The sequence below is a fragment of the Lampris incognitus genome, chromosome 13 (genome assembly GCF_029633865.1).
Source record: "Lampris incognitus isolate fLamInc1 chromosome 13, fLamInc1.hap2, whole genome shotgun sequence".
Classification (NCBI taxonomy): domain Eukaryota; kingdom Metazoa; phylum Chordata; class Actinopteri; order Lampriformes; family Lampridae; genus Lampris; species Lampris incognitus.
Genome location: NC_079223.1, coordinates 19,703,845 through 19,767,210, shown reverse-complemented (window position 1 = coordinate 19,767,210; position 63,366 = coordinate 19,703,845). Strand labels below are relative to the sequence as shown.

The 63,366-nt window shown below is 42.6% G+C and overlaps 1 protein-coding gene across 2 annotated transcripts; it reads left to right on the top strand.

The window, feature by feature from the left end:
- The first annotated feature begins 14,026 nt into the window (after positions 1-14,026).
- On the top strand, positions 14,027-61,370 carry cdh5 (cadherin 5). 2 transcript variants are annotated; one of them, XM_056291602.1, is made up of 15 exons: positions 14,027-14,162; positions 23,732-23,968; positions 29,930-30,209; positions 34,142-34,264; positions 34,702-34,869; positions 36,823-37,004; positions 39,150-39,257; positions 41,794-41,936; positions 42,088-42,221; positions 42,743-42,852; positions 43,505-43,607; positions 49,512-49,642; positions 49,786-49,900; positions 54,710-54,842; positions 55,527-61,370. In XM_056291602.1, the coding sequence occupies exons 2-15, from the start codon at positions 23,735-23,737 to the stop codon at positions 55,897-55,899; spliced, it is 2,337 nt and encodes a 778-aa protein (XP_056147577.1). In that variant the 5' UTR covers positions 14,027-14,162; positions 23,732-23,734; the 3' UTR covers positions 55,900-61,370. The 2 variants fall into 2 exon arrangements, with proteins under 2 accessions (XP_056147577.1, XP_056147578.1); XM_056291603.1 differs by lacking the exon at positions 23,732-23,968.
- Positions 61,371-63,366: the final 1,996 nt, after the last annotated feature.

The following is a 63,366-nucleotide window of genomic DNA, read 5'->3' as shown; positions in this document are numbered from 1 at the left end:
CATGCTTAACTGTATCTGATATTGGGCAGTAAAAAACTGAAGTCATGCAAGTAAATTTTCTCTGTGTATATTTGCATGCAGTTGTGACTTGATTGTTCTTGTTGCTTCTTGAGGGTTGAAATAATACTAGTTTCCCCCCATCCATCCATCTATCCATCCGTCTTCTGTTTCATGGATAACAAATGACTAATATTACTGAAGCATTGTGGTCCATTACAAAGTAAGCAGAAAATTATGCTGCCATACAAGACGGATTGATAGAAGTCAGGAAATAAAGTTTAAGGGTGAGCAGTCTTCTTCTTTTCCTTCTTTCAGCCTTTTCCCTGTTTCCCAGGGAAACAACCCCCCCTCCCAAAAAAAAAAAACACAGCATAATACTGCTCAGTGACATGTCACAAATGCATAGTGAATTGACAAATAAAAAAGGTGGGTAAACTTGCCAGTTCGCCATCCATCCATCCTCTAAACCGCTTATCCTGCTCTCAGGGTTGCGGGGATGCTGGAGCCTATCCCAGCAGTCATTGGGCGGCAGGCGGGGAGACACCCTGAACAGGCCGCCAGGCCATCACAAGGCAGTTGCCAATTCTCTTAGGACAAAAAACAACTATTATGAGTCCGGTAAAGTTTGTTTGTTAAGTGCTACACTCCCAGAGAACATCTGGTTCTCCCAGTAAGAAACTGGCAGGTCCAGCTGACGACAATGGACGACTTAGATCCTTGATTCACAAGAGCATCAGAGGAGGGATCCCTCTTCCAGACAGACAGGCATGCAAACAGTGCTGATTGGGAAAGGTAGACAATGTGGTAACAGATGTAAAAATGAAATAAAAAGAAAAAATTTTGAAAGTTAAAAAAAGCTTAAAAGCAAAACTATGACAGAGAGAGAGCGAGAGAGCGAGCACAGAGTGAGAATGATGTGAAGCCGGAGCTGTCAGAAGAAGCAGTCCTGAACAAAAGACACAACAAGAAGCGGGCAAGAGCCAGAGTCTTGAAGAGAGAGAGAGAGCGAGAGAGAGAGCCCAAACGCGACAGGCAGACTCACTCACAACAATCATGGTTACAAATCAGCAGTGGGTTAGGAAGGGTGCAAAAGGGAGGGGGTTCCCAATGGCTAGAAACTGGACTTTAAAGCTAGTAGAAATATTTTTGTCTTTCACAGTGGTCACCATGTCAGGCAATTATAGTGCCATAAATTCTTGGTGCGCCTTGGCTGGGAAACTGGCAACACTGCAAGTATGACCCCGACCAATCATCGTATTGTAGCGAATTCATGGGGCAGCCAGGAACCGCCGCAGCTGGGACGCGAACCCAGGTCTCCCGCACCACAGACGACTACGTTAACCAGTCCACTAAAGGGTGCGATCAGTTAGCCAAGGGCTAGCGAGTCTAGTCATTCGTGATCGTTACAGTACTACTACTACTACTTTCAGCTGCTCCCATTAGGGGTCGCCACAGCGGATCATCCGTTTCCATTTCTTCCTGTCCTCTGCATCGTCCTCTGTCACACCAGCCACCTGCATGTCCTCTCTCACCACATCCATAAACCTCCTCTTTGGTCTTCTTCTTTTCCTCTTACCTGGTAGCTCCATATTCAGCATCCTTCTCCCAATATACCCAGCATCTCTCCTCTGCCCATGTCCAAGCCATCTAAATCTTGCCTTTCTTGCTTTGTCTCCAAACCGTCCAACCTAAGCTGTCCCTCTAATACTATAATCATTCCTAATCCTGTCCTCCTTCATCACTCCCAATGAAAATCTTAGCATCATTCTTGATCGTTACAGTATGCTGCCTTTTGTGATCTTGTTTGAGTTCATAGGTCATCGGGGAGGTGGGTCAAGAAATTGTCAATCATGACTACAGAAACACTACGTATGTGTGATGCTGGTGGTCTTGTGTTCCGGAACTAAAATGAAAAGAACAAAAAAAAGATTGTGGACACTATTGTGGCTAGTGCTACAGGGGAATGCCAACCTAGCATAGCTTAACCAACTGCTCACCGGGTTGCTGCAGTGCCTCCACTATTTCTCGCCATCATTGAGCCCATCTGTTTTGACTCTTTCATGGTCCTCCCTCGAGGAAACGTCAGGAAGGCAGGGGTATTGTTGCCACTGCTCAGCGAACCTTTCCTCGGTTTCGTCGTTCCGCCTGACAGCAGCAGCAGCATGGTGTTCTCTTTGCCATGTTTACATATGTGCACCAGACAGCACTGTGTCATCCTATTGGTCAACATTAAGGAACACATCGGGGGGGTTTTCAGAATAGACAGGAAAAACAAGAAATTCTGACATGCTAGACTTTTCGCCGGGGTGTGGTTGCATCGCTGTTCTTCGATTATGTCGCACTACATGGGGTGAAGATGCCCGTTCATCATTCCCGACGTTCATAATCGGGCCCGACGCTGGAAATTTGTCGGCCAAAGCAAAATCATGTCAGAATCGGGCTGAAATCGCGTAGTCTGATCCCGGCATAACCTAACCTCGAGATTCAGTCCCCCACGGGGAGGAGGTATTAAGGTTAAGCATCAAAGAGCCGACCAACTCAGAATTACTGCTTAAATGAGGCTTTTAGTTTAGATTTGATGGAAACTACAGAATCAGGCTCTCTGAGATCGCTAAAGAGACCACTGCATAGAAAAAGGGTGTAATAAGTAAACACCCTGCAGCCTGCTGAAAGCCTGCGTCTCGAGACTGAACATAAGATTTGATAATGGCCAATGTATAGCACCTGATTCATAGTTTCTGACCAGACCTCCACAGACGGTGTGCATGGTTCTGGTGAGCAACAAGTCATTCATACTTAACGCATGTTCACCCGGAAGCCACGGCAGTATTCTGCTGAATGACAGGTGGCGGGCCTGACAGACATGCGGGACCAGTGTGGCCCAATGTGGCCCCTCATGCCATTGCGGATCCATCAGGAATAAATCATGCATAGGACAGACATGTAGTGTTGTATCTGGTACCAGGAGCACTTTAAAGTCAGACCCGGCATGGACAGGGAGCCGGTGAAGGGATGTTAGGAGTCTTGCATTCTTTGGCATCTGGAGGTTCTTGATGCATGTGGCAGCCTGTGAAGAAAGACAATGCAATAGTCTGGTGTATATAAAACAAACGCATCCGTGATTGGTAGGATGGGACAGAATGTGGAAAAAAGCAAGTCTTCATTCATGATTTCTCTTATGTGTAACTCACAAGAAAGAGTTGGATGAACAAAAAGGGATTGTACTTTTGCAGAGCCGTTCATTTATCATTTGTTTTGTTAAAATATCTTGTTTTCATAAAACACACATCATCTTGAGTCCACCTACACTGATGTATACAGCGAATTTAATGCAAAACCCATTCAGGTCCGCCTCTAAAGGAGGGTAAACTGTTCTGTGAGTACAAGGAGGTTAGACTGAGTTAAGTGGGTTTAACCACCGTAGCATCCCTGCTGCGGTACCGAAAATGTCTACATTTGCTCCTCCACAGCTTTTCCTTTGTCTCCTCATCCTTCCATCTCTCTCCTTTTCTGCTCTCTCCTTCTCTCACTCTCTCCCCTGCTCTGTCTCCCTCTCTTTTTGTCACCCCCAGGCAGTATTCCACATTACCATGTACATCAGTCACAGGAGCTCTGGTTAACTACACCTCATGCACCTCCCTATGGACACACACACACACACACACACACACACACACACGCAAGAACACCTAATAGCACATAGATACACAAACTCATATGAGAAGACAGACATAGTATGACGACTACTATCACAGCGCATGTGTGCGCACACACGATCACATGAATACATGCAGAGAGGCATGCATTCACACACGCTTAAACATACAAAAACAAACATACAGAATGCAGATGGGGAGGCATTCATTACAGACACACCCGCAAAATCACAAAAACACACACGCTAACATACAAGCACACACACAGCTCATCCAAAGCCAAGTGATGTTGACAGCGACCCTGCTATTTTTAAAGGGCACACTTCACAAGATATCATCTCCCCATCATTTATCCGGAGGGATCCACGTCTATTCACGCACACGCGCGCACACATACACAACCACACACTCGAAGCGACACACACGGACACAGACATGCTTACATGCACACAAAAGCACGCTCACACACAGCAGGGGTTAATTACTGTCTGTCCCGTCTTTCCAGATCTTTGCATCGCAACAAGTCAAGCTGGTAAAAACTAAAGTGACGTCTTTTTAAATAGAGGTCGCTGGATGTTTCAGTCATTTAGCTTGAATGAAAGGCATCTTTGTTCCAGTTATCCCTCTGTGCTTCACCGATGGCCAGCTGCTGAGAGGTGTATCGGAGGATTAACCCCCAAATCCCCACACAGGTATCTACCTGCACTTTTAATGAGGGGATGCCATTTATCCCTACCTGCCTTTATAGCTAAGAAGTGTTTACAAGAAATGGTTGGCGTGCAACGTCACTCTTCATAAGAAAGTGCATGGATATTCTACACACAAGGGCTAAAGCTAAGTTACAAATACAAAATCTGTTGCAAAGAGGAGAGAAGCCTCCAGGAGCCCCCGAGACCCCTTAAATTATTGATTTTTTTTTTGTCAAACCTTTTTTATTTGTGGGAAATCAAACCGCTCTGGCAAAAGACCAAGTTAAAAATCATACAACGTGAAGTTGATTCTGTGACAACAGGCGAGACATTTGCACATTAATTGGCCTCTTTACCTGGACCATGGGACTTGTTATTCTGTGATATGGCTTGGTTAACACAACTCTACCCCATTCAACATTGCTTCCATTGTTTGTAAATGAGATCTCCACTAAGTCCTGCCCCCCTCAATGGATCAGTTGCCACAGCAGTGATTGGACCGTCCACTTTTTTTGAGATTGCAGGAGGCCAGACCCAAGTCTCCAGCTAATACAAAGTGGTGAGATTTGCAGCCTGGGTTCGTTGCCTGAGGCTGTGACAGAATGGGCAAATATGGGGCCCACAGATAGGACATATGTCAGTAGCTTTATGTTTGGCTCTCACTCTCAGACTTCGTTTGTTGTTGTTTCTCTTGCTCACTCTTGACTCTGCTATTCTCACCCCTTTTCTCTCCTTGTCTCCCTTTCTACATGTTTCTGTCACTCTTTCCCATTTCCTATCTCTCTAAACTGCTGTTTCTTACTTTCTGCCTCATTCTATATCTGTCTGCTGCTCCCACCTTTCAGTCTGTCTGTCTGTTAGTATGTCTGTCTGTCTGTCATTATATTTGTTAGTATGTCTGTCTGTCTTATCAGTATATCTGTCTGTCAGTATGTCCATCAGTATGTCTGTTTATCTGTCCATCTGTTATTAGTATGTCTGTCTGTCAGTATGTCTTTCTGTCTGTCAGTATATCTGTCTGTCAGTATGTGTATCAGTATGTCTGTCTATCTGTCTGTCTGTTATTAGTATGTCTGTCTGTCTATCCATCAGTCCTTGTCATCTGTGTTCTCATTGATTCAAGTCCCACATGAGCTCCTCCAATCAAACAACGTGATGTAACAACAGATATTTCTTACCTGGGAGCCTCTGAACAAGACCCGAACTCATAATGAGGAAACATGAAAATGTTTTCAAGGACACTGCACAAAAGAATGTGAATCCTGAAAAGAGACACAAAGACTCAGAGACAGAGAGAGAAAAAGCTTTGCAGGCACCACTTGCGGAGATAGAGCTCTTCCACCTTTGTCAATGTCTTGAGTTATCGAGCGGTTCCAGGACATATGTCTACACTTGTCCAAATGTGTTCTTGTTTTCTGATGGAAAGCAGCATCTTGCATCACGACAAACTCTTTCTCTTGTCTTTCCGTCTTTTATTTATTTATTTGCTCTTTCTTTTTTTTTTGCCATCCCCATTCTTTACATTGGAAAAAAAAAGATGTTGTACTTAGCTGTCCTCTGTCCTTTAACGCTAATCTGACCAAAGTGACTGGCTGTCCACACACACACACACATACACACACACACATCAACAAGTAAGCAACATCTTGCTCAGCAAACGGTTCCTCTATTGTTAGACGATATTTGTGAATTGAAAAAGTAAACATACATGTGAAGGAACTAAGACTAGAATTGGGGCTGAAGGAGACAAGGAGCAAGCATTGACACGCTGAGAGAGAGAGAGAGAGAGAGAGAGAGAGAGAATTTGAATTTTAAAAACTCTTTAATTTACATAAAACAAAAAACCAACAAAGACACATCCATTTCACAATATCAACACGAGCAACTGCTTCACATTAAGACGTCCGAAAAAGTCTTCCCTTTTTTTTCTCCTTTTTTTTTTTTAGAACAGTGGTCCAAGTCACATACTCCCAAAGGGTCAAAAGAAATATTATACAAAAACAGAATGAAATACTAGTTGCCTCTCAGTGACTGAACAAACGGCTTTATTGAAACACCACCACGAAATAAATTCATCCAAGTTGTTTATTAAGGTGAAGAAGCTGAAGTCCACTCGGACTCTTGCCTTCACCCTTGCAACGAACAATGGAAGTAAATCTTCCTCCGAACCATTATTAATCAGACTTTTCCTGCTCCTATAAATCGCAAACTTAGTTTGCCCCACTACAAAATTTAACAGCTGCCACTTTTCCGCATCCTTCCTCTTGTACCCAGCGCCAAAGATAAAAACAGTTTCATTCCATCTTTCATCACAGTGTGAGAATATGATTTGTAGAGCTTCAAAGACCACCTGAAGTCTTTCACATTCCATGAAACAATGAAAAATTGTCTCTGGCGACTGACAGAAAGGACACTTAACAGAAACAGTTGGGTTAATCTTGGAGATGAAACTATTGACTGCCAGCGCTCCCTGCAGGATCCTCCACTGCAAGTCACCTGACCTTTTGTTCAGCGGGGCTTTATACAGCACCCTCCACACTGGTTTATAATCATCTGCCACTTTTAGCCTTGTTCTCCATATAGTGTCCTTTCTCTCATTCAGTATTTTCTTGTTCATGGCAACAACACAACATTTGTACAAGACCTTACTATCTAACATATAAAGGTCCATTTTAGTAGCCAAATTTGGCCCCGGCAAAGGTCTTGTTAGACCAGTTTGGTCCATTTGAAGGCCCAACTCGGGGAACGGATCTCCATTATCAGGAGCCTCGGTTCCAATGGCATAGTCATGCAGCATGTCCAGTTCCTCCCTGGTGAGTCTTCTAAGCCATGCATTCAGAATGTCTGGTGTGTCTGCTTGACCTCAAGCCCAGCAGTGAAGCCGTTGCCTCTGTGTCAAGAAGCATTGGACCTGCAGCATCCACAATGTGCTTCAACTTAACAGTTCCAGCTTAGCATAGCCTCCAGTTGAGACCTGGTTTGCTGTCATCCTGAACGTCCAGTCTGGCCCCATGGATTAGGGGTTCTTCCAGAAGCCAAAACAGAGATGCTGTAGGCTCCAGTCTGCACCACTTGAATAGAGTCCCAGCTTTAAACAATCCTTGATAGAAGGGTGACAGGTCATGCATGTTCTTAAAAACACAGTCTGTTAGAAACAAAGAAGCGCCTAGACCCAAACCCTGTACCTTCTTTAAAATAACACTCATGAGAGGTCTCCACAGCACATCATCAGTCCCTGTGAGGTAACACTGTATAATTTGTAGTCTAAAGGCTGCTACTCTGCTCTCCAGATGCACCAAATCCTGCCCTCCCACCTCTTTTGGTAGGTATAGTACATTCTGTGGTACCCAGTGCAGGTTATCCCAAAAAAAGTTCACAAAGATGGACTGTACTTTTTTTAGCAATCCGGCAGGGGGCTCCCGAACGGTTAGCTTGTGCCAGAGGGTGGAGGCTGCCAAGTTATTAACAACCAAAACCCTTCCCCTTTAAGACATCTGTGCTAACAGCCATCTCCACTTCTGTAATCTCCCCTCCACCTTTTCCACCACCCCCTCCCAGTTTTTCCAAACCATCTGGTCATCACCCAGAAACACTCCTAGGTACTTGAAACTCCCCCTCTTCTAATTTAGCCCCCCTGGCAGCCGAGGGAGACCTGCAGACCACTTTACAACCGCTAAGGCTTCGCTTTTTGCCCAGTTTACTTTAGCAGCTGAAAGATTTTCCACAAGTTTCTCAATCAGATCAGCATCATCTTGACTTTTTATGATGATAACTATATCATCTGCATACGCAGATAAGACAATTCTTGTGCCAATATCAGGCAAACACAGACCACCAAGAGAAGAGCGAAAATTGTGTAATAACAGTTCAATCGAAAGCGTACAGAGCATGCCCGACAGTGAGCAGCCTTGTCTTATACCTCTACGTGCTTTGAAAGGTTTACACAAAACACCATTAATTTTCAGTACACTCTCGATATCTTTGTACAAAACCTTAATCTTGGCAACAAGTCCAGGGCTGAGGCCAAACCTTTCTAACACCTTCCAAAGTTATTGGTGCCCAACCTGGTCAAATGCCTTTTCCTGATCCAATGAAACCAGACCAGCGTCAAAGCCCAATGGACCAGAGACTTCCAAAACATCCTGAATTAGTGACACATTGTCAACAATGGACCTGCCGGGCACACAGTAGGTTTGGGTCTGATGGATGACTTGGTCTATCACCTTCTTCAGTCTGTTGGACAGGACTCTGGAAAGCAGTTTGTAGTCTGCACACAGAAGAGAGACCGGACGCCAGTTCTTCATATCTTGCAGGTCGCCTTTTTTTGGCAACAATGTCAGAACAGCTCTCCTGCAGCTCTGGGGCAAGAAGGAGTCATTAAAACATTCAGTGAAGACCTCAATGATGTCGTCACACAGCTCAGACCAAAAAACTTTGTGGAATTCCGGCGGGGGTCCATCAATCCCAGGGGCCTTCCCCCCCCCTGCATGCTCTGTAATGCTGTAGACAGCTCCTCTGCAGTCAGAGGACCCGCCAACTCCTTGTTACTCTCCTCTGAGATTCTGGGCAGCCCACTGCAGAAGGAGTCAAATGCCCCTTCATTTTTGGTGTACTCACTGCTGTACAGAAGAGAGTAAAAATCCACAGCTCTCTTCTGGATCTCATTGGCCGTAGTCAGCAGGTGTCCTGTTGTTGACTTTAGGACGTGAATGAAACTGCTTTGTCCATTCTTCTTTTCCAGGCTGAAGAAAAACTTTGAAGGTGAGTCCATCAGGGCGGCACTCTGAAAACGAGACCGGACCAATGCCCCCTGTGCCTTAACACCTAGCAAGTCAGCCAGCAAGGCTTATTTGGACTTGAGGTCTTCAACACAGCCTCGGTTTCCTTTGGACCCTGCAGAAGTCTGCAGCTCCACTATTTCAGTCTCTAGAGCCCTCATAGATCTGGTAATTTACGAGAGACATTGAGAGTGTACTGTTGACAAAGCTGCTTGATCTGCACTTTCCCATAATCCCACCACTGTTTCAAAGATGTAAACTGCCCCTTCCTAGTTTTGAAAATATCCCAAACAAATTTAAAGGTTTCTTTTAAGTGTGCATCTAGTAGCAGAGCAGTGTTAAAATGCCAATAAGCAGACTTTTGCTTTACGTTTGCAATGAAAACATTGCATGTCACCGTTGAATGATCTGAAAAACCTAGGGGCATAATCCTGCATTCTTTAAAGATACTGAAATTATGCCTAAAAGAATAGAAACGATCCAGCCGTGCCATAGTAAGAGATGCTTCCCTGCTATGAACCCAGGTGTACTGCCTGACATCCTCATGCATCTCTCTCCACACATCAACCAAACTATGAGTTTCTATCAACTGCTTGATTGCACGTCTGGAGGCAGCATGAGGTTCAATGATTCCTGTCCATGTTGTCATTTTCTGTGCAGTTAAAATCCCCTCCCAGAAACAGAAACTCTTCAGGTCCACACTGACTTAAAACTGCACTGAGGTCAGTTAAAAACTGAACTCTGTCAGGCCCTGCATTCGGGGCAAAAACATTTACAAGCACCAAAGTGAAGGACTCATATTTGGCTCTAACTACCATCAATCTACCTTCCACTATTTCCTCAACCACATAAGATTGTGGTAAAAAGTTTTTAGAAAAGAGGAGAGCCACTCCTCCACTACATTTACTCAGGTGGCTTAGGACAATCACCATCTCACTCCTTCTTCCATTCAGTGGCATTCATTATATCACCGTGTGTTTCCTGGACAAACATGATGTCAACGAGCTTTAGTTTTGCAAATTCAAAGAGACATGCTCTCTTTCTCACGTCTCTTGCTCCATTCAGGTTGAGTGTCGAGACTTTGAAGTTGGCCATCGAAACTGATGAGAGAAAAACAACACATGATAAAAGAACAACAATGAGCAGAACGGGAAATGACTCGTCTTATAATGCTTCTGACTCTTCATACTGTAATTCCTGTTTGAGCTTCAGAACCATTTTCCTCAACCTGTACACCTCCTGCTCAGTGTAGCCCCATTCTTCTTTTTTTCTCATCTGAGATTGAACGAAGTGCATAAACAGTTCTTTGTCTGCAAAAAAAACCTCAATTTTGATATTCCTCAAATCTTTTGTTTTTTTGCAAGAAACTCTTGATTCGGCAGGCATCATAGTATTCTTGATTCGTTGCCCCTGACAACTGGGAGGAAGTTTGAGGCTGGCTGTCTACACCACCACCTTCCTCCTTAGACTCACCTCCCGACATTTGTACCTCGTGCTGTTTTTCTTTTAATACAGGCACCTGGCTGTCTATACCACAGTCCCCGTCATCCTCCTCTTCCTCCATACCCAACTCACCCTCAGAGAGTTGTTCTTCATACTGCCTGCTTCCCTCCCTTATCAATGCTCCTCTTTTGGCTTGAGAGCCACTCGTTTTAGCCAACTGCTTTGTCTTTAGTGCAGGAGAACTACAGACCTTGTCGTCCTCCACCAAATCCTCATTGTTGCTCAACACTACACCTTCTGCAACTCCACCTGTAGTGTTTGATGTCAATGCCTGCTCACTTCGTGATTCCTTCTCAACATTTACGTTTTCCTTTGTAGACTTTCCACTCTGTTTGGGTGGTTCCGTTTTGTCAGTGTGGTCTGGACTCTGTCCCTTTTCTGCTGTCTCTTCGCCATTCTGCCCGGTCTCACCCTGTTTATTTCCTCTCTCTCCTTCACGCTGCACTTTGCCCTCAGAGGAGTGTTTCTCAGGACAGGCCCGAACCAAATGACCCTCTCCTCCACAGCCAAAACACTTCAAGGTCCCAGAGTTTACAAAGATGACATAGTCAAAATCCTCCACCTTCACCCTAAAAGCTACATCCAAGTCTTGGTCTTTCTTGTTCAGGATCATTTGAACCTGTCGTCTGTGTGAAACTACATGTCGCACCAGCGGCGATTTGCAGCCAGACAACAGTTTCCTGATGGACGAAACTACTTTCCCATACCTCGACAGCTCTCTTGTCAAAAATTCATCGGAGATGAATGGCGGGATGTTTGAAATGGTGACTCTTGTCGACGGCGTGGTGAGCGGTGACACCGACGCAAAGCTGTCATTAACAACAACGCTGCTTCAACCACTTGGTGTGCTTTGGCTACAGCGTCGACAAAAATCACCACAGCGCCATTCATCCTAGCAGCAGATTTAACGCTGCTGTGACCCACAACCTCTCTGACTGCCAAAGCACAGTCCGCCACCCAACATGGGGAACTGGGCGACACTTAAAGCCCATGTTCCCTGGTGAGTTTGGCAAACTCCATACCGGCGTTTAGCACGTCGCGCTGGTCAACCGAAAACACGCACACACAGAAAAACCTCTCGAAACCTCCTTGTATACACAAAACCAAACCAGTAACCCTACACAACATACTATGTGCAATATTTGCAAGGTGAAAATAGCAAAAAAGATAGATAAACGCTCACAACCGCTCTCGGGCGTATGCGCCGCACGCTCACTCGCACTTCCGCTGAGAGAGAGAGAGAGAGAGAGAGAGAGAGAGAGAGAGAGAGAGAGAGAGAGAGAGAGAGAGAGAGAGAGAGAGAGAGAGAGAGAGAGAGAGAGAGAGAGAGAGCAAATGAGAATGGAGACAGATTGGGAGGGGAGGAAACAAAGGAAAAGAGGGAATTAAGAGAGGCAGTCACAGTGCAGGCGCTGAGTCTCCGTCTCCCTCACTATCACACGCTGTTATAACGAGGTGAGGTGTTTTCATGTTAAAAAAATGTCGAGCTTTTAGGTCATGGACTCTGCAATAATTCACAATTTTAACGGCAGTAAAATTCCACACTTAACCGAAACTGAAATGAGAGTGATATGGACAGAGAGCCGGGCCAGCAGAGGAGAGCGTAAGAGTGAGATAGGAAGAGAGGGAAAAATGAGAGGAATCGGGGAAAAGAGAGAGACAGAGGACTGCCGTTGCCAGAAGGGGTTTCGTGTAAAAACACACTGTCTGCTTCCCTGTCTAATTCTCTAAATTACCCACGGATCCCTACGAGAGGAAGGGGGGGGGTTGGGGTGGGATGGGGAGGAGGTGGGGAGGGTGAGGGGCGACCCTCTCATCTCATTTACTGGCTTTAGACAAGATCTCTCTGTCAGAAACACGTGCACACACACACACACACACACACACACAAAGCACACGCATGCACACACAGCATGCACACACAAACGCACACGCATAAACAAACACGCGCAACAGTTCAAACACGTACCCCCCCCCCCCACACACACACACACATTCCATCCAGCAAAGTCCTCTGAAATATTTACTAGCCCTATGTGGTGAAATCTCTCAGGATTATCTCCAATAACCTGTTTAACTTAATCCTTATCTCACACACATGAATAATGAATCTCGCTCTCCCTCTCTCTATGTTTGCATCAGGGAGAAGGGTTGGGATGTAACGCCTCTCTCACCTTTTACTTACCCGCCTTCCTCTCCTCCCTCCCTCTTTCTTTCCCTCTGTCTGTCTATCTCTCACATACGCACACACGCCATCTGCCTCACAAGCATGCACTGGCTGCTTTCTCCATCTCTTGTCTCTGCATCTTGCTGTTTTGCACTGTTATGACAATAGACCTCATTAGTTTCCCCCCCCCCTCTCTCTCCTCTTTCTCTCTACCCCTTCTCTCAGCCGTCATCTCTTCCAAAACTCCCCCCCCCTTCTTTCCAGGACAGGAAGGGGAGCAGTAGCAAGTAGCACCAGTGAAGAAGACTGACCACAATAACAGGAAGTGAGTAGAGGAAGTGGGGTGTGACCTGTGCGGTCACAGGGAGAGAGACCGGCACAACCATCTGGAGTCCACCACTCTGATTCTAACAGCGGTGCTGGATTTCTACCTGTGAGCATTTTTGGAAAAACGGTTGGGGGGGGGGAAAGGAGACACGAGCGGTTTCAGCTTCTTCTCACCCTGAAAATTTAAAAGAATACATCTGTACTGGACTTTCACCTGTGGAACAATCTCTGGAGATGGTTGATTTTTACCTGCGGTGAAAATTTTTTACGGGAGAAGTTTCCGAACACGAGAGAGACCAGGAGAGTGTCTCTTACCATTTGATCAGCTTGATTTAAAAAAATTTTTTTTTATTGATTATAGGAAGAAATATCAGAGAATAAATCACTGCAGAGGGAGGGAGTGCTGTTTCAGAGCAGCTGCCGGTCCTTTGGTCACAGCACCACAACCAGGAGACGGAGCAACCTTCAACTTCCAGTCAAGAATATCTGAAGGATTCTAACAACAGGTTTTTTTTTCTATCATTATTATTGAAACAGCACTGCCTCTATGTAATGGACGTTGTCATTTACCAGCAGGCGACAAACTAAAACTAAATCTGTAAGTCTTTTTTTTTTTTAGAGGTTGGGTTCTTGGCACAGGCAGGCAGACAGACAAGACAAGGACTGGTGCTGAGAAACAAGACAAGAAATAGACCCCAGACACTACTACACCTGCTGTTTTCTATATAGCAAACCAGCTGAGAGAGAGAGAGAATTTACCTGATATTGAAGGCAAGTCACAGATTTAACTCACCTAGCAACTGCTAATCTCTACCAGAAGCCAACAAATAAATAAAACATACACTGACGTGAGGCAGTGGGCAAAGACTGTGTGATTTGGACTTCATTTCTTATCTGAACAGGGGCTGACTGTCACACAGCACACCGTTTGAAAAGAATAGTCTGCAGTCGACCTGTCTTGCACCCCAGTTCGTTCACTTTCACTCCGCCGGACTGAACCCCTCACAGACCCGCGGACGGAGATAAAAGATTTATCTACTTGGTAAGTTACCTCCTCTGCTTCAATCATAGGGAGAGAGCCTGTGTGTGTTTGTGTATGTGTGTGTATGTTGTGCCATAGGTGTGTGTGTTTAAGCTCTTAGTGTGTATATATATTAAAAAAAAATCCTTTTAAATATTAGGTAGATATATAGTCTAAGATACAGACAGACAGACAGACAGACAGATAGTTAGATAGATGATTGATTGTAAACTTAATTTATTGATGAATTATTCAATCAGTGGATTGATTGGTTGTTTGACTAATTAATTGATTGGCTGAGCTGATTGAACAGATGTTCAATTCATTTTCCGTTTCCCGTGAATTTGAGGCAGATTTTGTGAAATCAGTCCATGTTTATCAGAACATTTTTGTTAAAATGAACCCCACATGACTGCGGCGGTGCTGTTCCTGAGCCAAAAAAAAATAGAAGAAAAAAAGTACTCTGGATTCTAATAAGGCGACCCTGGCTACCTCCACAGTCATCAGAGCGAAAGAGAAAGAGGTTGACTGACACAGATCAGATTGTCTACACTATGGACACGCAAAAGGAACCTGCTTAAAACGACTGTTATCTCGCTCTTTGAGCGAGACGGCCGGCCTCATCTTAATTCAAATATGTAGCTCCAGCGATTTTGGACAGCTCACACAGACTTGATCTGGATGCTGTAATTGAGTGCTGCTCCCCTGTAAGACTAGATAGCTGTCCCTATGGACAGACCACTGCCGTTATTGGGATGATGGCGGGTAAATCTGTCAGCAGAGGATGAAGATGAGTACATACAGAACCTCTTCCCTGTGGTCCCTTTTGGTATAGTTTTCAAGAGATATTTTCCTAAATGGTGTGTTATCCTTATTGAAATACAAATAGATAATTTTTTAAAGGTCTTTAGTCCATTTTGCAGATGTCATTATATATAAAACGTGTCTATGGAGCACCCAAATTGCCTGCACTTTTTCATAAAGTGCCAAATTTTGTGATCAATCAGCTATCTGTAAGTTTAGCTTCCAATCATCTAGTTTCTGCGTCACTGCTTTCCGTTGGTGGGTATCACTTGCTTAAGAATGCCAGAGCCCTGGTCTCTCTCAAGAGAGCAAATTCAACACAACGGGTCCCGCCTGGGAGACTTGCTCATGTGCTCATATCTCAGAACCGTGTTTTTGATGAGAATTGACTCACTGGGTATAGACTGACGGCTCTTACCAACGTAGTCGACTTGATTTGGTTGTTGTAGTTGCTGTGACTAAACCCCTGTGGTCTAATTCACTGGGAGGAAACTACCAGGGAAAATCCTTTGGACGCCATCTGGGAGCTTCACGCTCACACACACTCACGTACACACACACACACACACACACACAAACAAACAAACTGATTACAGCCATTCATTCATTCAGATACATGTCAGATTTGTGACAAGCTGCCCAGCTGTGATGCTGTCATCTCTGCTGAAGTGACTGATTACGACTGAAACACAGATCCAGTTAGAGTTAACTTTTGTCCAGCAACTGACCTGCATTCTGCAAGGTCTTTATCTATCTATCTATCTATCTATCTATCTATCTATCTATCTATCTATCTATCTATCTATCTATCTATCTATCTATCTATCTATCTATCTATCTATCTATCTATCTATCTGTCTGTCTGTCTGTCTGTCTGTCTGTCTGTCTGTCTGTCTATCGCGCTCTCTCTCTCTCTCTGTTTTAATACACATCCAGCAGTAATATCAGTATCCATGCCGCCAGTAAGCGTGGTCCCGAGGTAGAAACAATACTGAGTCAACTAGAATGTCGTCTTAATTTAGAAGAGTGCTTGTAATATTTGTCTGCTTGCACTTTTCAGGGCTATCAAATATCACCACAGAGATGATACCTGTGTAAAAACAGACCTAATCAAATTGCTGAGGATCTGATGACATACTTTCTCTCACGTGGGCTTGAGCTTGGCTCTACGCCTCCTAAAAGATAGTAAAAGTCAGAATATACAGGAAGATCGCCTTCAGCCGAGGTATCAAACTCTTATTCATGGCTCAAAAACTTAGGGGATGGATGTAAGAGACTTATTTAACATTATGGTTTTAATTCTGATGATTACTGCTGTCATTCATTATCATTATCCATTTTCTTATATTAGAAGTGGAAGAAGTAATAATGAATTGAAAGTCATAATAGCAGTTGTGTAGATGAGGATTGGAAACTACAGGATATCATATCATTGGGAGAACTGAAATATAAGATTTACAAATTGTCATTAGAACTGTCAGTACTGCGGCTACCTGATTAATAAGATTCTCCTTTATCTTATTATGCTCATATTTCTGACACGTTTGTCGGCGCAACACTGGACTGAGGAGAATGTGACCTGCTTTGTGTGATGTGATGGTGTCAGTAAGACCATAGTGTGTGTGTGTGTGTGTGTGTGTGTGTGTGTGTGTGTGTGTGTGTGTGTGTGTGGGCAGTAGCAGACGGCAATTCCTAGAGTAGTATGACTGGCTTGCCAGCAGATTGATGCTCTGTGATTAAACCTAACTTAATCTGCACACACACACACACACACACACACACGCATGCGCACGCGCACACAAACACATGCACATGCATGCAAGCACAAACAAATTCAATTCAGTGGCAAAATATCAGATTTGAGTTGTGAAATTACTTCCTTTGCTATACTTTTAGCACATCTCTGAGCTTTGGATAGTGATACTGGCCTAGTCTACTGTAAGCTGACAGTGTATACAACAGATAACACCCAGCAGACCAAAATAATTCAGATAAGATACAATTAGAGAAGAGAAGAGAAGAGACTAGAACAAGCCACTGCAGTTCAATTCAGACCAGGCTCTAGCAAGACGTAGAATACAATAGAATAGGTCAGTACTTCAATTGGTTTAAGTAAAGAAAATGGTCAGGACGCTGCTTCTAATTGGCTGAGCACAATTAAATAAGAATTCGTACAAACATCAAATGTAAATAATTGAAAAAAGGGAAAGGGGGATATCTACATTTCAACAGTCAGCCTGGTTTGTGCTACGGCTCCTGATGGAGAGTGAGGGGGATTATGAAAGTCTTGTCGACTAGTTTTTGTTTTAGTTGGTTGGTAGATTGAAAGTAGGTCAGACCTGTCTGCTGGTGACAAAACGGCCCAGAGAATGACAACTCTGTGTGTGTGTGTTCATAATTTTATGTCTGTCAGTGTCTGCTGAAATACAAGCTCTTCACTTTATCACCTGGAATTCTAAAATACCAAACACACACACACACACACACACACACGCGCGTGCGCAAAACAGCAAGCTAATTAACAAACAAGCCACCCCGCTGCGATGTAAATATGTGTGGATGCTGGTTCCTCACAGCTAAAGATACCTTTGATGGACATCATGAAGGAATTGGTGTTATTGTGAGGCACCGAGCTTGCATGTGGGTCAGTTTGGACTGCATTTGACCATTGACCCTTTAGTGGTTTGACCCTTCAGTCCATCAGGATTCAGCAAACCCAAATCCCTTGGCGAATCTGCTCTCCTGTGCTGGTCTATTTGAGGATGGGAAGAGAAGGAGAAAAAAAGGGACACAAAAAGAAAGAGAGAGAGGGGAGATTGAGGGGATGGGCTAGGGGTGAAGAGGAGAGAAGAAAGGACATGGTCAAGTAGGGAGGAAAGGAGGTGAAGACCGAAGCGGCGAGGAAGGGATGAACAGCAGAAATGGCGATTTGGTGAAGTGAACTTGGCTGATGTTGAAAATCCGTCGGCATTCATAGCTGTCAGATAGTGGGCGTGTGGAGAAAACTTGACTCAAGGTTGAATTACACTTCAATTGAATCCCAACTTTAGAAATTCAACAATAATAAAACTGCATTTCCATTTGGCATTCATAAGCAATAAAAAAAAATCTTCCAGGGTACAAGTCATCAAAATGTCACTCCATCATTTTCAAACTTTGTGTTTCCATTCAGCTTTTCTTATTTGAATAGAATTCACTTTAATTGAATTTTAACCTGATGTTTTTTTTCTCCCCGTATTTCTTCAAAAGAGACAAAGTGAGAGAAAAGGAGGAATGGTGTGTGTGTGTGTGTGTGTGTGTGTGAGAGAGAGAGAGAGAGAGAGAGAGAGAGAGAGAGAGAGAGAGAGAGAGAGAGAGAGAGAGAGAGAGAGAGAGAGAGAGAGAGAGAGAGAGAGAGAGAGCTACAGTAGCTGAATAGCAGGAAGGGTGTGTGCGGTCAGCGGCACTCGCTAATGATGAACCTTCATTAGCAGACCCAGTGGTATTTCCCAGAAGGCATTGTGTTTACACTTCCTCTTACTGATAAAAGGGGAGGAGGGGGAACATAGCCTTTGGAGATTTTTTTTTCCTTTTTTCAAAAAATGCTCTTTTAAGGAAAATGCACTCAACTGATTTGTGATCACAAAAGTGACTAACCTGTTTCTGGCATGAACAGGATGGAGGGGGGTTTTCTTTGCGTGAGTGTGAGTGTGGGTGTGTGGTGTGGGTGTAGGGGCAAAGTCATCTGTAATTTGACATCATGCAGTTAATATTAAAACCTTTGTCATACATCTGTACTGTGGGTTGATGTTTCGACTATGACTGAACAGAGGGGGAAAAAAGTAGCCACTCTGCCCGAACAAGTCATTGGTTCTGAATATGCTTTCATTGGTTACGGAGGTTGAAAATGTAATTAGCATTGGTTTCAGAGGCAAATTTGATACCACATGGTCTAAGTAATGCTTGACGACATCGATCCACTTGAGAGTTTTTGATTCATGCGGGGTCAATGGGAATTCAAACCACTTCATTAGTAGGGGTTAAAAGTCAAAGACATGTTTGCGTTCTGTGGTGTAAGTGGTGTAGTTTCAGTTAGATCAGAGTGGCCTTTCAGAGGAGTGGGGATTAAATACTGATTCACAGGGTTTGTAGTGGCACTAAAGGAGAGGTTTGCCATCTCATGGACTAAGGATTGTTTTCCACAATGCTAATAGTTGAATCGTTCAAATTCAGAAGACCTTGCAGCAGTTCAGTTTTAGTGAACTCAGTCTAGTTTAGGTCAGATCAGGTCAGTACATTTGAGGTTAGCTCAATTAGAACAGCACAGATCAGATCAGATCAGTTCAGTTCAGTTTAGTTCAGTTTTGGTGAACTCAGTTCAGTTTAGTTTAGGTCAGATCAGGTCAGTTCAGTTCAGTTTTAGTGAACGCAGCTCATTTTAGTTTAGGTCAGATCAGGTCAGTTCAGTTTTAGTGAACTCAGTTCCTTTTAGTTTAGGTCAGATCAGGTCAGTTCAGTTAGTTTTAGTGAACTCAGTTCAATTTAGTTTAGGTCAGTAGATTTGAGGTTAGCTCAGTTAGATAATTTCCTTTCACTTCAGTTTAGTTCACCCATTTCCATTTAGTTTAGTTTAGGTCATATCAGGTCAGTACATTTGAGGTTAGCTCGATCAGATGCAGCACAGTTCATGTCTTTTCAGTTCTGTGGTGTTCATCCTGAGCTCCGACCATTCTTGTTTGAATATTTTCTGTCAGATGTTGAAATTAATATTTCATTAAGATTTATATATAAAAAACACATTAAACATGATGAAATTCAATTTGGTCGTCTTTTAAAGGGAGGGTGGGTAACAGGGAAACACTACAAATAAGCACACATACACAAGAATGATAAAAAATGTCAGTGTTTGTCATTTAAAGGTGATTTGAGGAGGCGAGGTCATTTAGGATGGAAAGATTTAGCTTTCACATAACAGCACTTTTCAAGGATGTGTCTCGCCATGTTTTACTTATATATTAATTTATCTACTTACCTTTTAGACACAAAAGTAATGTCCTGCTCTCTCCCATTCCTCTCCTCCCCATTTACTTTTTTATCCTGAGCACATCGCTGACATTTCAACATCTAGATACTAATCTCTTCTTGCTATGCTTTTGCGTTTCATATTTCACAAGCTCATCTTTAGACTCTTTGCTGTTCATATGGCCGAGAGGGGCAGGAAGGAGTGAATGAGAGAGACAGGCAGCACATCGAAACTGAGGCGTTCAATCAACAACAGCTAGATGCAGGTGAAATAATTAAAGTTTAAAAAGTACAAAAGGAAAGAAGGCGACATTTGGATGCACTAAATATGTAAAACGAAATCAAAACGCTGATAACAATCAGATCAGAATAGTGTCATGAGGTACAAGGGGCTCCAGACAGCATTAGAATAGAGATTATACTATGGATAAATTTTTTTTAAAAAAAACCAATAGGGAATCTTTTTAGCTGATTTTAGTTTTAAGATCAGCTTTAAAAGCTTAGGTTACTTTACTTGTGTTTTCCTTTTAAGTATAGTTAATTGTAGTTTATTGCCTCTTACCAGGGAAGGTTAATTCATCTACAGCAGGGGTATTCAACTAAAATTGCCAGAGGTCCAGTATGTCACCCTCCTCCCCTGCTGACGTCCAAACAATTATATACCTAAAAATATTAAAGAAATCTGTTTAGTTAAAATTTTTATTGAACAAAGAATAAAATGTTCTCAGTTTTGCAGTAACATGTTTTTGGCATGACATATAACTAATCCTTAACTAAACGGATCTGATTTTGAACACGGGTCTCTTCTGTCCGCCAGGCTGCTTTGGTAAAGATACAAACTCACTCATAAAGTCAAACGGCCAAAAATACAGTGTCTAATGTTGGACAAAGATGGGATGAGTTAAAAAAAAGTGCAATAAACCCTTCATCTCTAAAACTGCATCGTAAATACATTCCTTTCAGCCCATAAACACCATCAAACCATAACACCATCAAAGGAAAACTAAACGAAGTGCTCTTTCAGGCTGAACACAGCATCCATTCTCTCCTTTACTATTCCCCCATCTGCCAAGGGCTTAGTATGTTGTCCTAAAATCCACTGTATCCTCAGCGATCACTGGTACGCTCGCTGTTGTGCTGTGAGGGAATGAGAGAGGACCTGTGTAGTTCCCTCATACCGGGCTTTGGGCTCATTTCCTATCCGTGTCCTTACCTTGGACTGCTGCGGGTACATTTCTTCCAAGTGCCTGTGTCTAGCTTCTCAATGGCGTTTAACATTCCCACAACATTTTGACAACTGCGACAGACATGAGCAAACGAGGCACACCGGCCTCGCAGAGCTTGTTGCAGGAAGAATAAATGTGTACTTTTCTGTCCAGTCACCTTGGACGACTCGGTTTTAACTGTCAGCTTTTCTGATTTTTGACAACGCTATCTTTTTTCGATCCTTAAAAGTTACATCTGCCCGTGTGCCTCGGTCTGATTGCTTCTCTACCCGAACATAGCATAGCGTACGTAGCAACCTATGGTAGCAACCTATAGTCGTAGGACCCAGGCGGCTCTGCTGAGCTGGCCGCCTTGTACCTGTTAAAAAAGTATTTTTAATGACAAAATACATAATAGGTTTATCGTTCACCCCCCCCCCCCCTCCATTATGTCAAAAGGCTTGCGGTCCGGATGGAAGCCTCTCGCGATCCAAATTTGGACCGGAGTTCACCAGTTGCTGGCCACTGGTCTGAAGGACTGAAAAACAGCCGTGGGTATTTGCCTTCAATTCTCCGTTTCAGCTTTCAGTCAAACTCCCATTCAGAGTCCCCGTGCACATTGTACTTTCGTTTAATTAATTTAGCATTCAAACTAAAACAAATTAAAGCCCCCAAAACAGCTACAAGGGAGAAATAATACCAATACAACAGCATGTGAACTCGAGGCCAAAAAAACATTGTGGGAGCTTTCTTTGAGCTGATTTGCGGACACCGTGTGAAGAGGTCATGGGAGGTCAGTAGAATACAAGATTAGGCCATTGAAGGAAGAAGATTTTGTGCCCATATAATCCCCCACCCTAATCTCTAGGTCTCTCTCTTTCTCTCCCTCTTTCTACTGCTAATGGCTTGAGGACAATAAAACGCGCTAATCTATCTACTGGGATGGCGTGGGGCTATGGTGAGATTTCTACTGGAAAGCAGAGCACACAGGCTAAAATGTTCGGAAGATTATTTTTGTGACATTTCTGCTTTATTAGATAGTGCCCGGTGGGGAATGACAGAGAAGATTGGGGGAGAGAGAGAGAGCGAGAGGGTGGAGGGGAGAAACAGAAAGAGAGAGACCGAGAGCATGGTAAAGACAGATAGGAAAACAGACAGACTAAAAAAGAGAGGCAGTCACAGAAAGAGGCAGCAGACGGGTAGAAGAAAAGACAGACAGTAAAACAGACCAAGAGACAGATAGGGAAGGACGCAGACAAATAGAAAAGAGAAAAAACAGACAGAGGTAGAAAAAAATGTGTGTGTGTGTGTGTGTGTGCGCGTGCAAAATCTCTGCCGAAACAAAAGCTACTGGCTCAGTACCATTAAGTACTGGTTTTGGTTTTCTGGTCCCTGGCTTCAGAAGGTGACTGTCCATGCTGTCTGTCTGTCTGTCTGTCGTAGGCCATATTAATGACCCGTGTAATGCCTTGAAATTGACTGGCAGACTTGGGGTTGGATTAGATGATCCCTGTGGGAGAAATTGGATCAATGCAGCTCAGGATAATAAGATACAGACAAGAGAAAATAGGATATAAAATCAGCAATGCAGTATAAATGAAAAATTAACCAATATGGCAAAATTGAAGGGATATTATCTGATATTATTTGGTAGATAACAAAATGAACGAAATGAGAGATATTTACACAAATTGTGCAAAATGCAGCACAAACTCTAATCAACATGGTAACACTATTAATTACATGTTTACAAAATATAGATTTAGAAATCTTGATAGCATGACATCACAAAGATAGTGCAATGTATTACAATATATAAAATATGTAAATCTGTATCATTCTGATAGGCTTCCTAATGCAGAGAAACCCCCAAAAGGGATCTCTTTGACATTTTGGAGTTTTATGTCATTATTTTCATGGGCTTATCATTTAGGCTATCTGAAAATGGTTTGTTTTTATTGTTAACATTGTCTGATAAGTTTAATTTAGGTTTTCACCTAGTTGTGTGATATTTCTGCAGATACAGTCAAACCATTTCGAAGTCAACCAAAGAGTCTTAGTCTCTCTCTCTCTCTCTTGCTTTCTTTCTTTCCTGTGCTAAATCATTGGGTCAGGGTCTAAATTGGGTCACAGGCCTATGTTTGATGCTGAAGTCCCCCACAGGGCCCGGGTAGGCATATGGTTTCAGCCCAGGTCCCAGGATGAGAGGCCCAATGTGTCATTGGGGTCCCAGGCTGAAAAGGTTTAAAGAGCCCTGACAGCAAATGATAGCTAGACCTCCAGCTTGTCAGTGGACTGAGGGATAGTTAGTCCTTGGCATTTTCTCTGAGCCTCTCGCCCTGGAAAAGGGAACTGGTCTGTCCGTGGCTGATAAGTGGTTTTAAATGTGATCTATGCTTTTTCCCTCTCCGCTTTTGTACCCTCTCTCATCCTCTCTCTATTCCCTCTTCCTCCTCTCTCCGCCATATCTCGTTGCCTGCCTTCTCTTCTTCCTGTCTTTCTTTCTCTCCTCACCTCCGCTCTTCCTTTCTCACCTTTTCTCTCCCATCTCATCCCCTTTTCCTCTGGCTTTAACCCCAGATAATGGTGCGGCTTCGACTGTGGACAACGGGGCTCGTGGCCTTGGCCCTCTGTCTCCCTCTCGCACCGGGAGAGGACTCCGGCCCCTCACTGGAGGAAGGTGGGAACCAACGCCCTGCTGGGGTGGTGAGGAAGGAGTCCCACCCTGTCCTGTCCAGGAAGAAGAGAGATTGGATATGGAACTCTCTCTATGTGGAGGAGGAGAAGCCTGTACCCAAACCCTACAAGATAGGACAGGTGGGTCAGCACAGTCTGTTACTTACCTTAGCTCGTCATATACTAGAAGAGTCTAGTGACTTGGAGTCTAATATGAGAGAGTGGGGGATTGTAAGTTATGTGTTTGTGATGGATCTTTTAATGCGATTCACCTCATGAACCTGGTGTCTCACTCACTCAAGGCGAGGCAAGTTTATCTGTATAGCAGATTTCATACACAAATGCAACTGCAAGTGGTTTACATAAAAGCATAAAAAGACTTCAAAAAAGAGATACAGATTAAATAATGAGAAGATATCAAAAAACAAGATAGAGTATTAAAAACTCACTCACAAAGATGGTGACTTATTTGTTGCACATGAACACCCCTTCAAGTTGTGATTACAAGCAGCTTGGGAAATAATTTTGTTATGTCTCTGAGTTGTGACGTTTTACTGACCTTTGAACTTTTCATCATGGCAGAGGGAGCATTGCTTTGGTGACTGACGTCCGCAATTGCAAACTGCACTTAATGAAAAATCTGCTGTCAAAAAAGGTCCTATTTACATTCATTACACACCAGATGTGTTTCCTCTCCTCTTTATTCCATTGCAAAAAATAAATAAATAAATTGATAATGCTGTCAAAGTAAAATATCCGAGATACAAGTTCAAAAACTGCTGTACTCACCTATGTTGACAATTTTTCAAGTTCAAGTTTCACTTTATCGTCATATACATATAAAAAGTACCATGTACCTTCCAATGCAATGAGATGCATATGCCCTGGCTCTCTCAGCCCTTAAATTATATATAAGGAAATAATAATTAATGGAAATCAGAAATTCCACAAAATAATAAATCAATTATGTAAGGACCCACTGTTCATTACTCTGATTGCCTGGGGGTAAAAACTGTCTTTGAGGTGGCTGGTCTGAGCTCTGATGCTCTAAGCATTGGGAAGGAGTAAGAACAGACCATGTGCTGGGTGGCTGGTGTCCTCCATCATACGTAGGGCCTTCCTTCTGCAACAGTTGGTGTAAATGTCCTGAAGGTGTGGCAGTGCTGTTCCTATGAGATTTGAAGCTGTTTCTACTATCCTTCTCAGTTGATTGTGGTCCTGTTCAGTTAGGTTGCCAAACCACACTAGTATGCTTCCAGTAAGGATGCTCTCAGTGGTAGTCTGACCAGGGCTTTTGTGGACATTCTGAAACTTTTAAGACATCTCAGAAAGTGTAGTCTCTGTTGTGCCTTCTTAATGACACAACTGGTGTTTAGAGACCAGGAGAGGGGGTCTGAGATCTGAATACCTAAAAATCTGAAGTTCTTCACAATTTTAACAGGGACACCATTGATGTAAACTGGTGTCTGAACCATTTTGGACTTCCTAAAATCCACAATTATCTCCTTTGTTTTCTCAGCATTTAGGGAGAAGTTGTTATCTTGACACCATATGGATAAGTTCCTCGCCTCCTCCCTATAGATATCTTCATTGATGTCTATATCAGTCCAATTACTGTGGTGTCATCTGTGAATTTCACTATGCTGTTATGATATTTGGCAACACAGTCATGTGTGAACAGACTGTAGAGTAAGGGACCAAGGCAGAAAACCCCATGGTGCTCCTGTGTTGAGAACTATGGTAGATAGGTAGCTGGTACCTGCTCTCACTGTCTAAGGTCTATCTGTCAGAGAGTCATATAACCACTTACAAATGGAATTACATAGGCCAAGGTCCCTAGGCTTTAACACCAATATAGATAGTAGTCAATAAGTAACATTCTGACATAGGTGTTTTTTTCCCTTCAAGGTGTTTTAACACAGCATCTTCCACAGATCTATTTGACCGGTAAGAAAACTGTAGTGGATCAAGGTTGGCAGGAATGTTAAGATTTATTTGAGTCTTGACAAATATTTCAAAGCATTTCATGTCAAAGCAACAGGTGTGTAGTTATTAAGACAGGATACAGGTGATTTTTTTTGGGTACAGGCATGATAAGGGTTTTCTTAAAGCATGTAGGAACCCCACATAGTGACAATCACAGGTTAAAAATGTGTGAAAAAAAAAATTCAATAGCTGACTACAGCAGGTCTTAAAGACATGACTTGGGGGAATTTTAAGAGAACAATTTCATAATAACTTGATAAATGGGTAAATTATAGTTTCTGACAACCACTTTAATGCAGCATGCATCTCACGTCAAGCTGTACCATCTGCATAGATTCAGCCCCCGAATCTATGCAGAGATTGCAACCCTTCCAAATGTTCTTGTAAAACATTAAAGATTTTTGCCTTTTTTTTTTTTGAGTAACATTATATTCCTCATTTGCAAGGCTCAGCATTTTCGTTTTTTTTTTTTTTTTTTTTTACCAATTTTCACTGAAAAATACCCAGATTTTTAAAAGGAGCAGATCGGTTTAAACTGATTTTCACCCGGATTTTATGTTTATGCTAATCCTAACCCTAACCCAACCTAAAAAGTTGTTCCTGTTCATGTGAGTGTATGTAACAGTGTCCTCTTTCGGCAAAATTCGGCATGCTGGATGGCTTTGAAAAATAAAAACCGAAAACGCTGAGCCTTGCTCATTTGTAAGAAAATTGGCAAAATATGCCAATTCTGACTTCATATTCTACCACTTGGCATTGTCCACGCAGTTTTATTTGAGGTAGGATTTCACAGAAACGCCATTGAAAGAGATGCAGAAAGAGGTGCTCTATTCGGGGCCGGGGGAAGACAATCCAGCGCTCTGGGCAAAATAGGAATATACTGTCCCCTATGTTCAAAATTTTCAGAAAAAAAATCCAATTTATCACAAATTGATCCCTATTTTTGACTTAAGATAGGTGTAATGAATTAATACTGTTGACTAACCATTTAAAAGGGGAGCTTTCTTGGTTTGGCTGCTGCAAACTCTTTAAATGTCTTGGAGTAATCCAATTTGCGACAGATTTGGTGCGCAATTTAAATTTTGGCCAATCCATTTAAATGATCTTGTGACATTGTCGATCGCAGATAGCTCTTTAAAAGTTCTTTACGGTTACCAGCACAGTTAACAGTAAGTGCAGGGTAACGCTAAGATTTGAGTACAAATCCAAAACATTTTCCCAGTGGATGTACCTAAGCACATTATTGGGTGAATCGCACACATCACTGGGATAGCTCTTGACAGCTGTTTTTATCTCAAAGCTCAGATCATCTGCATCAGTGTCCCCAATTTCCTGTGCAAGATGCAGGCACTTATTATGCTGTGTGTTGTCACTGATCACTGTTTGCATCTCCTTGGTGCTGAAGAGAAATCTGAACAATTTGTAAAAAAAATGTCCAGCTGAGAATATCTCTCAGTAAAATAGATTAAAACTGCATCAACTAGGGGGAGAAATTTTTTTCGCTTGTAATTAATGATGTAGTGAATTTGTCACTGGTAGAAAATGTTCACAAATTTCACCTGCTCTTGGCAAAGCCATTATTTATTTTTTTTTAATTGAAAAGAATACAAACGATACAGGAGCATTGTACATATATGTCATCAGACCAGTCAGCTTTAAATAACCTTACTGTAAATGACCCATATAATTTTGTCATAATATTTTTTATTATTACTGATTTGTATGGTGCTCATTATTGATTTGTATTTGGTGCCTAAAGTACAGTCCTGATTGATAATAACAGCGAATTACACTTCCTTTTGTTATGTGACCTTTATTTGAAAAACTCTGGTCTCCCATGATGCTGTGCGCTGCTGCTGCGAGAAAACGGCAGAACAAAACTGAAAGTTGGACACGATGGTCATGTTCGCTATGCACAGAACGAATTCACAACTTATAATTCATTGATCATCATCATTTATTTAGCACCTAGCTGGAAGGCGAACAGCTCTTACGGTGGTTCTATGGTGTGTCTACGGTTTGACTAGTAAAATGCTGCAGTAAATGATCTGATACCGCACCATGGACCCATCAGTCATTATTGGAGTGCATCGTCTGAATAAAGTCCGGCTGGAATGCTACACTTACACCTTCACATTCGAGGGTCATAACAAAAGTCAATAAAGAAAATGAATAAATTGTAGTGTTAACAATGATAATGATAATAATGCCGAACAAAAATAAAGCACTTTATTCAATGATCGTGCTCTTAATTTTTGCAAAGCTCATCATGGTGCAGTGCCCCCTAGTGGTCTCGGACCCTGGACAGCTGCACAGTTTGCTCAGCGCTTCCGCCGGCCCTGGCTCAGTCACCTTTAATGTCCTCAAACAAATCAAATTGTTTTAATAGAAATCTTTGTGTTTCTGATGTGTTAGCTTGCTCTTCTGGGTTGTCCATTGGCTAAAAAGGTGATTCAGATGAGATGACTTTAGCTTTGTTGAACCGGTGCAAAAGCATCTATTTGTAAATTGTCAATGTTAAATGTCCAATCAGGATATTTTGTAAATAATGCATAACTGAAAATGTGCAGCCAGTACTAGGTCTACTTCTAGTTACGAACTTACGACAATGATCCTGTATTGTCGTATTCACAACAAAGTCACACACAATTTTGCCTTGCATCCAAGTCACTATTGAGGTCATTTTTGACACAACAAATCTAGTGCTGTTGAGAGTATGCGTGAGGTAAGGTGGGTCCGTTGAGGTTATCCTAACAAGTAGCTGTAGCTGAGCTAAGCATCTCTTCCCCCAAATATTCCCTGCATTTATGTATTACCTCCTGGGCCCACCCTCTTATTCTAATCTTGTAAAGGAGACACACAGTCCCTCCACGCTTACGTGCAAGGTAAAGCAAACATCTGACCTATTTCAGTCTCTTCAATTTCAATTTGTTTTTGTATGCAAAGTATCCAGAGTGCAGACCAGCTCTGCGCAAAGTAGCTCAGTAAGGTAAGAGGACTATGCCAAGTCTACCATTTGAGTGTATTAATAGATATTGTAGGGCTCGTTTGATGTGTTTGTTGTCTTACTGAACAGCAATAACACAAGTACAAGTAATAGATCAACACATGTCATTCAGTAGATGCTTTTATCAAAAGAACCTTATGTTTCTGTGAATGCTTAGGTGTATATTTTCAGAAGGGGGGGGGGGTCAATGTGAAATCCACTCAACTTAGTAGGCTTGGTGACATATTTGTTCCCATTAAGCAACACAGGTCATAGTAAATATTTGAATTAGAGGAAAAGGCTCACCCTTGCCAACTGAGTGTTTCCACCTTGGTGGGCTGGTGACTCGACTGACTTGCAGTTTGTACAGAATTTCTTTCGTCAACAACATTGTTTTTGTTCTAAGCAGAGGACATTTTGGTTGTAACACAATTACCTCCTGACTGGAATGCCGCTCTCCTGAGGATTTTGAGACCATGCAAGGATATTTAATGTTACTAAACAGTTATTGCCACTTGATAGAATTATGAAGTGGATGTGATCCTGTTGACATGGCGCAATTGTTGTGTCCTCTACGGAAAACACTGCAAGAAGGTTTTCTGATGAATTTCTAATGTGGATACAAGAATTAAGAGAAAGTGGGCATCCGGGTGGCGTGGCAGTCTATTCCGTTGCCTACTAACACGGGGATCACCGGTTCGAATCCCCATGTTACCTCCAGCTTGGTTGTGCATCCCTACAGACACAAATGGCCATGTCTGCGGGTGGGAAGCCAGATGTGGGTATGTGTCCTGGTCGCTGCACTAGCGCCTCCTCTGGTCAGTCAGGGCGCCTGTTCGGGGGGGGGGATAGTGTGATCCTCCCACGTGCTACATCCCCCTGGCAAAACTCCTCACTGTCAGGTGAAAAGAAGTGGCTGGCGACTCCACATGTATCGGAGGAGGCATGTGGTAGTCTGCAGCCCTACCGGCTCAGCAGAGTGGGTTTAGCAGCGACCGGGATGGCTCGGGAGAGTGGGGTAATAATTGGCCAAGTACAATTGGGGAGAAAAGGGGGGAAAATCCAAAAGGAAAAAAAAAGAATTAAGAGAAAGTAAGTAGTTTGTCATCCTTTTCCGCTCCCTTTCACAGCTGAAGTCAAACAAGAACGTGGATGTGAAGAGATTCAAGATCGAAGGCGAGGGGGCTAACTCCATCTTCACCGTGGATCACAAAGGAGATCTGTTTGTTACCAAGACTCTGGACAGGGAGGAAAAGAGCATGTACAACCTGACCGCTAAGATGTATGATGGGAACAACAAGCTGATGGAGGACGCCGGAGAGTTTGTCGTCCACGTGACGGATATCAATGATAACAGCCCAGTCTTCCCCAGGACGTACAATGGATCCATAATGGAGAGGTCCAAGATAGGTAAGTTCCCAGTATGGGGTAAGAGTAAAACAAATCCCCAAGCCTGAAATGTTTTCTGAAGGGTGATGGTGGTGTGGCTGTCCCGTTCAAATGAAAACACTGATGTGCACATACAACCATGCCAGTCTGTATTTGCTTTTTGCACCTCTCTCAACACAATTTGTGTCTTCGCTGGTTTGTCCTCCATATTTCTACAGAGATTTTTAATGGTATGCTAATAAGTGTGCAGCATGCTACACGGCAGCTCACAGAAGATCTCTCCTGATTGGATAAGGAACTGCCCAAGTCACATACCATTGGACGTTGTCAAATATTGCTGGCCGGGCTACATGTGATTGGAAAAGTGGCCACAACAGGAACTATGATGATGCTGTGATACAAAGAAAATGCTTTAAATGTGGAGATTATTTTGTAAATCTAAACCCGTGCTGACACATATAATATACACACACACATAATTTGTTATAAACAAGGTTAACGTCAGGGCTTGATTAATGCCAGACCTAGCCGGCATGTCTTTTACATATAAAAAAAAAGTATGCCAGTCTTGCAGATGTGTTTCATGAAAAGCCATGCAAGAGGGGCATAGCAACACAGGCAACATTTGGAATCAATTAAGTGTGATTCTAAATGGCCAAACCATGTCTGTGTAATGTGATTTTGGAATGATAAAAAGTAGCTGTGATGCAGAGGGAGGCTGGTAGCCAATTTTGGAGACGAGGCAAATGCGCTTGCATGGTGTACAATACACACACACACACACACACAATAATAATATAATGTGGCACGACTCGTAAGTGTCTTTCATGGTCACATCTACACTCAACAAACTGAATCAGTGCAATCACTTCACACAATATTTACTATATAGTAAGTCTATATAGGTAGATTCAAATGTATAAAATTACAAAATTGGTTCTCTAAAAGATATTGAATATCACCTCCATTCATTGATAGCTAACTGTCAACATGGAACACATGCAAAACTGCTTCCTCAGTGTCACATTCAGAGCTGGTGTGACAGAGCCATGTTGTGGATGGCTGATAAGTGAACAACAGCTGGCCACCTACGATCCCTGTCCAGGCCTGCATCAGCCAATGCAGATTGGTTAATGTTTTATCAAGAGTGGCTGTGGAGCCTTCTAATTCTTTCAGCCCACATTGAGCTCAGCATGTAGCCTGTACAACACTGCAGTGATGTTCATTTCAGATGTCAGCAACAAAGTGCTGCACGGTGCTAAAACTGCCCCACAGCTAAGGATGTGGGCATTTTTGTCCTGTGGCAATGTTTCCGCTCTATTCATTTAGCAGTTTTGTACTGCTGCATCTTTCAGCTACTTTCCCAGTGTGACAGCCCACATGCGAGGTTGTCCTGTCGTTATTTCAGCACCACAGTGCTGTTCAGTAAGTATACAAAGACACCATGCCCTTCCTCCCACAGCTTTCCAGATTCCCCCCATTTACAAATAAAGCACTGGTTGACATAAATATCAAGTTCCTCAAGGATCATTATATAAAAAGAAAAAAAAATTGAGAAGCTCTCTGGCCCCAAGCATCTTAAGCATTTGATGGTCCCTAGGTGACCATGTAATGTATATGATTTTATTGTTAATATTTATTTTATCCCAGCAATACATCATAAGCCAACTTGGGAAACTATGATAATGTTTCTGTGTACACTAATAGCTGAAGTATCAGGTGTAGCAAGTCTTGTGCTATGGGAGGGTTCTGAGTTGGAAGATGGACACGGGTTGGCGTAACACGGGTTTTATTTACAAGCTGTTTACAAAGTCAACAATCTTTCCATCCGCACACTGCATGGGCCAGTGCTGGAGCCTCTTTTGCCTGGGTCCTTCTCCGTTACGCTGTGTCTTTTCCTGTGTTACCCTGTGTTTGTGTCTGTCAGTGTCAGTTCAGGACCCAGCTTCACTGCATTATATAAAGCACAGGTTGTTAGAACGACAAACCTGGGCTGATCATTCATCAACTGGGGGGAATAACGCGATCCTCCCACGTGCTACGCCCCCCTGGTGAAACACCTCACTGTCAGGTGAAAAGAAGCGGCTGGTGACTCCACATGTATCAGAGGAGGCATGTGGTGGTCTGCAGCCCTCCCCGGATCAGCAGGGTATTTTGAAGCATCTGAAACAGATAACAAAATTGCTATTTTCAATGCAAAACACCGGTGATGCAAGGAGGGCTAAAACCACACTCCTTTAACATTATCAATTTAATCATGTATCTTTAAATGGGGCCGCTATTGTAGCAGAATCATTTGTAAATGTGTGTGGAGGATTGTGTAACTGTATCTCAGTCCGTGTGCGTAATCAGATTTGTAAATGGGTAAAAGAATGTCGAAATGCATACTGAGATTTGTGAAAGTGTACAGGAATCTGCAAATGTCTATTCAGAATCTGTGTGGCCGAAAAGTCTTAAGGCTGGACATGCAGACAAGTCATCAGGTACAAATCAGGCCGGAGTCTTAATTGGCTGTCTTTTTATGAGTGTTTTTTGCTACTGCCTTGGCAGATCTGTGTGTATCACACATAATTGAGGTAACTAACTGTAAAGCCCTCAATCGTCATTGTGCCCTGTATGCTCTGGTTGTTTGGTTGGACTTATGCTGCATTCTGTTCATAGTCTGGGGTCGGAATTTCCCAGTTGAAATTTCCAATTTCCGACCTCCAAGTGTTCAAGGGTGCATGACGCCAAATGTAAACAAAAAACATGGCTAACCATAGCAAACTGGTGTTTTTTGGCAAGTGTATAGACAATTGAACTGTCAGTAGTGCAGTCTCCTTGCATATATAAACAAAACAGGGGAATAACTTTTGTGCAGAGAAGGTCATTTTCAGAGATTGTTTACCATAACCAGCTACCAAATAACATTGGCAACATATTTGACATCAATTTACATGCAGAACAGATTTTACTATATAATAGTATGTGTTATTTTAATTAAATACATGCAAATGTACTGTACATTGCCTTTTAGTTGATGGTTTACCATTAACACGGTTCGCCTCCATGGGTGCTGCCATTGTTGTGTGACGTCAGACAACTAGATGGGTTTGCCCTGAGTTTAGAAGTAGGAACTCTGACCATGAGTGGCGTTCCATTGTACTTTTTCTAGTAGGAGGACGGAAAGTCTCGACTTCCAAGTTGTCTGGAAAGCAGCATTAGTCATTGGTATACTTTTATGTATAAGGCAATTCTAGGCCTGCTTCCATCATATCTGTGTATCTACGTTACTCACATACTGTAATCACTGTTGGTTATCTTTTATCGTCCTCCACCTCGAGTGGTCTTGAAGTGACATTTTCCCAATGGGATTTTCCCCTCATCTTTTAATCCTTTTTGTTAATTGTTGAATGTTATTTGTCTGTAAACTTTATGATTTATGTTTTTATATGCTGCTGCCTTCTTGGCCAGATTTGTCTTGAAAAAGAGATTCCTAATCTCAATGGGACTACCTGGCTAAATCAAGTTTATAAAAAAAAAAGTTCAGACATTTTCCTATTGTACTGACAATTACCATTATACCCCCCCCATATACATGTATAGACTGTACATGTAGAATAGTACTGTACACAGTAGTATGCAGTAAAGTATACATGTACAGTAGTACTGTACTATGTATGCAGTGAAGTGCTGGGTGTGGCTGATTGAGTAACACAAGTTTTTAACAGTGGCACCTGCACATTATCTTCCCTTTGTTTGCTGGTCTTCAATTCTAATTTTTCTGGCCCATTGCCAATAATCTTGCAAGCCAAATGTTAAATATCCCTTTGAATTCAAGGAAAACATTGGTACATTTATTTTTTTGTGTCTGATACTATAGAAAGTAAATCGGTCCTTATCAGATTCAAGTCAAAATCAATCACGGGTGATATGATGATCTAACCAGATATTCCTTCATCTTCTCCACCAAGGAACTAAAGTAGTTGAGGTGAGGGCGACTGATGCGGATGACCCCACCACAGCTAATGGAGAGCTAAGGTACTCCTTGAGACCAGAGGGTGACCGTTCTGTCTTTGAAATTGACAGTTTCACAGGTACGCTGGCTCTGTTGGGGTCCACATCATTTGGGTGGGAGGAAACGCTTTCCGGCCCCAAGTAGCTTTCTTTCTGTGTTCACTTTTACAAGTGTCATGGCACAAGATGGCCACCTTATAATTCTGAGTTTACTTTGGAAATGAGTGTGTTGTAGTTAGTGGTATCAATTTATTTTATTATTCTTTTTTTCCCTTCACATTTTCCCTCACTGTCTCTATTTCTATCTGCATACTCTGGCTCTCGCCCTCTCACTCTCGCCCTTTCTTTTGCTCTTTCCCTCTTGTATTCCCTTCTTCTTACCTCACTTTTCTCTTTTTTGGCCTTTTGTCATTGTTTCCTTTCCGGGTTCTCTGGAAACCATTCTCCTTGCTCTGCCACACCACCTCTTTTGTCCTTTCTCCCCTGCCTCCCTCTCTCTCTCTCTCTCTCTCTCCAGGTATGATTAGCTCCAGGACAGATTCTCTGGATCGTGAGACTAAGGGCCAGTATGTGGTGGTGGTTCAGGCCCAGGACACCAGGGGTATGGCCTCTGGTAGCACAGCCACCACCTCTGTCACCCTCACCGTCATGGACCTCAACGACAACATGGCCTCATTTACCAAACGTAAGGACCAGAACATGAACACATTAGGCAGGCGGTATACTCAAAACAACTAAAGAACTTTTTTTCTTCCTTTCCCCCCCCAATTGTATCCCATCAATTACCCCACTCTTCCGAGCTGTCCGGGTCACTGCTCCACCCACTCTGCCAATCCAGGGAGGGCTGCAGACTACCACATGCCTCCTCTGATACATGTGGAGTCGCCAGCCGCTTCTTTCCACCCAACAGTGAGGAGTTTCGCCAGGGGGACGTAGCACGTGGGAGGGTCACGCTATTCCCCGCAGTTCCCCCTCCCCCCCGAACAGGCACCCCGACTAACCAGAGGAGGAGCTAGTGCAGCGACTAGGACACATACCCACATCCGTCTTCCCACCCACAGACACAGCCAATTGTGTCTGTAGGGACGCCCGACCAAGCTGGCGGTAACACTGGGATTCAAACTGGTGATCCCCATGTTGATAGGCAGCGGAATAGACTGCCACACTACCTGGATACCCCCAAAAGAACTTTTTTGAAACAGAAAGATTGGCGAACGTGTCCCCGAACAGCAGTATACTCAATACGAACTCTTTGTCTTTCTATGTGTCAGTACCAAACATGAGATATTTAGACCAGTTGGAGAAAGGGGGAGGTCTACAAACTGCCTGTGAACCGGTGGGCCGTTCACGTCGGGACCTTGCAAACACTGCACTGTGCAGACACAACACACCATGTCGTTCTGTTGGTCTGTTTTTCGAAACTTGCCTTAATGTTCGGAAAGTTCTGCTTCGTTTTGAGTACACTGCCACCTTTAGTCTACAGCAACCTACGACCACTTCCGGCTGCTGATTAACACTATTGACGTGGACTTTCACATGCACAGCATTTGGTGGGGACTTTTGTAAATTGTTTTTTTGTTTTTTGTTTTTTTTTAAATTGAGGGTGTTTTGACAGGTGTGACCAACCCATGTGGACTCCACATGGTGCACACCAAGCCAGTCCAAAAATTCAGCCAGTATTCAGGTTGTCATGGTATGCGTTTGTGGTTAATCGCACCACTGGTGATTTAACACAATGCACTGTCAGTTTATCTCGGGATGTTTTGATTACTATTAATGTCTTTATTTATTTATTTAGTCATCAACCTACATCAGTAAGAGGTTTGTTTTACATCTTTTTTACTCCATCAGAGCCCACACACAACTCATGATGATTGGCCTGCAGCTATAGCAAGCTCAAAGCAACCAAAATATCTTACTGTGAACCCACAATGCATTTTGCTCATGTCCTAGTTTCAGAATTATGGGTCAGACTTTGAAAAAAAAAAACAACGAGGTACTTGGTATTAGGCAATGTAAAATCAAATAGGGCTCATACACTGTGACAACATTCTGGACTTTGGTTCAGACTTCTTAAAGAGAGCTACACATGAAAATGTTTGTCAGAATTTAGGCATCCCTAGTGTAAATACAGTGCAGCTTGTAAAATCACTGGTAAAAATCATCAACACTGATAGAAGAGACAACAAAACTTTCATGTGGCATTAATCCTCACAGCTACAACCGTGACACCGGAAAACAGATGGTTTGATAAAATCTGATCATTTTAGTGGATAGATAATTTCATTTCCAAATGATATATCCATCATTTAAGATAAACACTTTGCTCGGTGGAATAATTTGGGGGGAAAAGTTCAAGTCCTTGGGATACGACATGAATTATTGGCTAACTGAAAACCTCAGTTTGCATACTAGCAATATTCTTCAGGACGACATTTTGCTTGAATAAATATTTTGTTCAAAGTAGATATATAGTATTTTAAAAACCCTGAAGATTCAAAGACATGGTGTCATGAATCACATTTGCTGCCTTCGGTAACATCAACTATCACTTACCTCAGCCTCATTCCGGTGATTACATTAATTAAGATATACAACTTGAAAATGGCATCACGCCTCGTGTGCGTTCTGTCTGCAGAGCTATACGAGCTGCAGGTTCCAGAGAACCATAAGCTGAAGGAGAAGATAGGCACCCTGCTGTTGGAGGACCGAGACCAGATTCAGAATAAAGACCCCATCTTCACCATCACGCCACCATTTAACAGTATATTCGATGTGGAAAGCAGCACCAGTAAAGATGGCAACCTAATGCTTAAACAGGTGGGACTATAGTAATATCATTAAGGCAGGTATGCTTGGGTTGTCTGTATGAAAATGGATTGTTCAAGCTTCAACTTGGAAGGGAACCTCAAGCCTCAACAGCTAACACACTAAGCTAAAATTAGATTGATAATACATTTTAGCTGGTGATCAGCGACCTGGGTATGGGTTCGTCCAGCATGAAGCTGAAGGTGTACCGCGGCACAGCTCTGATGAGTGAGAACACACTGCTCAACCTGCCCACAGGCTTGGTGTCTTTCCTAATGGATTTACACGAGCCTCATATTCCTGCTATCTCTGTGGCATCTGGCCCGTTCATATATGTGTATAAAAACCTTAGGCCTTATTTCAAGTTCACCCTACCCTGCCTGGAGGTCAATGCCTTGGAACAGGTGGGGGCTATCATGTGACCTGATTGCACTGCAGCAAAGCCTGTCGCCCAATTGGGCCTGAAGATCACTTAACTCAGATTAATCGAATTTACTTCAATTACGATAATCTGCATGTATGTTACAATTTACATTCACTGACTTTGTCCTTAGGAATTTTTTTTGTCTTTTGGAATTATTCCCACAATTTTACCTTGTGTGATGGCCTGGTGGCCAGTCCAGGGTGTCTCCCTGCCTGCCGCCCAGTGACTGCTGGGATAGGCTCCGGCGACCCTAAGAGCAGGATAAACAGTTTGAATAATGGAAATGGAAATGGAAAATACATTTTAGCAGTTTATCTGGTGCCATTTTGAAGAGTGCAATGAGAGCAACAGTATAATAAATGTTAAATCCTGTATCACGAACAATATGTGCTAGTCATACTAACAATATGAAGAGAAGTGCTGGATCTAGACATTGAGTGTTTGACCCTAAGAGTAATCACATAAGAACTTAAATCAAGAAAATATTTCTAGTTTTACTTTTTTTTTTCCAAACCCAGGGTTTCAACACAATTATTACACAGTCAGGACAGAAATAGATGTAACTTGCAATAGAATGTAAAATTGCAACATATAAAGGCTCACTTTTTTTTATGACCATTGATGATCCCCTTCTGAGTAAGGGAGATATGTTTAGACCTGCAAGAACTGCAGAGGAATCATTTACCCATCGTTAAATCATTTAAGACTAATCATTAAATAATAATTTAAGCAAGGATTAACTTTATTGGACTGTACACTCTAGATGAAGCACTTGGGCTGTAAGCCAGAACTACTGGAAGCACATGCAGGTACAGCTTTAACGAGGGAATAAAAGAGCGGGGGGGGGGCGTTATTGCAGTTTATAAGGCCCCAAGCATTGTAGGGGTCTTTTAATCGAGTTAAGGGCCCCGGCATTACATGCTATGAAGGGCCCCCGAATTCCTAGCAGCGTCCACTGAAATCCCCTACCGACCTGAGATTCTGCCATCACGTTCTCAACCATAGCGGCCCTCTGCTTTGTAGCCCCAGTCATTTATTTTATCATTGCTTCAGTTTTTACACAGCGATTAAGCGGATACACTCCACTGTATACTCTCATTTAAATGCCGACTGTTCATAAACTTGCATATGGACTGAGATAACGACAGCTAAATTTGTGAAGTACTTTAGAACCAATTTTTTACAAAATGTTTCTCAATCGAGAAGAATAATAGAGAGATAAAGAAGGTTTTGCCAGAAAGGCCACCTTCTGGCCTGGCAAAATTCCCAACCTGGCTCTCTCCATCTGGCCACCTAATCACCCCCCCCCCCAATGTAAATGGCTCAGTGATTCCTCCCTCTTCACCTCAAGCTGACGTGTGGTGAGCATTCTGGCGCAAAATGGCTGCCACACATCACCCAGGTGGGGTGCTACACATTGGTGGTGGTTGAAGTGAGTTACCCCTTTAATGTGAAGTGCTTTCTAGATAAAGCGCTATAGAATGTAATGATTATTATTATTATTATAAAAGGAAGGCATGGGAAAAACAACTATAAAATTAGTGGAGGGGTATGGGAAGGCTAGGGACCCTGTGTATGATAGGGGTTGGGGAAAGGAGGCAACATTTTACCCACAAACCTATGTAACTGCAGCCAGTAATATACACATGCTAATTTTTGAAGTCCAGTGAGAAATATCGGTGTTCGATCTGTTTAAAATGACCGTCTCTTTGTCTCTGTCTGTGACCCACCAGGCCCTGGACTATGAGACCAAGAGCAGCTACAGTTTCAGTGTTCATGTACGGGAGAACAACTTTCAGTTCCCTGCGGACAACAAAGATACCGCTCTCACCAAGACCCAGGTAACTATCAGAGAAATACTGTCCCGAGTACAGGGGAAGCATTTATGTCTTCCATTGGCGACCATCGTGCCTCAAACAACATTTTTCAAAAAGCACTCCTTGAAAAGGGGAAGACTTTCCCTGAGATGGTTAAGTGATAACAAGCCCCATCATTACCTCTCGAACTACGTGTCAAGTGAAGTACTATTAGCTTCAAAAGAAATGAATTAAAATCAAACCAAATCTTCACCAGTAACACTGATCAAATAACAAGATATTACAAGGTGGGTGAGCGATTTTGTTTTCGTTTTTTTTATACAGATTTTTATCCAGACGATTGAAAGCATACATGGGATCTTTTCACTGAAATTATCTTACAGGCTGAAAATTTGACCAATTTAAATTAATTTCACCTCATTCATGTAAACGTGACCTCTTTCAAGAAATGATCATGAAACATGTTAAAACTATGTCACTAACCTTGTTTCAAGTCAATGATTTTGAACATGTTACATTATCCCCAAGAATGTGCTATTTAGGAAACAATTAGAAACCAAATTATGTGATATTGCGTTGCTGATCATTTGACTTGCTTGACGTTATCTTAAAGTGCCTGGCCTTACAGAATGAGAAGCCCTTATGCTATATTGTTCCGTACCGTTCAGAAAATAAGAGAATTCAAATCCCAAACCAAGTATATGAATAAATATATACCGGAAAACATGTATGCCATAGAGATGATGCAATGTAGTTATTACAAAATAGTATGCTGTATGTATGCATGACACTTACTCTGTGACATACAATCATAAGAATGTAGTGGTTATGTCACGACTCCTGCTCGAGCTCCTCTACAAGAAAAAGGAATGAAACAAATAAAATTATATATATATATATATATATATATATATATATATATATATATATGTACGTGTGTGTGTGTGTGTATGTATGTATTTGTGTGTGTGTGTGTGTGTTTACGCCTATATATATATAATATATAGGCGTAAACTCTCCCTCTTACCCTTTTTTTTCGGGTGGTATGTGTGTCTTCCTCAAACTTGGGTCCTCTACCAGAGGCCTGAGAGTTTGAGGGTTCTGCGCAGTATCTTGTTGTTTCTAGGACTGCACTCTTCTGGACAGAGACCTCAGATGTTGTTCCTGGAGTCTGCTGGAGCCACTCTCCCAGTTTGGGGGTCACAGCCCCCAGTGTTCCTATTACCACTGGGACTACAGTGGATTTCACCTTCCACACCCAATCTAGTTCTTCCTTCAGCCCTTGGTTTTTCTCTAGCATCTCATGCTCCTTCTTCCTGATGTTGCCGTCACTTGGGATTGCTACATGGATCACTACTGTTGTCTTCTTTTCCTTGTAGACCACCCCAATGTCTGGTTGGTTAGCCAACACCTGCTTGTCAGTCAGGAACTTGGAAGTTCCACAGGATCTTAGCTCTGTCATTCTCAACCACCTTTGGCGGTGTCTCCCATTTGGACTTGGGGACTTCCAGTCTGTATTCAGTACAGATATTCCTGTACACTATCTCAACCTCTTGGTTATGCCTTTCAGTGTACACTTTCCCAGCTAGAATTTTACACCCTGTTGCTAAGTGCTGGACTGTCTCAGGGGCGTCTTTGCACAGCCTGCCTCTTGGGTCTTGTCTAGTGTGGTAAACCATTGCCTGAATTGATCTGGTCCTGAGTGCCTGTTCTTGTGCTACTATGATCAGAGCCTCTGTGCTGTCCTTCAGTCCAGCCTTTTCTAGCCACTGGTGGGATTTCCTGATATCAGCCATGTCTTTTATCTGTCAATGGTACATGCCATGGGGGGGCTTAGTCTTCCATGATTCCTCCTCTTCTTCTTCCTCCCCACTCTCTGTCTTCTCAATTTCCCCTCGGGGATAAATAAAGTATTCTGATTCTGCTGCCTGAGGTATTCATTTAGCAGTTCGTCCTGGGGGTCCTCTTTCTGATGTACTTGTAGATGTTCCTTGTTTCATTCTGGATAGTGGCTCTGACACTCACTAACCTGTGGCCCCCATCTTTTCACTTACCGTACAGTCTCAGGCTGCTGGACTTCGGGTGGAGCCCTCCATGCATTGTAAGGAGCTTCCGTGTCCGGATATCTGTGGCCTTTACCTCCTCCTTTGGCCAGGTTATTATTAGCTGGGTATCTGATGGCTGGTAGGGCGTATGTGTTGATGGCTTGGATCTTATTCTTTATTTTACCCATTGAACCTGGATATATATTAGATATATATATTGGTTCAAATCGCTGTGGGGTAGAAGTGATGTTTGGGGCTGGAGTATTACTTTGAGATGATATGTTCTTAAAACACCACATCATGAGCTGCTCAGTAGTTGGCTGTACAACACAGGTTTTACTGGAAGCTCTCAGCATGTTTCACATGATGAACATAATCCAAACATTGTGGAAAAGATGAATTCAGACAGCCAGGAATCAGACAGATAGGTATTTTTGGTTGTATTAAATGTGGTAGAAGAAGGTAGACATTACAATTATGTTTGAAATTATATTAACAATGAATGGATTCCACAGGTGAACATCAGGGTAATAGATGTGGATGAGCCACCAGTCTTCTCCAAGGCCATCTACAATTTCAATGTGATGGAGGAAACCATAGTAACCAACATAGGAGCAGTCACTGCCAGAGATCCAGACAAAGCCAACAAAAGTATACGGTAGGGTGCACTCACACACCTTTCTCTCTGTCTCCCCCCATATGTCTTTCACTCTCTCTCACTATCTTCTGCCTCCCTATCTATCTATCTATCTTTTGGAGAAACTTAACACAAGTATAAAAGTAACAATGATTTCTCACTCTCTCTCTAGATATTCAATAGAAGATAAGGATTGCCCCATTGGTATCAACCCAATCACAGGCCAGCTTTCTACACTGAGGAAGCTGGACAGAGAACTGAAAGCCACTCACATTTTCCAGGTCAAGGCAGAGGAAGAGCCAAGTGGTATGCACGCACGCACGCACACACACACACACACAGTCACTTACTTGATACACACTGTACACAAAGGTACAAACCAGCTTTATGTAGAAATGCAACTGATTTGCTTTTGAATTTCTTTTTTCTTTTCAAAATTGTTCTCCCAATCCTAATTTTAATTGGTTGGAAATATGAGAAGTAACACACATTCACACCTGGGAGCTACCTCATATAATGGCAGTCTTTTATTGTTTGATAGTGTGTTGCCTCTTTGGAGCTGGAGGCTAATTGGCTTGTTGGACCAATGATATTGAGGTTTCCATTTAGCCTAAAAGTGAACCAAACAAGCACAGTACTGTAATTCACAGAGTCATTGAAAGGAAGGCATAGCAGTGCTAGCCCGTTCTCCATACCCCGATTCATTCAAACACGCTCCGTGTACATAAATCTATCAAACTTCCTGTACTGTGCGAATGTATGTTGGCTGGAGGCTCAATATTGAAATAACACTAAATCACACTTCTCTTTATTTCCCTTCTCTTTAGGTTTGCAGTCCTTTGTTAAAGTTAACGTTTTAGTGCAAGACATCAATGACAATGAGCCAGAGTTGGATGTGGATGAGATCTTTGTCTGTGAAAACGACAGGGCGGAAACGGTGAGACACATTGTAGGATCCTATCAGAAAGATTTCAGAACTAGTTACTGATGTTCAGTTTCGAGTCAGTTAGGTAACTCAAAAAGAGTTAGTAGTGCTTACCCATTATCGAGTCAGAGAGCGAGAGAGAGAGAAATCATTGTTACTGTTATGATTGTGTAAAAGTTGGGAGAGAGATATTAGAGAATAAACTATGTTATATGTAGGGCTGATTGAAATTCTATTACTTTTATTGCAAATTACATATGCATAAATAAAAAGGGTCAACAATTGCAATTGCTTTTTGGCCATCACAACACTTATATGGAGTCTTAGATGCTGTACCTCCAATAAATGCATCATTTCAAGGTCCTCACTGAGAGACATTGAGGAGAAGAAAAATGTTAGCAATTGGCTTTTTTTGCTGGAACATAACATAGCATACAAAAATTTACTTTGCTAAGCCTTGCAAGGATGGGTCACCTGCAAATAGGTGCCAGAACAGAGAGGCAAAGTAACTTCTGGCTGAGACCTTCAAGATAAAAAAAAGAGATGGATGTACAGACAGATAGAGAAACAGACAGAGGAGAAGATAGGTTGATGAATAGAAAGATGATCCATTAATACCCATGTAGTAATTTAGCTATGTGAAATTTCTCTTCTCTTCTCTCAGGTGATAGGAACATTAAAAGCCCTAGATGAAGATGACCAGATCCCTTATTTCAGCTTCTATCTGACCAAAAAGAATGACAACTTCTCACTTATAGACAACAAAAGTAAGTTTATATATCCTCTCGGGGACCTCGTTTTTTCTTACTTTCTTTTTTTTCTTTTTGGCCCGTACTGCTGAGTGATGCCTTTGGGGAACACTTAAATTAGCACTTGCTGCTCAGTGACTACTGCTAATCCATTTGAAGTGTGGCTAAAACTTTAAATAACAGTAAATAACTCTAAACTCTTCCACCGGGCGTTCATTTTCCAGACAGCCAGTCTGGGGACTTTGGACTAGCTGTCTGGAAAGTGCAGCGACAACATGATTTTATCGAAAATACAGAAAACAAGCCCTGACATGTGTAGCTGCTATGAGTTTGGGTATAAAGAAAGTCATCTCTTTGGTCTAGAGTCCATCAAGAACATTTTTCATATACAACTCCATAATAAGCTTACTTTTTCTTCTGCCTTATATGTACTACATGAGAGTAAGTGCCTGTAGAAGGACATTACTAAGAGGGTATATTTAGACCATTTCACTAGTTGGTTTACATGTACACTTACACCCCAATTACTAGACGTAATCAGCTTTAGCTTATATTTTAACTGGAAGATTTACAGTATTTGAAACAACAAAATATCTCCATTACACGTGTATACATGGCTTCTTGGGATAGTCAGTCTAGGGTCAAAGGTTATTGTAATGAACTAACACCAGTTCACTGCTTATGGTGACCTTTCAGGAATCAGGAACACTTAATTTGTAATTTTATTTCATGTACATGAAATGAAACGAACTATCGTTTCCCCCGGCCCACAGCAGTGCAACACAAAGACAAAACACATATCCAAAAACTACAAGAACACAAATCCAAACTAACACATGTAGCCAAACTAATAAAAAAAAAAATCACTGTCCAGGAGAACGAACGCCAACCAGCTGATGACTGTCTGCATGGGCTAGCAGTTAGCTTAGCCTGCCCCACTTCCACGTCCTGTCAGACCGCCCTCGGTGTTTCCTTTTCGGATGCAGCTCCAGGCAGGGCCGTGGTCCCTGGGCCCACAGGACGCAGTAGACCAGGCTCCCCCAGCCAGTCCAGTGCCAGCTCTCCCAGCCATCACACATTTAACATGTATAAGTTCTAGAAGCCAAAAAAAAAACTGTCTACATTCGAAAGATTGAACAAAAATATAGATGTCTTTGTCCATCTATGTGTTTATGCTTACTTCAATATTGATCTTACCACATTAAAGATGGTACGATAAATGCATTTACAGTACATGACAGTTTCTAAGGTCACATTAAAGCCTTTATCAGCCCATGATCATATCAGTAGTGTTTACGGAAAACTCCCAAGTCATTCCCAATCCGAATGAATAATTTGTGAAAGAATCGATTTTTGATTATGGATGAAATGGTGCACATCATTCATCAACTTTGCATTACAATAAACAATTTCTTTGGGATCTTCTATAAACAGTACCAACCAGCATGTTCGACTAAGGATACGTATGTGTGAATTAATGTGCACTGCATAACTCAAAGCTCTTTTATGTTCGATTTAATACACCGTGAGAGAGAAAGCAAGTATGAACTTGAGACAATTATATGATCCATATAAACACCCCTCTGATAGATGGATTTTTGTGTTAGTAAAGTGTAACCCACCACTCTTGCTGAAACATAAAACGCTCCGTAAACACGAGTTCGACACGCTCGATAGATGAAAGCGTTGGGTAGAGCGTTGCCAACTGTTGCGGTTTTATTCCAAACAGTCGGCACGAGGAAACAGGGACACATTTGAACAAAGCCGAGCGAAAACCCACCGACTTTTCTCTCAACGTTCTCTCTTGCTCCCATCTGGAGGGGTTGAAATGTTAAAAGGACTAAGAAAGGGAGAAAGGATGTAAGGGAGGGGAGAAGCAAAGGAAAGGAGGAGAGGAGAGCAAAGGGGAAGGCGGAGGAGATGGGGATGGCAAGGAAGACTAAATTAGGACGAGAGGAAGAGACGGGGATGAAAGTGGAGAGCATGGGAAATAGGCAAGAGGGGTAATAATAAACATAGCAGGCAGTGTTCGTGAAGGAGGGGTGGAGGAGAGGATAAAAAGGAGAAGGGAAAGTTGAAGATGAGAGGACGGGAGAAGTGAGGAGACGGTGGGGAAAAAAGAGGATGACTGAGGAAGAGGAAGAAAAAGCAGACAGGGAGGGCGATGAAATGAGAGCGAAGGCAAGGGGAAATAAAGAAAAGAGAGGAATGGATGAAAGGATCGGGTGAGAAAAGAATAGATAAGAAAGGAGAGGAGAGGATGGGGAGATGAGATGAAAGGAGGTGAGAGAAGAATAGGGAGTAGAGGAGCATATGGTGTAGAGGAGAGGAGGAACGGTCTAAACTCAAAGACTGCAGAGCAGAGGAAGGGAGAAGGGGAGGAGCAGACAGGAGAGGGGACGGTATGTTCGGGGCTGAAGGGGGGTGGGGTGCTTGGTTTACTAAGTGCTAGTTGTCAGTCTAGAAGCGCTGTTTCCCCCCGTGACTCAGGTTTGGGGTCTCCTGGGCTGCTCTCGCCAGTAAAGCCATCTGACAATATTGACACACACACGGCGCACACCATTACACACACTACTCATACATTCCACATAAGGATGCACTGACATACATACAAGCACACACACACACAAGGACTGCAAAAAGTGGCAAGAATGGTTGTAAATTATTGATCAACTACAAGCTCTTTAAAACTTGTAAAAAACAATCTGGCTCTCATTATGACTAGAAACACACACACACACACACACACACACACACACACACACACACACACACACACACACACACACACACACACACACACACACACACACACACACACACACACAGGCTCTAGTGACAGTGGTGCTGACAATGGCAGTGTTGTAGCCAGATAGGCTGGGAGAGTACCTTGTTGACTGGTGACTTGGCACGTAGTCTCGCTCTCGCTCTCTCTCAGTGTAGCTGTGCATTGAGGTGACATGTTTTTGTGTTTAGACCAGGCAGCTGCATTAAGCTCAGCAACCTCAGTGTATTAGCACCAGACAGAAAGAAGGCGGGAGGGAGGGAGAAAATGAGAGGACGAGATAGTGGTATAGACAGAGAACAAGGAGACACATGTGGGACTGCAGAGAAACAGGAGAGAATAAAATGCAGACAGAAAGTTTTTAGACAACAAGGGATAATGCCGGGGGGGGGCAGAGGGATTGACAAAAAGCAAGAGACAGAGTAAATGGAGAGAATGTAGAGCGATAAAGATCTAAAGCCAAAAGCAGCTATGTCCTGTGAAGGCCCTAAAGTTGAAGATGTGCATGACAAGTGAAATCAACTGCAGTCATTCATGTTCGGTAGGAACGAAAACCTGCATGTTGGTTCAATGCATCCTGGAAAACCTGGAAATTTAATGACTAGTTTTCCAGTCATGAAAAACACCTAAAAAAAATGTCCTGGAAATGTTATTGAGGTGATGGAAAATTGTAAGGGCTATAAAATCAGATTTTTATCCACTGAGATGGCATATTTTTAGCGTAATTGTAGTTTAGATCACTTATTTTTAGTCACATTTTTAGCTGCTGAGGTTGCACATCAGTGCCTGAAATTTGGGGTGGGGGGGGGTCATTCACTGCCCAACTAAAAATTACACAGTCCATTTAGAGACTGGGGCTTCCACTGATAGTTAAGACTGAATAATTTTATCTTCCGTGAGTGGCGGCTGTCGCACGTATCCAAGCAAAAGTTGTGGAAAATGAAATGGTTCCCTGCTATGAGTGGGAACCCTGTTGCTCAGAACCACCCAGCCCATCCTTCATTTACTCGGGCACTGTCCGAACCTGGCAGTGGTCTGTCTCACAGGGAATAAACTGGAGCTGGATTCCATTGGTTTCAGTGGAATTCTGCTCCATGTACGGAACAGTTTTGTTGGAGAAATGGCTGTAGTTATCAGGCTCCTCAGATATAGTCTAAGGAATTTAGCAAACCAAAACTTAGTTCATAGCAAAAGCTGAGAGGTGTAATGGGTATTTACTTCCATGTTCAGTGTAGGGAAGTTAACCCAATGAATGGTTTGATATTTTTTCCTCTGTTACCCTCATCACTCCCCAGCAGTTGTTCTTCTTTTGTGTTGATTTAAAGTAATATGAAAAATTATCAGTAAAAATATATATATATATAAGTAGAAGGTTGCTGTGGCAACAGGCATGGGCGCAAGTCCATGAATACTGGGGATGGCATCCAGTGCTTTACCTGTGCCCCAGTCCATAGGGTTAGTGGTTGTGTCAGGAAGGGCATCCGACATAAAATTTTGCCAAATCAGTACGTGGATTGACAAGACCATACCGGATCGGTCAAGGCTCCATACTGGATTGGTCAAGGCCTGGGTTAACAACAGCTGCCATTGGTGCTGTGCCCTCACATGGTACCGATGGAAACTATAAAATCTACTGTGGCGACCCTGAAAAACAGGGAACAAGCCAGAAGAAGAAGAAGATTGCTGTAAAAAAACAAAACCTAACATAAATGTGATGTTGCACAACAAATTCTTTGCCATGAGTCACATAGGATGGGTATAAGATTGCACATAGGATTGCTATTCAGACAACAACATGTTAATGGAAATGTTCCTACTAAGTAAGCCTTCGCATATATGGTTCATCATTTGTACCAATGGGAGATAAACGATCATCTAAAGAGACTATTCAATGCTACTGTAGTATAACCTAATGAATGAACTTTACAACTGAGCTATCTCTTGTAATTCTGTCAGTAAGTGAATCTCTTTCAATCGTGCCAAATTGTTGCTCTTATCAGATTGTTTCAACTTGCTTGAGTTTCAACCTTGCTCTTAAAACACACCTATACTCTTGCTGGCCTGGGGGCTTCAACTGAGGTGTATGTCTAGGTATATTTCAGTGTAAACAAGGGTCTTTCCTGCTATTGTATTCAGAAAAATTCTTCAGGCAGAAGGATATTGTGTTGAGAAGGTCTTCCTATGGCCTCTGGAGGAAATTTCTGCTTCATGGAGATTTGACTAATGATGCCATTGTTGTCCGAATAGCCCATTCTCCTCTCTCAGGCAAGGCAAAGCAATGCTGCGCTCAATAAAGCAGCAGCAGCCATTGTTTTGTTAGGTCCAGTTTTGTTCTAGGGGCCATCGAGTTCTGTAGAGTTTTTACATGACATTATATTTTGTTTTGCTCTGCAGTATTATATCCCCCCTGTATTTTGTTTTATGTGTTTACTACACTCATCTGCTCTTTTTCCGTCTAGTCCAATCTGTTCTGGCCCCATTCTATTGTGTTGATTTCTTTTCATTACTATTCAGCTTGTAACATGTACAAAATACTAGGATCAGGGCGTCCGGGTAGCATAGCGGTCTATTATGTTGCCCACTGACACAGGGATCTCCAGTTCGAATCCGCGTATTACCTCCGGCTTGTTCAGGCGTCCCTACAGACACAATTGGCTGTGTCTGCGGGTGGGAAGCCGGATGTGGGTATGTGTCCTGGTCAGTTGGTGCGCCTGTTCGGGGAGGGGGAACTGGGGGGAATAGCGTGATCCTCCCATGCGCTACGTCCCCCTGGCAAAACTCCTCACTGTCAGGTGAAAAGAAGCGGCTGGCGACTCCACATGTATCGGAGGAAGCATGTGGTAGTCTGCAGCCCTCCCTGGATTGGCAGAGGGGGTGGAGCAGTGACCAGGATGGCCCAGAAGAGTGGGGTTATTGGCCAAGTACAATTCGGAGAAAAGGGAGGGGTATATTAGTACCTCCTGCTCTCTCTGTGACGTAGCAGGTGAGTCCAGGTTAAAACTACAGACCATTGTTAGAGACACCTGTTCAACCCATTTCAGTGATGAAGGTGGGTTTGTGGAGGAGGGGGTGCAACTCGGTATTGTTAAGGTGGCTCTTCATGTTTTCTGTGCTAACGTAACGCTATCCTGTTGCAGACAATACGGCTGACATTAAGGTGAAACAGGGGACTTTCAGCCTAGATGACCCCAGGGATTACAGCCTGGAGGTGGGCATCAGCGATGGTGGGCGACCTCCCAAGTCCAGTGTCACCCGTCTGCCCATAAAGGTGCGTTGTGTGACTTTCATAATTGTAAGGCCGTGTTTACATTTTGCAGCAAACGTTGGAAGGAGAGCACTCAAACTAGTTTTGTCAGAGAGATAGGCAGGTCGTTAATTTATTTGTCAACTGATTTTTTTAAATTTCCGTAGGTGTGTCGGTGTGATGCCAGGCGGGTCCAGACTCAGTGTAAAGCAGCCACTCTGAGGATGGGAGTCAGTGTCCACGCCCTGATAGCCATCCTGCTCTGTATACTAACTATACTGGGTAAGTTCGACTGTGTATCGGCAAATACGAAGGCAGAAAAGCAAAGACAATGAACACAGAACACAAGCAAAGCAAAGAACACAGATGTGCACTTGAGTCTGTGTATGCTGTTTATGGCCACTGAAAACTCAGGGTATATTCATGCATATACTCTTCTGTGTATGTGCGTGTGTGTGAGCATGTGCATGTGTGTGTGTGTGTTTTTTCACAACAAGTTGGATGAAGTGTTAATGCTTAAAGAAGAATGCAAAATGGCATCAATGATAGATGCAAAATGCCAGCCCTAAGTGATCCAGACATACAAATACACTCACTTGCCCTTGCTGTCTGCAAGAAAAAAAAAACCGAGGCTCGTGTTTTCAGGGAAACTTTCTCTCCTGGTATTGCTGGTTTTATGAATAATGCAGCAGCAGATGTGTAAATAATGCCTGCGGTTGTGAGCTCAATATTCTCTTTGATACCTTCACCCTGCTTCGTTTTTTGTTTTTTGTTTTTTTGGAGGGTGGGGACACTTGTCATATTGGGTGAGCGGCATGCCGCAGACAGCTGGTGAAACAAGCAGGATCAGGGGAGAAAACTAGAGAGGGGGCAAAAGGAAAACAGAACACGAGACAGGTTGGGAAGTGAAGGTTTAAGAAGAAGAAGGTGCCAGACGAGACATGCAAGGAACTTGTATCTATCCTGAGACAGGGGTGGGAGAAGAGAGAGATAGGACAGGCAGACAGGCCTTTAAAGACAGGATGGGGAGATGGGAGAGACCAGCTCACCAGTGGGGGGGGGGGAGAGAGAGAGAGAGAGAGAGGGCAAGAGAGAAAGCAAAAGGAGACTGGTGGGTGATGAAGAGTAACACGGGCAGAAAGGGAGGAATGGGGGACTGAGGTGGGTCAGAGGGGATGATGGACAGACTCACAGGTGGAGGGGTGTTGAAGGGAAGGGGATGAGAGAAGAAGAGAGCGGATGAATGGGGCAATTGTGGGAAAAGTAGCAGAAGAATAGGCCATGTAATGAGGAGAGTTTATCAGCTCATAGGTGCATCTGTCTATCAAACGCAACTAAACCCTCAATTCATTTAACTATTAATTCACTCTATACCGTGCCCTCTCTCACCCCTTCTCTCTTTCCATCTGTCTTTCTCTAATGGCCTTTTCCCTTCTCTCCCCCTCCCATCTTCTCTCACTCTCCGTCTTCCTCACTCACTCGGTCTTTATCAAACACCCCAAACACAGACCAGATTAACTATTTAACAGACTTGTCATTATCTGCTGGAGCCCAAAGCAATTTACAGCGCTCCCCATTCAGAGACACATTTTCTCACAGAAGTTGGGTTTGATATATGAAAAGAAAAAAAATTTCTCAGTCTTTTTTTTTTCCCACAAAGAAGACGTTTTTTGCCCTTCTAAGCCTGCTATCTCCAGAGCTTATTAAACCACAGAGCATGTGTTGTAAAAGATTAATCTGTTGGTTTCCCATGCAAACTTAAATTAGTCTCGCTCGCCCCCAAACTAAAAGGCATCGCTAATGCTGCCGGTCCGCCGAGAGAGAGAGCGAGAGAGGTTCGTATTGGGACCAGGGCTTGGGGCCTTATCTAATGTCTTAGAAACTGTTTAATGTACCCCCCCCCACCCTCTTCTCGTCCCTCTTTTGCTTTTCTCTCAAGATTCCCTCGCTCTTGTGCTCTAGTTCCTCGTTCTCCTCTCCATCCGCGTTTTGTCTCCCTTCCGCCAACATGTTCCCCACTCCTTCCTTTCCCGTTCCTCTCCTTCTCCGTCCCCTCGTCCCGCCAACACCGGCTGGGACATGGCAGCACAGTGGACCACTGGGCAGTAACAGTGGAGCAAATTTGTTTTTCGCTCGTGCACCAAGTGGTACAACACAATCAGTGCCGGAAAGGTTATCAACAACAAACGATGCTACAAAATATTTACAAAACAGCAATGTGACCCAGGCTTGATCTGGCCGTCCTCTTTCTCTTCCTCTCACAATGTTTTCATAGGAAGTCCTACTAAGTTTAGTGCCACACTTTATTTTTTTTGACATGCCACCTTTGACTAATTCTTTAAATCCTTCTCTCTGCTTCCTCTTTCTTGCCCTCCATGGCCATCTCCTTTTCTAGTTTGATTTTCCTGTTGTTGATTTTTTTTTATTAAAGACTTTGTTTTCTGAGGTTTCTTGATACTTTGTGGCCTTTCGTCTTGCTTCCTTTCCTCTTTTCCCCTTCCCTTTTTTATGTCTCCCTCCCTCCCTCTCTTTGTCTCATTTTTCTCATGTACCTTTCCCATTTCTGTCTAGTTCAACCCCCTGCAAGTCTTACACTCTTATTTCTCATTTGTTCTCTTACTTTTACTCCTACCCCAAAAAAAGAAAAAGAAAAAGAAAAACCCTACTGGCATTTTCCTGCAGTAACCAGAGAATGTGTGTGTCTCTTTGTCTTCGGCAGAGTTGGTTCACACAAGGCTAACCACCTGCAGGCCAGTGTCTCATTCAGGCAACTCAAATCGTTCTCCTCTCATTTTATCCCCCTCGCCCTTCTTGGGTTTTATACCCTTATTCCACCCCTGCTCTCCTCTTTCTGCTTGTTTCCTCCCCCTCTCTTATTCTTTTTTTTTTTTTGCCTTCATCAAAACTTTTTCTGATTTTTGTTCTCCCCCCGTCTCCGTTCAGACGACCATTAGTCCAGCACTGACAGGCCCGCTGGCTCTAATGGTTCTCACCTGCTCTCCTTTTTGGAAAAACAATTCAGTTCTTGCTGTGCCATTTTGCTCTCTCAAGCGAATTCACAAAGAGTGGATTGCAGCCTATGCGCCATGAATTGCACATCTCTTGCAACCACTATCTGCCCCATCTCAAGGTCCGATTCACAAAAGATGTTGCGCAAATGATATTACAGTGCAAACACGGGCATAAAGATTTGTAGCTGATCGCAAGTTGCCCTTTTTTTGCATCTGATTGCAATTATCCATGTGGCAAAGTATAAATGGTGGCTTTGCACCAAGAATACAGTAGGCAGATTCAATGTCATCAAGTATAAGTAAGAATTGTTTGACCTGGCAACCTGTATCGGCGAATGATTTCAGTCTCAGTTAATAAATCAAAAAGAGACATTCCCCTGCAAAATATCTGCTCAGGAGCACACCTGGCATGACGATGCCTTCACCTGGCTACAGACACTGCTGCCATGATCACTGGAAAGTCTGGATGTCAGTTAGCACCATCTCTCTGAAGACAATAATAATTTTCACTCTGTCTGGCTACTGGTGTTTGTGAATTGGACTTTTTTGTAATGAGGCTCATTTGCATAGAGAGGGTCCAATTTAGCATCAAATGTATGCATAATACCTAATGTATATACTTGCAAATAGCACCTGGGCACTGAGACGTGATTTGCTTGGCAGCATAGTAGGGGTCCATTTCACCCTTTGCAGGGGCTTTGAGAATTAGACGGTTTCTTTTTGTCTTATTTGTGCAGGTTTAGTAGCCGCTAAAGCCGCGCAATCCTTTTGAGAATTCCTTAATGGGTTTTCAAAATGGAGAATATGTAAAGTTTTTACCAGCTAAAGTAATGACAGGCTCAGGGTGGCATGGAGGTTCCCGGGTTTGACCTTAGCAATTTTGTATTAAGTTCACGTTTACCTCACGTTTGTGAAGGTTTTCTCTGGGTACATATGGGTCCTGTGATGGATTGGTGACCTTTCCTGGGCCCCATATTCATGCCCCAACTAACCTGAGTTGGATGAATCAGATGTCAGTAGTAACTGAAAGTATACTAAAATTCAATTCACTATCACGTTCATAATGGTCTGGATCGGAACCAACGAGTTGGCGGGAGGGGGGGTGATTGTGTAACTGGTCATTATATTCTAAGTTTAGTCCCACCTCTTTTTTTGCATCACGAGACACAATGCAAGATTAATATTGACCCAGTATATAAAAATTAGGTAACACTTTACATTAAGTGCATGTAATGAATGCTAATTAATAGGTGATAAGGCCCTTATAAGTCCCTATAAAATATTTAACATTATGTGTTAATAAGACTATAAAGTGCTAATAATAGCATCATAAACACGTTCCTGGCCACTAGGTGGCCCTTGCGAAATATGCAAAGCCTACTTTTTCACACTCGTCTTAGGTTGTAAGTCCAATCTACGTAAAATTTTGCATTTTATTAAAATAATTTTGATAGTCCACAAAATGCCAAAGCCATGACTTATAAGAGCCTTATTACCAATTAACTAACGCTTATAGTCTTATCAACACACAATGTTAATAAGCATTTTATAAGGACTTATAAGAGTCATATTACCTATTAACTAACACTTATAGTCTTATCAACACATAATGTTAATAAGCATTTTATAAGGACCTATAAGAGTCATAATACCTATTAACTAACACTTATTACATGCACTTAATGCAAAGCGTTACTAAAAATGTATAATAAATGAGTCACCAAATAATTAAGGTTTGCCAAACATCACAAGTGTAAGTCAGTGAATAATTCTCAAACTACCCTGAAGTGCCTTTGAGCAAGGCAGTTGTTTGTGGTATGTTAGCTCATCTTGACCCACTGGACAACAGTAGGAGGTGAGGGTTGATCTGGCCAACTCTCAAGGCACACAGCTACTGTGTGTGACTATGAAGCATATGGTTTTTCTACACATTGTTGTCAAGTTTCAAGTATCTAGTACAAGAGTCAGATCTTGAACCGTGATGATTTCTGATAATTTATTATGATTATAATATATTTAATTTCTGCAAAACCTTTGATAAGAGTGGGGGAAAAAAACGTATCTTGTCTTTCTTGTACAGTCATCGTGATCCTGATAGTGTTGAGGAAGCGCTACAAGAAGGAGACCCTGGCCGGTATGAAGAACAGCGGGGAGATCCATGAGCAGCTGGTTACATACGATGAGGAGGGAGGAGGGGAGATGGACACCAATGGGTATGTGAATTAAGATAAGCATTCAGCTTTTTACGTAAGGTTTTTAAATTGTTTATCTAAGCATCATCATCATCAGTGTGACAACAGCCACCTGTCACGAAAGCCATTTTTGAGTGATTTTTGAAAGAATTAGAAATGCTGAATGAAAACGCAATAAATAATAAAAATACACCCTCCTACCTATCACAAAAGAAATTAGTCCTTGAGGTGGAAAAGCTGACATGTCAATAAAACCTTGTCAGACGGAGTAATGAATGTTTTTTGTTTTTGTTTTTTGTGTGGAAAATTTCTGTGCCAATTAGGGGTTTGTTTTGGAATGTCGATAGTTTCTTTCAACCCTGGTTGTTTTCATCTCTAAAAAAAGAAAAAAAATTGCTTTTCACTTTATTGATTTCATTTTTCTCCCCTGCTAAGCCTTTGATTTATTTTAATGATTGTTACAAAAGTATGCAATCCATTATCCATTTCATCATGCCATACAGCGAGCTTCTAGGGTGTAGCCAGTCTCTTCCCTTCGTGATGTAACTGATAGCAGACGTTTTCACCCGCATGTATGAAACTCTTGGACCAAACGTATATTCAATCTCAACATCTAGTGCCGCTCATGACCCTATGACTCCACCTCTGGTTGTTCAATTTAAATTACGATCAAATTAAATTTGAGTTGCTCTCTCTCTCTCTCAGGTATGATGTCTCCATTCTCACTTCGGCTCGCCACGATGGCTCCATACTCCAACCCCCACACCCCTCTCTCTATGCCATGGTCCAGAAACCCCATCACCATGCTCCACCCCAAGCATGTAAGGGGGACATGGCCGTGATGATTGAGGTGAAGAAAGACGAGGCGGACCACGACAGAGATGGGTTTCCGTACGACACTCTCCATATCTATGGCTACGAGGGGCCCGAGTCCTTGGCAGGAAGTCTTAGCTCTCTGGATAGTTCTTCCACTGGCTCTAGCCTGGATTACGACTTCCTGAGTGAATGGGGGCCAAGGTTCAGGACCCTAGCCGAGCTGTATGGAGTGGATGGTTCTGACAGTCACTCTCCGTACTGAATGGCATATGTGCATACTTGATGCCAAAACACACACACACGCAAACATGTCAACACACGAGTACACAACTGTGGCCAAAAACACACATGGCAACACCCGTACAAGCACACTTACACATTGCCAAGGTGCATGCCTGCAGCAAACATACACGTGTATAACATCCACACAAGTTTATAATCTTTCACTTTTGTTTGCGGAGGAGGAGCTTAGAACTACAGCAGCAGGCAACGTGTTCTCCAAAGAGTTTTCTAGCTTTCGAAAATGGAAGCAGGACACGGTTGTTTGGTGAGCTGCCCATTTTGGCTGGTCTCCTCAATCTGCTAATTGCAAAACTAAATAAGTACTCAATCAAATACAAGTAAGCTCCACCATGTGAAATTAAGGTTATTTAGTAGGATATCTCTTTTGATGACGTATCGCCCGTTGTTTCCTCACAGGAAATCTTTGGGGGCAATATTTTAAAAGGTGTTCAAGATGATGTAGGGAGATGATGTCACAGCAGGAAATGAGTGACTGTATTGCAGGTGCGCAAGCAGAGTGATTATGAGCCACACACAACCTATCAACACACAATGCCAACACATTTGTTCCACCACAATACATTTATTTCTGGTTCCCGTTTTTCTACCTGTGAAAAGTCTTTAGGCAGCACTCACTATTGGACACTGCCATCTTTGTTTGACCTTCACTATGATGTCATTATAAGATGTACTTCCTGTTTCCTGCTCTTAATCACTGGTCCAATCAGATAACGCTTCTAAAATACTCTCCTCTCAGACTGGCAGCCAGTCAGGGTCAGCTTGGTTAGCGGGCAGCTTAATCATGTTACTATTTACCATCCATGTTATAGAATTTGGATTTGTGATGTTGCCTTGGATTAAGTCCATGTCACACTTCTATCTGCAGCCTCCATTTCACATCCCTTTATGTGTCGGTGATGAGTATGTTTACATGCATGAGATGTTTCCCCATGGGCATAATTGGTGGTCCTTTAAATCTATTCTCTGCAACAGCTTACATGCTCTGATGTGGTCTAACAGTTTCTAGGCATTCACATCATCGAAAACACTTCTACACCTGACTTGATACACAGTAAGAAGACTCCAGAATTTACCATGGACTCTGAGCCCATACAGAAGACTGTATTGTGTATAAATGGCTCAGTGTTCTTGTTGGCTGTAGAGCCCACCTGGCACATCATTAGGATTTGAGCTCAACACCATTACTGTCGATGGGGCAAGGGATTTAAAAAGAGCAAGTCAGAAACCAAAGACCTAAAAACCTTTCTGTTGATCACTGTGGGCACATTAGTTTGTATGTAAACGTACTCTATTACAAGGGATTATTGTTATGTGAGATGACTTCATTTGAATCAAGGACGCCAAACATCTTATTATTGCTTAGGTGTTTGCCATACTAATTCGGTGTTTGGTTTAGATTTTTTTTTTTTGTCTCTCTCTTGAGGTATTGATGATCTGTAATCTCTTATTGTATAACTGATATATTTTTTTATATCATACACAAAAAATATTTTTATGGAAATATCCTGTTGTTTTTTTTATTTGTAAATATGAACCCTAGTTGGGGGGTATGAGGGGGAGACTATTGTGTAAACCGTGTTGAGTTTATTACAAACCTATGTGGGTTGTTTGAGCACAGCCAGAACTCCATTCATTAAGGCACGGTCGACAAATATATTCACTCCTTATCCGAAATACTCTTCATCAAAGTACTCTCTCTCTCTCTCTCTAAATACTGTTTTCTATCACAATTGTTTTCCCTTCGCGTTGTTTGAAGCTGGCTATCTGATGTAAATCAGTTTTGTAAGTGAGTCAACCCGTCTATTGTCTCCGAGTTAGCCTTCAGAAAAGCTCCTCTCGCCACCTATTCCTATCTTGACAGTGTTGCTCGCTTAGGGTCAGACAGAGACAAATGGAAAAATATGTGGAAAACACACGGACAAGAGAGCAGAGAGACACACACACAGGCCAGTGCAATAGCAATGGGGAGAGACAGAGAGACAAGCAAACAGAGAGACCGATACACAGATAACCACACAGACAGGAAAGGGAATTAGTGCTCTGACAGAATTAGAGTGGTTTCCCACGTTTCATTTGACAGCAGAACTCAACAGTTATTGTTGAGATGAAAGTCTGATTCTCAGAGGGCCGCTGGAGAACGAGTCATTCAAACAAATGAGGAAGCAGAGGGTGGTAAAAACAGCTTGTGGAACAGCTTAGCTGGAGCAAAGGGCTGCTGGGGTGTCTCTGTATGACGCTAAGGTGGCATGAATGAGTTTAACCTCTCATCCTTTTAGCCACCATAGATCAGAAGTTGTCTCAGTCCTGAGTGTTTGCGAATATGGATGTCTTCTGGGCATACATTAAGTAGTCGTCTCTAAAACAAGCCTGGAGTCATGCAATTGGGACGATCTGATTTATATATATATATATATATATATATATTTGGTGTAATATAGTTTGGTGAAATTATAGCATTTCAATGAGGCTTACATGTACATACATACGAATGTAATCAAAATGGTTAAGGGTTTCATTTCAGAGGACTTCTGAAAGTCTAGGGACCATTGTGCTTCTGGTGGCTCGTTGTGTTTGTCTGTTTCGTCTCTGTGCCTGAAAAGATGTTCCTCTACCGCGCAACCGAAGATGCAACCACACAAAGGGATGGTGTTTGATACCATTTTTTATGTTTTTTAGCTCTGAGAATTTTGTTTGCTTGTTCTGCTGTTTATTCTGTTTTGTTTGGACCTAACTCTATTTCCTGAAACGCTGGCCAGCCTGGAAATACCAGCCTATAAACGGTGGTGACAATAGCTGGAAGCCTTATCGCCTCTTTCCTGTTGGGTTCATATATATACACTTACAGCAGAATGCCTCTGCTCCTCAATCTCAATCCACTCTTCTGTTTCCCTCCCCACTTGTTCTCTGTCTGTTTGTTCTTTCTCCCTCCCCGCTTGACTCACCGTCTCTCCCCAACCCCCCCATTTCATCATTCATCCACCCTCAGTCTCTACGTATCGTCCCACGTCTCCCTGCCTTGTTCTCCTCTTCCTCCTTCCTCTAATCAGTTAAACCAGTGGAGTCAACTTCCTGTACATCTGCGAGTTAGGCCCGCCTCTTCCAGTCTATTTTATCTCCGCTGTGAGCCAACACATTGTGCTCACTTCCTGTCAGCCTGGTTTGGGAAACAATCATGGAGAGGAAAAAAGAGAGAGGGAGGAAGGGGGAGCAGAGAACAATGTTGTCGTGATGACTTTACCATCCGAGCAAAACCACTTGAAACCAAAGATGTTTGCGTCGAGACACTGGTGCCAGTGGACGGCTAAACCCCGACAGCTGTGTTAAGATCGTGGGACATGGGCAGCTTGCTGATGCCAGTATTATTTTTTTTCTTTTTTTAATGCATGTGAAGTAACTTGTGCACGTGGAGAGCAACTCAACTCACCCACTCACTCACATGCTCACCGCTAGTTACACCGAGTCCTTAATTATCGGACTCAATGACAGCTTCGCTCCGCATCCATGACACCATGGGTCCTCCTTTGCACCGGCGAGAGTCACTGGAGTTGTCGGCAATATTGCCTCCCTCCAACGGTTAAAAAGGTTGCCTTTGCATCACAAATTTTAACAATATTAATACTGCCCCAAATTTCTTTTACTGTCTCATGTTATGTATCAAAGACGTTTTATGTTACGCTTTATTTTTTATTTGTTTGTATTTTGTTATTTTTACTGTTGTAATGTGTCAGGTGAAGGGATGGAAGGACACTAACTGGAGAGTTATGATTCATTTTTTCTCATTTCCTTCTGTGGGGATATAGTGATGATACTAGATGATATATCAGACACAGCATGATTTCCATTTGTAAAAATGTCACATTTGATAACAATGCTAGACTAATTTCCAACAGCATAAGACTCGGTAGTACCAAGGACCTTTGAGCTTGAGACCTTTTGAGACACAACGTTAATTTTGTCAGGAGCTAAACACTTTGGGTGTCTAGAAAAGCGCTATATAAATGTAACCCATTATTATTATTTGAAGTTTTTATTCTTTTGAGCAGTGCCATAATGTCATGCAGGCAAGGACGTTATATTTTCAAAGTTGTGGATTTAAAGTTGTTGTCATGAGATTTTTAATTAGTTCCTTGCAGATCCTAGTATTAACACATTCATTTTGTGCCATTTTCACTTATATACAATTTGGGCATGTTTTGTCTGGTCTGAAATCAGTGACTTGCAGTGAGTCCAACAATAGAGCCAGCATAAATTCTCAGATTATTCACATTACAATAGTAACTCAATAGTAAATAGCACAGTGTTCATGGCCACATACAAAAAATGACATGCAACTTGACTGACTGACTGACAATATATACGCCAAATATTTTCATACTTCCCACTGATCCTAAATATGATTACTCATCTCCATCACCTCAAAAGAGGTCCTGTGGCAAAATACACACACACAGAGACAAAGATAAATACACAGAAAATAAAACATTTCTTACTGGTTGGACTGGTGCACATGCTGTTTGTATAGACGTGATGCAACAGAATGCAAAGTAAAGCCAAGGTTGTTCAACCTTCACAGCTGGTCACTTTGAAGGGGAAAAAAAAGAGGATTTCTGGTTTCTGTTGGGCCCATTTTGAAAAGAGAATTGTCATTTAACACTTAAATATCTGATATCTCACAGACTGCTGTTTTTGAGAAGTGAATGGTGAACTTCAGCTCATTGAGCAATTCGGGGTTTTTTTCCTGTCTAAGTGATTATACAGAAGTCTTTGAATGCACTCTTTTACTGACGCTCCTTTCTTTCAAAGGCCTGATAGAGAGATATGAGCCCAGAATACTTGTTGGGTTTTGATTCATAATTCAATAAACAAGGCTCCAAGCAAGAAGTGAATTTACTGCCACTGTGTATTTTACATTGCAAATTCGTCCATATATTCTATGTTGATGAATGAGTGTAGCTTGTGTGGAAAATATTGGTGTCCGACACGGTATATAGATGAAAAATGTGCCTAAGAGTGATTTCTGGCCTACTGTTTGTATTTAAAATACTTTTTGTGGTGTATGGAGTAAGACCTAGATCAGAGGGGAAGGAAGCATTTGTGTTTTTCATGTCGTATGTATGTGTGTGTTCATTCGGCATCTTAAAACGCCCATGTGCACACATCTGCGTGTGACCCTACTTGTGTACATACACACCGGTGTTGTTAGTAGTGAAACATATAAAAAAGGACAACCATGTAGAAATTCTTTTCCTGTTTCTTATGTACATAAAGTAATGGTCTCCGAGGGAGCGACACGTGCCTTTATTGTTTGTTATGAAATACTGTAAGTCATTTTTGATGGTGAACACAATGTTTTCTATATTGTTTCTATGGTGCATAGCAACTACTTTTTATTACCTGACAGTTTTGTATGTGTAAAATAAATATAAACACTCAAATAAGCTCTTTTGTGTTGCTTTTCTTGCGACTGTTATTTGTGGTGATGACTTTTGGTGCAAATGTGTGAGCATACGGGGCGTCCGGGTAGCGTAGCGGTCTATTCTGTTGCCTACCAACACAGGGATCTCCGGTTCGAATCCCTGTGTAACCTCCGGCTTGGTCGGGCGTCCCTACTGCGGGTGGGAAGCCGGATGTGTCCTGGTCGCTGCACTAGCGCCTCCTCTGGTCAGTCGGGGCACCTGTTTAGGGGGTAGGGGGAACTGGGGTACGCGCTACGTACCCCTGGCGAAACTCCTGTCAGGTGAAAAGAAGCGGCTGGTGACTCCACATGTATTGGAGGTGGCATGTGGTAATCTGCAGCCCTCCCCGGATCAGCGGAGTGGGTGGAGCAACGACCAGGACAGATCAGAAGAGTGGGGTAATTGGCCAAGTACAGTTGGGGAGGGGAAAAAAAGGGGGGGGGGGTTAGGAAAAAAATGTGAGAGCATTCATGTGTGTACATCTACTGATCTCAAAGTAGAAATTCGCACCTTACTGTTTAATAGCTAAATTTGCACACACACGGAGTTTGACGCGGTATGACGTGCATGAAACGTAAAGAACATACCACAACAAACAGAGACAAAGAGTGACAAAGACTATCCAACAAAGAGCATCTTAGGTTTGAAGAATATCTGCTTAAATAGAAATATTAAGTGGACATGGGAGTAATGCAACACTAAGTAAGTTTGTACAGAATGCAAAGTAAAACAACAACAAAATGCATAATGAAAGCTGTGCACAATAAACAAAATTGGTGCATAGTGGGCTTCAATTGTGCAGTATTCAAGCAGCGAGTAACTGCACTAGTGACAGAACATTAACAAAACCATCAAAAGCTGAGTACTGGTCTTGCAAAATGCAGCATGCACCACAGTACACAACATAAATGTACAGTGTTAGAGTACAGCAGGCAGCTACGTTCAACATTTAATGTCTGACAACGGAGAACGTAGGGTTAGGTGCTGCATGCCAGGCGTAGAGAGTCTGATAACATCCACCAATATCCTCTCATAGCGGCAGAATGTAAGAAAATGCATACCAGTTCTCAGCTTTTCCACTTCTCCATAAGCGTGGCCTGATTTCACAACTGCCCTTCTGTAGTGCAGAAAGATGAAATTTGGATTTCTGCGTGCTAAAGATGAGGTCTGTGACATATACCGCGGGGGATCAGATCTTTTGTTCCCATTTTCACCTCACATTAGTGTAATGTAAACCCTACAGGGGTGCTGGGGGGAAGCTCAGACTTCACACCTTGGTGCTTTACACGTGGCCTGATAAGCCTCCAATCCTCTTTCAGTCCCTCTTTCTCTTTTCTGTGTTCTTCTTGAATAACGCGAACATTAAGTCAATACACAACTGTTCGACTTTAAGCTCTTTACACTTTGAAGACGGATTTCACAAGGGAGGGGGTTATTGTTGACAGTTTCCATATGAAAATCCACATGAGACCCCACATATGATAAGGAGAATGAAAAATAGATGGAAAGATATAGGAAGACAGAGAGAGAAAACTATGTGACAGTAAAGGGAAAGGACCAAAGCAAGAAAAAGTAGACCAAGAAAGCTTTTTACAGGATGTGTGTGTGCATGTGTGTGTGTGTGGGGGGGGGGGCGAGAGACCATTGAAGGGAAATGCCAGAGTGATGTCAGTTCTTTGAATCCCAGCACCTCTGGGGTTACCACCCAACTTGGGACTTCCTCGACCACCCCCCAAAAACAAACACATGCATACACACGCGCGCGCGCGCACACACACACACACTTCAAAAGAGGCAATAAGGAGAAGATTTGGTCTCGTGAGTCGCAGGAGTTCGTTTTTCTTTGACAGGAATGCATGCATGTGTGTGTGTGTGTGTGTGCGTGTGTTATACAATTTAAGATTTTATTGTTATTAAGGGCCCAGTACACGTATATATATATATATATTCCTTTAGCATAGCAAATGATC

Excerpts from the sequence above, each read along its gene's own strand:
- cdh5 (XM_056291602.1), top strand. The coding sequence starts at position 23,735 with ATGGTGCGGCTTCGACTGTGGACAACGGGGCTCGTGGCCTTGGCCCTC. Across the intron at positions 34,265-34,701 it reads TGAAATTGACAGTTTCACAG|GTATGATTAGCTCCAGGACA; the intron begins GTACGCTGGCTC and ends CTCTCTCTCCAG. Across the intron at positions 34,870-36,822 it reads CATGGCCTCATTTACCAAAC|AGCTATACGAGCTGCAGGTT; the intron begins GTAAGGACCAGA and ends TTCTGTCTGCAG.